Source organism: Rhinoderma darwinii, chromosome 11 (assembly GCF_050947455.1).
Source record: "Rhinoderma darwinii isolate aRhiDar2 chromosome 11, aRhiDar2.hap1, whole genome shotgun sequence".
NCBI lineage: Eukaryota > Metazoa > Chordata > Amphibia > Anura > Rhinodermatidae > Rhinoderma > Rhinoderma darwinii.
In genome coordinates, this window is record NC_134697.1 from 10,479,149 (window position 1) to 10,551,237 (window position 72,089).

Genomic DNA, 72,089 nt, shown 5'->3' on the forward strand with positions numbered 1-72,089 from the left:
GGTGGGTGAGAAGGCGCCGGAGAACTGTTCGGCGTTATTTTGTTATATGGATTCGGTAGGGGAGGCGTATCGTGTATACGGCGGTAATGCTTGGTTGCGGTATGACGAACAGTTTCGTCAACGGAAGTCGGTGCGCCCGTCATTGCGATGGGACCACAAAGATATCAGTTTGTGGATGCGTCTGATGTCTGCGCCAAAACAGGGTCAGCAGCCCTTTCGGGATACGGCCGGCGGTCAGGGGTCAGCAGCGGGTCGGTCAGGATCCTCAGGAAAGGGGTGTTGCTGGCAGTACAACGAGGGGCATTGCAAGTTTGGCCCAGACTGTAGATATAAGCACGAGTGCTCCGGTTGCGGAGGCGCCCATGGTTTGTCCAGATGCTTCAAGAAGCATAGGGGCAGGCAGGGAGATGCTGAGCAGAAGAGGGGCGACGCCGGTGAGGGTGGAAAGGATGCTCCTGTTTTTAAGGGGCTATCCAAATAAGAAAATGGCGGAGTTGTTGTGGTTAGGTTTTTCAGTAGGTTTTCGCATTCCTTGTACGTCAGCTGGACGTGACGGGGTAGTCCGTAATTTGTCGTCTGCTTTGGCGCGGCCTGATCTGGTTACGGATAAGCTGCTGAAGGAGGTGGCGTTGGGTCGCATGGCGGGTCCGTTTTCCTGCCCGCCTGTTCAGAATTTGCGGGTTTCCCCGTTAGGTTTGGTTCCAAAAAAGGAGGCGAATAAATTCCGCCTTATTCATCACTTGTCTTATCCGGAAGGCGAGTCGGTGAATGACGGCATTGATCCGGCCTTGTGCGCGGTCAGTTACACTTCCTTTGGTGCGGCGGTTGTTTGGGTTCGCAAGTACGGGAAGGGCTCTCTGTTAGCAAAAACTGACATTGAGGCCGCTTTTCGTTTATTGCCGGTGCATCCGGATAGTTTTTGTTTGCTGGGATGTTATTGGCAGGAGGAATATTTTGTGGATTGTTGCCTCCCGATGGGCTGCTCCTTTTCATGCGCTTATTTTGAGATGTTTAGCACGTTTTTGGAGTGGGTTGTCCGTCGGGAGGCGCAGGTGCAATCTGCTCTGCATTATCTGGATGATTTCCTGTTTATCGGTCCGCCGGGTACCTAAGTGTGTGCAGGATTGCTACACACTATGGAGAGAGTGGCAAAGGATTTTGGGGTACCTCTGGCGCCTGAAAAAACTGAGGGACCCACGACGGTCATTAAGTTTTTGGGAATCATGATTGATTCAGATAATATGGAGTGTCGCTTGCCTGATGATAAGTTGCTGGAGATGAGAGGGTTGGTGGCGAGTGCGCTGCGCAGGAAGAAAATACAGTTGCGGGACTTGCAATCCTTGTTGGGGCATTTGAATTTTGCTTGTAGGATTATGCCCATGGGGCGGGTGTTTTGCAGGCGATTGGTGAGTGCTACCGCAGGGGTGCATTCCCCTCATCATTTCATTAGGTTGTCGGCGGAGTTGAAAGCTGATTTGTTGGTGTGGGGGGAGTTTTTGCAGAGCTATAATGGGCGGTCGGTGCTCATGTATCAGCCGGTGTCTAGTGTGGACTTGGAGCTGTATACTGATGCATCAGGTGCATGTGGATTTGGGGCTTATTTCCAGGGGCAGTGGTGTGCAGGAGTTTGGCCAGATGCTTGGCATGAATGTGGTTTTGTCCGTAACTTGGCTCTGCTGGAACTGTTCCCGATTGTGGTGGCTGCGGAGTTGTGGGGGGATTGTCTGCGGGACCGGAGAGTGCGTTTCGTATGTGACAATCTGGGTGTGGTTCAGGCTGTTAATGCGCAGACAGCTAATTCTCCGCCAGTCGTGCGACTATTGCGACATTTAGTTTTGAGAGGTCTGATGTTGAATGCGCATTTTGTGGCAGTGCATATTCCTGGGGTGCTGAATTCTGTGGCTGATTCCCTTTCTCGTCAACAGTGGGACAGGTTTCGTCTGCTGGCGCCGGGGGCGGAGTCTCATGGCCTGCCGTGTCCAGAGCATCTGTGGACGGTGGTGTGACAATGGCGATGTCGCTTGTGGAAAGGTCGGTTAGTGCGGTCACGTGGCAGAGGTACAGTGCGGTATGGCAGGTATGGGAGGCGTTGTTGGATAATGCGCAGGCAGGTATTGCAGATCGGCAGGCGTGTTTGCTGTATTTTATAGGAAAGGCGTACAGTGAGGGGTCGTCTGCAGCAACGGTTGCTCGGAGTTTGTCGGCCTTGGCTTTTTGGTTTAAGAAGAAAGGTGAGGAGGACATGACTAAGTCCTTTCTGGTGCGGCAGGCAATGAAGGGTTTCAGGAGGGGCTCCGCAGTTAGGGATCTCAGGAAGCCGGTGTCATTTGAGCTGTTGGTAGCGATTTGTGATTTGTTGAGGGATGTTTGTGTTTCGGCGTTTGAAGCGCGGCTATTTACACTGGCCTTTTCTTTGGCTTTCTTTGGGGCGTTCCGGATATCGGAGTTGGTGTCGGCCAGTAAGAGTGTGGCAGGGGGTTTATTGTACGTGGATGTTGAGTTGGATGGCTCCTGCCTTTCTTGTTTGCTTCGTAGATCTAAGACAGATCAGGAGGGGAGAGGTTTTGTGGTGCGTTTGTATGAGTTACCAGGGTCGCGGGTGTGCCCGGTCCGCTGTTTTCGGGAGTTTGTCGCAGTGAGGCCTGAGGGGCCGGAGTCCTTATTGGTTCATGCAGATGGGTTGTCTCTGTCAAAATTTCAGTTTTCACAGGTGTTCAAAAAATGCATCCTGTTGTCTGGCAGAGGTGGAGCAGGTTTTAGCTCTCATTCCTTTAGAATTGGCGCAGCTACGGAGGCAGCTCGGTGGGGTTTATCCCCGGCGATGGTTAAGAAGATCGGTAGGTGGGAGTCAGACAGATATAGGTTGTATGTGCGGCCTCACTTGCTTTGAGGCGGTGGTGATAAGATGTGCTGGAGGTGGATATGGAGTAGTTACGTTGTTGTTTTGTGTTGTTTTAGGTGCAGGTCCCTGCTTGATTTGGATCATGGGGCACTCCTACGTGCACTGTTGAGGTGTGCGTGCAGATGTTCGTCCGGCCGGACGGCAGTTGGGCCTGGATCACGCAGAGGTGCAGGTCAGATGGTTGGGCCTGCGGGGCATGCTGTGGTGTAGGCTGTTACCGGAGGTACAATTTTATGCAGGTTTGGACAGGGCGCCGGATATCTTAGTTGTGCACCTTGGCGGCAATGATTTGGGCATTCGGTCGTCCAGGGATTTAGTGAGGGATGTGAAGATTGACCTTTTGCGGTTGTGGTCGGCGTTCCCAGGAGTGGTGATTGTATGGTCGGATATTGTGGCTCGCAAGGTGTGGCGGCAGGCACGTTCCGTACATAGCTTAAATAAAGCGCGAGCAAAGGTCAACAAGGTAGTTGGCAGGTTCGTGGCACGCAATGGCGGTGTTGTGGTGCGGCATAAGGAGTTGGAGGGCATAGAGGTCGGTTTCCTCAGGGCGGATGATGTTCACTTAAACGAGGTGGGTCTGGATATGTGGACCCTGGACATCAAGGAGGGCATGGAGAAAGCCCTGCAGTTGTGGAGGGACAATCATGTGTAAGGGGTCACACATGATTGTCGTGGCGGTAGGAGGAGGGGTCTTTGGAGGCACGTAATGGTAAGAAGGAGAAGCAACAATGGAGATTGTTGCAAGAGAACTCGGGGCGTTTAACCCGGGATAGTATTGGAGGGGCTGGGGAGTGGTTACCCAGCTCATATATATTCCTGATGGGCAGGGTCCCCAGGAAGGGAGAGAGAGGTCTTGGACATGGTTGGTGCCCTCGGGTCAGGTGCAGAACGGCTGTAGGGTAAGGGGTCCAGACCTAATAAGGAAACAATGGAGTTTAATGATTGAAGTGCCTTCAAGGATCCTTTATCTGGAGTTGGGAAATAGAGCAGGATGTTATCATGGAGTTATGATGTGTTTATGGTTATGCTCTTTTATCAGAAAAAAGGTGTGTTTAATAAATGGCTGCTGTGGCCTTTACACCAAAATTCATGTGTGGTCTCTTATTGGGGTTTGGGGTGTAAGGTCGTAGATAGCGGAAGCATCAAACATACCTTAAGTCAAGGAGAGGGACGTTGGCTGCATAGGTATGGGCTGAGATAGATAAATGTCTGCACTAGTTTGGGTGACAGCTACTATGGTGGCCGGTGTCTCTCTGATTATCTGGTTGTTTACAGGCAGGTGATGTTTCACTTTGTCACTAGGGCTAAATGATATGTGCTGACCACTACTAGTAGTGTAATAACCAGCACAGATATTGCCACACTCAGTGCCCCATGTAAATGGTGGTCCACACTGCCCCAGTAGATATTGCCACACTCAGTGCCCCTTGTATTTGGTGCTCCACACTGCCCCCTGTAGATATTACCACACACTGCTCCCTGCAGATATTGTCATGCACTGCTTTCTGTAGATAATACTGCAATGCCCCCTGTAGATAATACCACAGTGCCCTCTCTGATAGTGCCACACAGCCCCCCCCCCCGTTAGTAGTTCCAAACAGCCCCCTGTAGATAGAGACACACAGCCCCTGTAGATGCCACAAAGCCACCCAGTAGATTATGCCACACTGCCCCCCTATAAATAATGGCACATAGTCCCGCTATAGATGATACCACAGCCCACCTGTAAATGATGCCACACAGTCCCCTGTAGATGACGCCACTCAAAGCACCTTGTAGTTAGTGTCACACACCCCCTTGTAGATAGCACGACCCCCCGTAGATAGAGCCATTGTGGCTCCCTCTAGGATGGGGAATCTCCAGCCAGAGCGTTGCCGACACTTTAGTCAGGGATTCCTCTCCTGCAGGAGCCCCTGACATAAGTCACTGTCCATATAGGGATAGTGATGCAAAGGGCTACTCCAGTAGCGGAACAGTAGTACAAGTAGTGCCACAAACTCCCCCTGTAGATAGTGCCACAAACCCCCTTGTAGATAACGCTACACCCCCTCCCTGTAGATAGAGCCATTGTGGCTCCCTCTAGGATGGGGAATCTCCAGCTAGAACTTTGCCGATGCTCTGGTAGGGGATTCCTCTCCTGGAGGAACCCCTGACATCAGTCACTGTCCATATAGGGATAGTGACACCAAGGGCTCCTCCAGTAGCGGAAGCCCCTGCCAGAGCATCGGCAACACTCTGGCCTGGGATTCTAGCACTCCAGGGGAAGCCCCTGACTTCACTGTCCCTCTATGAGTGGAATCCCTGGCCAGAGCGTTGGCATTGCTCTGGTCGGGGATCCAGCTGCAAGAGGTGCCCCTCAAGTCACTACCCTTATATGGACAGTGAAGTCAGGGGCTCCCTCTATGAGCGGAATCCCCGGCCAGTGCGTCGGCAATGCTTTGGCCGGGGATTCCACTTCAGGAGGAGTGAATTGTAGAGCAGGAAGCAGATACTTTGCTTCTCTGCCATAGTATTCAATTGTATCTGCGTCCTGAGGACGCAGATACAATTGAATGTAGCAGTTGCTGGGACAAGTCCCGGGACAGAAATTTGCCGGGACTGTCTCTGTAAATTCGAGACTGTTGACATGTATGGAAAAGATAGATGGATAGATAGATAGATAGATAGATAGATAGATAGATAGATACAGAGGCATAGCTAGGTTCTCCAGCACCCGGGGCAAATATTCAGTTTGGCGCCCCCCCCAACCTCTTTCCCGACATCTCCTTCCCCACAGCACCAGAACCAAGCCCAATATATATATATAACACCAGAACCAAGCTCAGTACATATATACAACACCAGAACCAAGGTCAGTACATGTATATATATATATATATATATATATATATATACACAACACCAGAGCCAAGCTCAGTACATAAATACAGTTTGAGAACCAAGCTCAATAAATATATATATACACACAGTACCAGAACCAAACTCAGTACTTAAATACAGCCCAAGAACCAAGCTCAGTACATAAATACAGCCACAGAACCAAGCTCAGTATATATACACAGCACCAGAACCAAGCTCAGTACATAAATACAACACCAGCACAAATGCAGCTCAATTTAGTGCAACCCCTGCCGTACAGGTTTGCACTAAATATTAAATAGCTCCCAATATGTCCCAAACAATAGTAATGTTATGCTGGGAGATGCTGTTTCACAAAAAAATAAAAATCATACCACCCATCATCTCAAAGCTGCAGATTATTCAGTGACTGCAGTACAGATTAGAGGCAAAATAAACATTTAAATTAAGTGACTCACAGGTGACGTCAGATTCTAGTTGTTCTTATTCTCTGTTCTTCTCCATCCAGTCCAGACATCTATGACGACTTCTCCCGGCCACAGCCCATTTCTGCAGTTTGCCGCTCAGATGTCTTCAGCTTCTCACTTTTCAAACATTCCTGCACCTATAAACGAAGATAAAGTTCTCATGGTGCCAGACACTGTGCCCCTACATATATTAGCGCCATACACTGCACCTCTAATTATAATAGCACCATACACTGTGTCCCACACACACACACACCATGCCCCCTGTAGATAGTGCCCCCATAGAGCCCCCTGTAGGTAGTGCTCTACATAGATCCTCCTGTAGATAGTGACCCCATAGAGCCCCTGTAGATAGTGCCCCACATATAGCCCACCACTGTGGACAGTTCCCTACACATAGCCCCCCTATATATCGTGCCCCACATGTAGCTCCCCCTGTAGATAGTGCTCCACACATAGCCCAGGATAAAAAAAAAACAATTTTACATTCTCACCTTAATTTCGTTCCTGCTCCGTCCAGTGGCAATGCAGACCTGCTCTCTTCTGAGGAGGTCTGCTCGGGTTGAACGACGCCTGCCAATCAGCGCCTTTCATAGTCATCAACGACGCAATGACGTCATCGTGCCACTTGCGTAGTTGTAAGGCACTGACTGGCAGGGCCGAATGACTTGTTCTGTCAATCAGCGTCTTTCAATGACGCAAACGGCGCAAAGAAGTAATCGCACCGCTTGCGGCGTTGAAAGGCGCAGATTTCATTGCTTATGCTTGTAATTGTATCTGCGTCCCATAGATGCAGGTACAATTATAGTGCAGGAGGGGGTGGTGGCAGTTGCTTTCAGAGGCGCCGTCGCCCCCACAGAGAGGGAGCAGGCCGCCATCATGGACGGTGTGGCCCTGGTGCCCCCCACCTTCCCTCTTAGTTGCGCCTACCCCCCCTAGCTACGCCGATAGATAGATAGATAGATAGATAGATAGATAGATAGATAGATAGATAGATAGATAGATAGATAGATAGATAGATAGATAGATAGATAGATAGATAGATAGATAGATCGATAGAGTGTGGGCCCTCATCTTGTCCAACACTAGTCCAGTTAAGCTCCCAGACCCTTCCAGTGAGAAGAGACGACATAAGAAAATAAGGTCTGGACTATTTGGTGACAACCTCTATGAGGAGCAATGTTACTTTATTTTTATACCGGAAATGATTGATGGAATTATGAGGTCGAGCTCCTTCTTCATTGTGTATGATCCCAGGATGACAATGATTCCCTCCAGTCTTCCCGCTCACAATCTAGACAAGGCTTGGGTTGCTTTATTGTCAAGCCTCATCTTACATTCCCGCTGTGAGAACCAATTTTCCAGTCTGTTGTTTTCATTTGTGATAAATTATTTAAGAAGAAATAAATGGACAGAGATTTCTATAAAGGGCCCCATGACGTGATCCATAAAACAGAATCATCCCAGACACAAGACGGCCTCATGGCATTTTCTGGAAGCTCCATGAACTGTGTGGCTTTAAAAGATCATTAAATTCCCAAATCAATTTGCTACCACCCTTGGGATCACTTTTGGATGCCCAACATTTAGTTGATTAGACCCATCACGAAATTGACAAAATTTCTGTCTTAGACTAATCCGATGATATCCTGGGATGTTATTCCATTATATGTCATGCTAATATTTGTTTTTCCTTAAGGTGATGCGTTAAGTTTAGAATCATCTACATTTTCTAATATTTGAAGGATACAAATAAAAAAAAAATGTGGGAAAAAGTCAAAAAAGGGCTCCCATTCTGTCTCTTCCTCCTTTCCCCCACCCCTATGGCTGGTACATGTGAAACAGGAAGCTTGGAAAAGGGGAGGGACTTAAAGGGATTGTCTAGTTTGGAAAATCAATTTGTAAGTACCCTATTGGGGGATTCTGAGTAGAAATCCTTGTTTTGGACCCTTATTTAATAGCCAGCACAGAGTTTTTCGCTTTGGAGGACCCATTATGTTCATGCATTTTACGGACGGCCCATTGATATCAATGAGAACTGTGTAATGCTTCATTTCCCTTTTGGAGGATCCAATACTTGCTTGCCTACTACTTTTTTTTTAGAAGAGAGGGATGGTATAACAATTGGGCCAGTTTCCCCTCCTTTCTGGTGAGACTAAGTGGTCATGAAGATGGGGAGGATTTTACACTTCTAATGGGGAAAGTGATAGGGTGAACTCGAATCTTGGGTTGATAAGACATCATTAAAGGGTAACTAAACTCTCCTACAACTTCTGACATGTCATAGTGACATGTCAGAAATTTTGATCAGTGAGGGTCCGAGCACTGAGATCCCCACCGATCGCTAAAAAGAAGCGGCAGAAGCGCTCGGATGAGCTCTGAGCCGCTTGGTATCTGATCGGCTTATCAGCTTTTCTCGGAAAGCCGAGCAATTGGTGTATGGGGTGAATAGAAAGTCTATGAGTCCGTACACCAACTGCTCGGCTTTCCTCGGAAAGAAAAGAAGCGTCTCAGCGCTCACCTTGTTTTAGCGATCGGTGGGGGTCTCAGTGATCAGACCACCACTGATCAAAACTTCTAAAATGTCACTATGAGATGTCAGAAGTTTTCTGAAAGTTTAGTTACCCTTTAAGGAATAAAATTATAGAGAAGAACATGTGAATAGATGTGGGATTTTGTGTTCTTAATGGCTTAGTCCATTGATCGCCTACTTTCCAGCTGTTGTAAAACTATGACTCCCAGCATGACTTCACACTTTGCAGCTGTCAGAGCATGCTGGGAGTTATGGTCTATGCAATAACTGGAGAGCCACAGGTTGCAATTCTTCAACACTATTTATGTCAAAATCCCCAGTGCTGGGAGAAATGGACTTGACAGCTACATGACAACACCGAATATTGTCTCCGGTGGTAATGGAATATGGTTCCCCAAGCCACTAATAAGAGCACCCACCGGGACAACTAGAAATCTGTTCTTATTATTGATTGAGCTGTCCCGATTTCACTTAGTGTTTTGTCCGCACCGATGCCTCATCTCCGGCCTGATCTGCAGATGCTGCTTTCTGGCGGAGAGATCTGGCTCAGCTTCAAAAACATCCTGGCAATATTCTATATGTCCCTCCAAAAGATGAGACTCTATGAGCCACACTGAGGGTCACTTCTATCCCAAAAAAGTGGAAAACTAAGACCCATGTGATATGTTACTAACGTATTCAACAGGTTCTGTATTTGTTGAGAAACACAATCTGGCCAAAAGTATTTGGACACCTGACCATCACATCTATATGAGCTTATTGTACATCCTATTTGAAATCCATGAGTGATAATACAGAGTTGGACGCCTTTTGCGGCTATAACAGCTTCTACTCTTGAATTTGGGCTCATTCAACCAAAAGAGCATTTGTGAGGCCAGGGATTGATGTTGGAGTAGAAGACCTGGAACATAATCTGCGCTCCAATTTATTCCAAAGGTGTTGAATGGTATGGGTTCTGTGCAGCCACTCAAGTTCCTTTGCATCAAACTCTTCAGTTATGTGGCGGTGAGCTTTATACCACTGAAGCCAACGCTTGGTATTGTGCATGTTGATCTTAGACTTGTGTGTACTGACCATGGAATACCATTTGTTGAAGCGCTGGACAGACAGTTCTGGTGCTAATATCACTTCCAGAGGCCTTGTGGATCCCTGTAATGAGTGTCAAAGAGCATAGTGGATAATTACAGGCCACATGCTACAGCACTCGGCAGACCCGCTGTGTGAGTTTCAATCATCTACCACATCATGCCTGAGCTGTTATTTCTCCTAGACACTTCCACCTCACAATAATAGTACTTACATGTGACCGGGGCAGATCTAGCAGATAATAATAACGCTTACATGTGACCGGGGCAGATCTAGCAGATAATAATAACGCTTACATGTGACCGGGGCAGATACAGCAGATAATAATAATACTTCTAGGTGACCGGGGCAGATCCAGCAGATAATAACACTAACAGGTGATCGGGTCTGATCTAGCAGATAATAACACTTACAGGTGATCGGGTAAGATCTAGCAGATAACAACACTTACCGGTGACCGGGGCAGATATAGCAGATAATAATAACACTTACAATTGACCGTGTAAGATCTAACAGATAATAACACTTACAGGTGACCAGGTCTGATCTAGCAGATAATAATAACACTTACATGTGACCGGGGCAGATCTAGCAGATAATAATAACACTTACATGTGACCGGGGCAGATCTAGCAGATAATAATAACACTTACAGGTGACCAGGGCACTGACTTGTGACAATGGTGGCATCTTATGACAGTGTCACTTGCAGAGTCACAGCTCCATACGACCCATGCTACTAGCAATGTTTGTCTACAGAGATTACATTACTGTGTGCAGGATTTTATGCACCTGTGCATAAATAAAGGAATCTATATTGGTGAAACCATACAAAAACTACAAACCAGGATGAATCTTCACAGACATACAATAAAACAGGAGGTGGATACACCCGTGGGAAAAAACTTCTCTGGACCTGATCACAGTTTGGCAGATTTAAAAGTCCTAATACTAAAGAGTAATTTTAAAAACAACAGAGAGAGAAAAATTTGGGAATTCAAGATGATGATAAAATTCCAGTCATTGACACAAGGCCTCAATCTAACCCCAGGATTTATGAGCCACTACATGGACACACGTGACGTCCCCCATCAGACTGACTCCAGATGCCTTAACTCCTAAGTCATCACCCCTATAACCCCAGTTTTATTGCCCCGGCTTAGCTTAATGATGTATCACCTCATGTACTAATTGTCTTTGTGTAACATCTAAATGTTGTGCTTTTTTCTAAATCATTCATTTGTAAACTGCCTGAAGAAGGAGCCTCTGTGCTCTGAAAGCCGCATATAGAACTTTTATGGTTGGCCAATAAAGGTATCATACCTACTATACTTTTGTCTTTTTTGACACAAAGGTATTTAACATTGCATAATGCACCTGTTTACAATGGTTGTGGCTGAAACCCCTGAACTCACTAATAAAGAGGTGGTTCGTGTACTTTTTGCCATATACTGTAGAGAAATTGTATTTTGAGGGACAAAAGCACTGGCTAATAGACATCCATTGACCACCATGAACTAAGATTCGAGTTGAAACACTGAGCAATTGACACTGTTCATGTTATTTGTCAACAAAAACTGGGGGCTACACAAACTACAAGATCAATGTTGGGGAATGACCCTATAAACAATGACAGCCCGGGGCATTTTGAGCCCACCAGAGGAAATGGTAATGATGGTCACATAAACAACACAAAAGTTTGAACAGCACATTCCAACTAAAATGTTTGTGTTGTTTATGTGATCCATATATGTGGGGTTAGTGACTGTCTCCATTTTTTGTTCTTCACTCCTCCCATTCTGCCCTGGTGGATTTTAATTAGTTGAATGCTGGTTCTTACCATCACCAAGAATATGTAGGCTTAGTCCCAGTTTTGGGTGTATGTGCAGCGTAGGTTCCCACCTCATAGAGGTTGCCTTGTCGTGGCAGGTGGGCTCACACAATTTGATCAAAATGTGCACTAAGAACCTCCCTATTTGTAAGTAGATTCAGCAGTAATGCATATTTATTTATATGTAGTGGCTTTGGTGGCATTAGTATTCGCCGTGCGCTGTCACCATTTTCTTGTGCGCGGTAATGATGGTCAACCATCAATCTGTCCAGAGTATGTGATGTCCACTTTTAACTGCATCATATGTGATGCTGTTATTATTTATGCGATGCCCTTTTAGGCCATAAAGAGGGGGTTACCCTCTTTGGACCCCCTATATTAGCCAGAGTGGAGAGCCACTGAAAGCAGCAAGTCTCAATTTTTGAGATCTCAATAAAATGTACTGACTGCAGGAAATGGGCTAAAATGACAAATTAACCTGTACTCTCCCGGTAAATCCGCTGCCCATCCAGAGAAGCTTTTTAATAGGTATAAACATTTTTATATAGAGGATCATAGTTTTTTTTTTTTTTAACAGATTCATATGGAGTTAAGGTTTTCCAGCCAGTAAAAATTGATGACTTATACTCAGGATAGGCCATCAATAGCTGATGGGCCAGGGTCCAACTCCCGGGAACCCCTCCTTAGGATAGGCCATCAAATTTTAGCGACTGGAAAATCCTAAAGCGTCCATCACATTAATTTTGGGATACAAAAAGCCAAGAAAAGAAGATGTTATGTATGGAAGTTTAATAAACCATTTCATATAGGATTGTATTCGATCTCCGATTCACATAACGGGACATAGCAGTTCACAACAGCGGGAGAGTCACAGCCAATGTCTTAGAGGGATCATGCAGGATTAGAAAAACATGGTTGCTTTCTTTCAGTAACAGCGCCACACTTGTCCACAGGTTGTGTCTGGTATTACAGCTCATCTCCATTAAATCCCAATTCCATTAAAGTGAATGGTGTTGAGCTGGAATATCACACACAACCTAGAAAAGTTGTGGCGTCGTTTTTGGAAAAAATCAGCCATATTTTTCTAATCCTCGACAACCCCTTTAAAAAATAGATAGAACGTTAAATATTACAGTATCCATCTAAAGCCCCATAACCCCATGTAATGTATTGTACCCATTGCTTCTCCACACAGGGGACTTATTTTAGGAACGTCATATTAACATCACTGATTTAAACAAAAGATAAATGTATTTCAATTCTTTAAGGAACTCTCTGTAGTTTGCAGATGGTTGGACTCCTAGAAGGTTAAGGTGTTTTATTCCAAGGAATCATCCTCGCAGTAGTAAGGAGGTGGTAGAGAGATAGGGGGTAATGGACTCGTCTCATTCATTCTCTTACCCTAAAGAACAAGAAAATGAAAAGAACGTTAATTAAAAATTGGACAAAAAGCTCAATGAGTCTTACTAATAGTTCTAGTATTCTGCGGTTTTTGAAAGTGATCCAGTTCTTCAAGAGTTCTTTCTTTGAATGTGACATCATTAATGTAGGGTCAGATCGGTCAACGAGTGGATAAGATGGGCCTAGGTTCACAATAATGAGGCATAACCGCTACAGAGCCCATGAGGTCCAATATTGGAACAGAGTGGATTACATTTTTTGGTTAATTGACTAACAATTGATCCATCCCTTCCTCACACAGAAGACTACCAAAATGTTAGCGCATGCACTTATACTATCCCTGGTAGTCTGCTGCAACATTATCCCTTGTGGCCTGCTGACAGGCAGATTAGCAGCTCTCCAATCTATTCTTAAAGGGGATGTCTCATCACAAGCAACCCCTTTTTAAAATGCGGGCAATCAGCTGATCGTCGCAGCTCCCGCTCCTGGCACCCCCGGCAAACAGCTAACTCGTTGACAAAGCCTTATCCAATTTTTTTACGCCTCACAATTCTCTAATTCACAGATACCATGCCACATACAACTTCCAATGCGCCAACAATAACCTCAGGGGAGTAAATACTATAGAGAAAGACCATACGACTGCTATGGGGAGCTTGGAGAGAGGGGCCCAGTTCTGGTTAGTCATATACCATTTGTTACTGGGTGGAAGGAACCTGTGCAGAAGTCCTCTCACCAGTGGGGGTAGGAAATTGCCCCAAGGGTCAAGAATAGGGCATAGAGGCCTTTCTGTTCTGAATGGGAAAATGTGGCACCTAAATGGCTGGAGCATTTTAATCTTTGCTATTGGGCCCCCTGTTTCTTATGTACGCCACTGAACAACCTCTTCTCCACCACTCTAATCACCCCCTCACACTATCGAAAACAAGACTTCTCTTGTGCTTCCTCTCTCTTCTGGAACTCTTTCCCTCATTCTGTTTGAAACCCTCAAACCTTCAAATACTAAAAACATACTTCTTCAGACAAGCATATAACCTGGCATAAAGAGTCACCCAACCTGTATTCACCACTGCCTCCACCTGACATATATTGAGGGGCTTACCCCTTTTCCCGACTTCTTGTACCTATCCCCTATTCCTCATGGACTGTATTCTCCTATGGGCCAGGCTTCTAACTAATGTTACAATGTGTTACCTCAAGTGAGTGAAGTCACCAGATGTACCCACCAGTCAGAGACATACATACAAGAGAGGGGGCCCATAGTTAAAATCAAGGGCCCCTCATTATGTGCTGGATTATGTCACCCAGGACTGAAGGGCCTGGTGTTTGTTACCCCTTCCACACACCCTTCAAGCCATTTCTCTACCCCCTTGTTTTCTAACAAGATAGTTTTTCTTGAGAAGGGATTCCTTCTTACCACCCAGTAGCAGAATGGAAGGGTCCAACCAGGGCAGGGCCACCTCTCACCAAAGGCCTCAAAGCAGCTGCATAGTCTGCATCTATGATACAGTATGAACGTCCTTGCTTCTAGCTCCATTAACTAGACTTTGTGGATGTCTAAGTACAGACGTCAGCTCAATCTAGGGGAATTCTTCAGACTAAAGCTTCTCCAATATTGTCACTGAGTAGGAGTGTATTCCAGGATCATGTAAGCGACCAAAATCCTTGATGAAAGAGGTGTTGTAAGTCTGAATTTAGCTATTTGACCCTCACAATATATCTCAAGTGACTGTGCCACCAGTTCCGTATCTCTGGAGGTTGGGCACTTCATTTGGTTGGTTGAAGGTGCCCTAATCCCACAATCTAAAAAGCTGCCAGTTTAGAAGATGATGCCAAGCTTACAGTCAAAAGAGGACTATTCGGGTCTACATATGTGCATTTAGATTGAGCAATTAACAGTTGGCAATCCAACTTAGCATCGTGCCGATAGTGGGCATTTGGGTCGTGGTGGGTCTTATAGCCTCAATGTTTCAGAAGATGGAGGAAGAAGAAAAGAAGAAGATGAAGAATTAGATGGAGGAAGAAGAAGAAGATGGAGGAAGAAGAAGAAGATGGAGGCAGAAGTAGAAGAGGAAGAAGAAGAATAAGAAAGAAGAAGAAAGAAAGAAAAAAGAAAGAAAGAAAGAAAGAAAGAAAGAAAGAAAGAAAGAGAAAGAAAGAAAGAAAGAAAGAAAGAAAGAAAGAAAGAAAGAAAGAAAGAAAGAAAGAAAGAAAGAGGAAGAAGATGGAGGAAGAAGAAGAAGATGGAGGAAGAAGAAGAGGAAGAAGAAGAGTAAGAAGAAGAAGAAAGAAGAATATGAAGAAGAAAGAAGGAGGAAGAAGAAGGAAGCAGAAGGAAGAAGAAGAAGAAGAAGAAGAGGATGGAGGAAGAAGAAGATGGAGGAAGAAAAATAATAAAAAAGGAAGAAGGAGAAGGAAGGAGAAGAAGGAAGGAGAAGAAGGAAGATGACGAAGAAGAAGAGTTTTACAATAGATGATAGGTGGAGCAGTAATAATGTGAGATATGGCAGTCTACATCTCCCACCTTGTTGCCCTGGAAGATCTACAGATATGTCCACCATAACCCAGCTGAATGGTGAAGATTACAGAATTAGACATTTTCATGAGGTTCTTACTTTATTAAAAGATTTTAATGAATGATGTTTTTTTATAAATAAAATTTCCCATTAAATGGACCATAAACACGAATATTTACTAACCTCCCGGTTCTCAACGATAACAAGGTGATTCACTTCCATGACTGCTTGCTGGGCAATTGCTCTGGATTCATCATCCCATTCTACAGCATCAATGTTCAAGATAGCGTCCATTATACTGGAGAAGACAACACAGGTTGTGGGTGGGAGAGATCATTGTACATCAAACTTTTATTATTATTTTTTTTTTAAGGGGAAATGTAAAAAAAGCAGCAATTCCGACACTGTGTTTTATTTTATTTTTTTTATACGTCCTGCACCGTGCGGTATAAATAATATGTAATCTTTATTCTATGGGTCGGTACAATTACGACGATACCAAATTTATATATTTATTCATTTTAATTTTTTTAAATCTGCGGTGGAAAAATATATACGCTGTATAAAGAATGGAATGGGTTTCCATTAAAAAGCACCAGGTCGTGGAACGCAAGAGGATTCCATCAGATTGTTAAAACATATGTGTATTACTTATTATAAGTAACTAATGGATGACAATATTGATCGCTATTGTATAGTTTGTATTATGGTAGTAGCAGTATATTACATTTCCGTCTAACATTTGTCTTGGTAGAACTGGAAGAGATATTGGGCAGTGCATTCGTAGCATGAATGGCCGCCCGACCAGTCAGATTGCTAGGCACCTTATTTAAAGCACCAGCACATCAGCCTCAGTGCCAGTATAGGTGTTACTTCCCCTCCTAAACTCCGGAACTGTGCCTTCTACCCAACTCTGCTACATCAATGCTGATGACTCCTTATTACGACAGCCCTTCTCCTCTTCCCTGGAACTTGTCATCGGACTGCTACTCTGAGCACAGCGTCTCCAACCTCCCAATCATTTATCTGGTTCCTATTCTGCTTACTTTATCCAGAAAATCAACCACCGGGCTATCTAGAGGCACTAAAGTCTTGGAGTCAGCCGAGTACCAGCTGAAGTTGGGGGAACTGGGGGTGCTATAGGTAATTGTGCCACCCAGTTGGTTGTATCTCTGGGTAATGTAAGAACTGGACTGTAACACTTTGGCTATTCAATTTTCGTCTTGTCACCTAAATGTACAATCTCTATTTCAATAAAATAAAGAGTTACTCTGGATCAGTACAGGATAAGTAAGTGACTCCACCAGCAGAATAGTGAGTGCAGCTCTGGAGTATAATACAGGATGTAACTCCGGATCAGTACAGGATAAGTAATGTAATGTATGTACACAGTGACTCCACCAGCAGAATAGTGAGTGTAGCTCTGGAGCAGGGGCAGAGCTAAAGGCTCACACCATCACCAGGGGTACCGGGAAGTGCCGGGTATGATCCAGTACCTGACCATCTGTAGTGATGTTCGGGTACTGGGGCGGCCGCAGGCTGGTATTATTAGGCTGGGAAAGGCCAAAAACAGTGACACCCCCCCCCCCCCCCCCCCCCCGGTAATGCCAGGCTGCTGCTGCTCTGTTGTATTTGGCTGGTTATAAAAATGGGGGAACCCCTCATCGTTCTTTCCAATTATATATTTACTTTTTTGTTTTTTTAAATGACGTGAGGTCCCTCCCATTTTTCATAACCAGCCTAACCATTTTTGTTAACCTTTCCCAGCCTAATAATATCAGCCTGCGGTCGCCCCAGTGCCACCGTTTTGACAGGGTTCCGTTGTTTTGACGGAATCAATAGCGCAGTCAACTGCACTATTGGTTGCACCAAGAACAACGGAACCCTGTCACAACGGTGCCAAACGGAACCCTTTAACAACGTTTTCGCCACCATGGAGATCCATGGTTTCATAAACATTGATGGCCTATCCTCAGGATAGGCCATAAATAGCTGATGGGTCGGGGTCCGTCTCCCGGGACCCCCGCCAATCAGCTGTTTTGAAGAGGGTGCAGCGCTTGTACGAGCGCTACTTCCCCCTCATTTCCCTTACTTGCTCACACTGTGAATCGCTGTCACGTCCATGTCGGCAATTCACAGTGTGAGAAAGTGACCGGAATGAAGGGGAAGTAGCGCTCGTACGAGCGCTGCACCCCCTTCAAAACAGCTGATTGGCGGGCATCCCGGGAGTCGGACCCTGACCTATCAGCTTCAGCAGACAGTAGTATTAAACTTACCCTTCTCTTCGGCCGCAGTGGGGGTCCTAACTCCATCCAGGGTCAGGATGTTGTGCGCAGCACATAGCGTTGTGACATCAGGACCGCCACTGCGCTCCGGAAAGAGGACTGTAAGTACTGTCAGTTTCTATAGTATGAATGTAACTCAGGATCAGTACAGGATAAGTAATGACATGTTTGTACCTAGTGATACCACCAGCAGAATAGTGAGTTCTGCTCTGGAGTATAATACAGGCTGTAACTCAGGATCAGTACAAGATAAGTAATGTGGATTCCCCGCCTCATTTGCCCTGGAAACGGCAGCTCCCCAGTTGTCATGAGTTCCAGGCATCAAATTTTTACAGCTCCCCTTTCCATAAATGCCGGAGGTGTTCAGAATCTTTCCCCACTTTACTGTCAGACGGTGGATACATTTTTCTTGCTGAGTTTCATCCACCTTTATCAACCCAAATCCTTTACGTCGGTAGAACTATATCACTGTCTCGGTCAGTCTCTCTACTCTGAACCTGGAATCCTTGGTATGGCCAACCGCCCTACGAAGGGCTTCCTACCAGTGGCCATACTGCTCCACAGCCTCATAGACAGCCTCTGACTTGTACAAACCGCAACCTCTACCTCGGGCCTCTTGCTTGCCTGTGGAAGTTTCCCGCCTTGGCCCTGCCTCGGTAGACCGTCTCTCTTCCAGCTTCCTTTTCTCACCAAACTGGGACTTTGATTGCTCTAGGTCTATTTCATCTTCCCAAAACCAGAGCCCTCTTGGTGGACTTTGCTTGCAGCGCCAAGTGAAACGGGCTGAAGTGTGAGTTATATGGGAACCGCCTCATGGGAACGGCACAGTAAAAATAAGGTAGACCAGATAGGCTCCTCATGTAACAAACTTTACACACATAGAGGCTCTCATAAAACATGGTGGTCACTCATTGCAGGCACTTTTGCTTATTGCTTTTCAAAAACTTGTATACAGTCTGTAAATTCAGGCTTGCTGTCAGAACTCTAGACATGGGTCCCCCATCCTCGATATCTGCAGCACTTCTTTTTCGCTCTTCTTGGCTCAGTACGCCAAGGTTTTCGCCCTGTTTGGCTGATTTCACGGTTTCTGCTTCATTTGGCTAAACTCACTTTTTTTTTTTTTTGCCCCATCTGTAAGATTCCGCAGTCTCCATCCTGCTTGGTTAGATTCAGCGGTTTCTGCCCCACTTGGCTCCACCACCAGTCTGCCAGACTTCTTCCATAGAGGACCCGCAGTTTCCAACAACCTTCCAGGCTAAGCTGCTGGCGATACACAGTCCTTACCTTCTTCCTCTCCGTACCTATGCGAAAAACTCTTCCGACTTGTATGTTGATCTCCTCCCCTATTTGGAGCGCTATGGGTTTCCGCTACAGCATCCACATGCTGCGACACCTCTGACCCCTCGTGCTAACACAGTGTCCTCATTGCACGACAACCCACATTTAACCCATCCATCTAATTAAAGAAACAGTTCAACAAAACTAAAATATTTGAGCATAGCGCATACATGACCCGGGCACCCCCTACCTACCATTATCTCAAGATGGTCCCACAAACATGAAAATCGGTTTTGTTGACCACAATGACTTACCCAATAAATGTACCTCATGAAGTGGCCACTGAGTGTGTATATAATAGAAGCCGTTATATAAGGTGGAACTCACCTGTCTGCCGGCTCCAACCCCAAGACATCGGAGATATAATGAATGTCCATGTAACTCCAGCACGCTGCGATGGGGACAGATGGATAGTAGAACAGAAATCCAACACACATTTCATTTAGAGAACTAGGACCCCCCTGTAGAGATACATTTGTATTAGGAACAATGCCCCCTAGTGGTTTATTTATTAGGATATTAACAATGCTTGTTTGGTAATACGTATATAAGAACTGTCTGCTAACATACTATAATATTATCTAACCTTAAAAACTGGTACACATTTTTACATAAAATGTGAAGGGCAAGAAATATATGCGTTGGAGGTGGAAAGAGGTGGTCGGGATTAGAAAAAAGGTCTGCCTTTTGTCCAGAAACAGCGTCACTCTTGTCCATGGGCTATATCTGGTATTGCAGTTCAGCCTCATTCACTCGAATTAATGGGGTTGTCCAGCACTAGAACATTGTTTGCGTGTCCTTAGACTAGGTCATCAATGTTTAATCAGTGGGGTCCGACCTCAGCACAGTGACGGAGCGCTGCGTCCCCTTCTTACAAGCGGCTGTGCCTGGTACTGCAGCTTGTCCCTGTAAGCGCTGCAGCCCATCCACTGTGCTGATTGGCGGGGGTCCTGGAGGTTCGACCCTTACTAAGCAAACATTGATGGCCTATCCTAAGTATAGGCCATCAATGTCCCGGTCCCGGAGAAGCACTCAAGTATTTAGATGGGTATTCTCCACTTAGTGAAAGGCTGCAGATTTATTATATACGATGATTGCAGATTACAAATGTTAAAAATATTGGTTTGCAAAAATACTCATTGCTAAATAAAAACTTACAAAAGTGACACCATCTCTGTCCATTGTGCTGGATGTACATTCAACCACGATCTGATCCCCCTGAGCAAAAACAGAAAAAGTCATGTTAATGTTAAAGACTATCTATCTATCTATCTATCTATCTATCTATCTATCTATCTATCTATCTATCTATCTATCTATCTATCTATCTATCTATCTATCTATCTATCTCATGTCTATCTATCTATCTATCTATCTATCTATCTATCTATCTATCTATCTATCTATCTATCTATCTATCTATCTATCTATCTATCTATCTATCTATCTATCTAGTCTGTATATCTATCTATCTATCTATCTATCTATCTATCTATCTATCATCTATCTATCTATCTATCTATCTATCTATCTATCTATCTATCTATCTATCTATCTATCTATCTATCTATCTATCTATCTATCTATCTCATGTCTATCTATCTATCTATCTATCTATCTATCTATCTATCTATCTATCTATCTATCTATCTATCTATCTATCTATCTATCTATCTATCTATCTATCTATCTATCTATCTATCTATCTATCTAGTCTGTATATCTATCTATCTATCTATGTATCTATCTATCTATCTATCTATTTATCTATCTATCTATCTATCTATCTATCTATCTATCTATCTATCTATCTATCTATCTATCTATCTATCTATCTATCTATCTCATGTCTATCTATCTATCTATCTATCTATCTATCTATCTATCTATCTATCTATCTATCTATCTATCTATCTAGTCTGTCTATCTATCTATCTATCTATCTATCTATCTATCTATCTATCTATCTATCTATCTATCTATCTATCTATCTATCTATCTATCTATCTATCTATCTATCTATCTATCTATCTATCTATCTATCTATCATCTATCTCATATCTATCTATCTATCTATCTATCTATCTATCTATCTATCTATCTATCTATCTATCTATCTATCTATCTATCTCATATCTATCTATCTATCTATCTATCTATCTATCTATCTATCTATCTATCTATCTATCTATCTATCTATCTATCTATCTATCTATCTATCTATCTATCTCATATCTATCTATCTATCTATCTATCTATCTCATATCTATCTATCTATCTATCTATCTATCTATCTATCTATCTATCTATCTATCTATCTATCTATCTATCTATCTATCTATCTATCTATCTATCTATCTATCTATCTATCTCTATGAATATAACAATTAAAAGGAATATAAATGTCATTACCATTTTTATTGTAAGTGCATGTGGCAAATGTCTGATTTGCTGAAAATTGAAATCATAATTCTTGTCTTCCCCAAGACTTCCTATTAAAGTGCCATTCCTATGGCGAGATAAGATAATTTGAGTTAACCCCTTTATGTGACTAGACAACGTTACATTTCAGATGTTAGAAATTAACTTTAGGAAAATGGGCCACCCCTCCCTCCAAACCACATTTGAAAGTTGTTGAACTGTCCTTATAGACCCCCACAATCATGGGGACAGACTGAGCCTCCGTAAATGTCATGATTCAAGGATTTATATTCAATGGTGATTTTGGTTTTAGTGGAAAATGGATTTTCAAAGAAATCATGAATATAACTGGAAACATGCATTGTTCTGTTCCTACCTGTAATGCATTATCCGTAGCCCGCGAGCAGTGAGATGTGCATGCAATAGAAATGTTTTGACCGTCAGGTCCGGAATCGGCTCACCTAATATCTAAAGGAAAACAGGAGATATCTTCAGAAATGACCCCATTTACTTCTCTGGGAGTGAGAAGACCTCTTGAGCCTAGACTATGTTTATCAGTAGGACATGCTATCTATGGTATGTTCTAGGTGTATGGCACTATGCATAAGATTTGGGAATTCACCCGTATGATGTAGGAAGCCTAGGAATCAGTAATGGAGCTCAGTTAAAAATGGCCAATTGTTAAGGATCTGCCAGGCACAGCGTCTGTATCCACGCCCATTGGTAATCAGTCTGCACCTGCTTCTATGTCTGTGAGACTGACTCCATCTTCCACCACTCAGGATGGCAGGCTTAGGAGTGGGAGAGCCTATCACAGCCTGGCCAGACGGAGCTAGCTCCCGCCCTCTGTCTATTTATACCTGCCTTTCCTGTTCCTCCTTGCTTGTGATTCTTGTTTTGTTTCCTGGCCCTGCTGCAGCTTCTTTAACCATTTGACCCTGCTTCATATCGACCCTGGCTTACTGACTACTCTCCTGCTCTGCGTTTGGTACCTCGTACACTCCTGGTTTGACTCGGCTTGTTCACTACTCTCCTGCTCTGCGTTTGGTACCTTGTACACTCCTGGTTTGACTCGGCTCGTTCACCACTCTTGTTGCTCGCGGTGTTGCCGTGGGCAACTGCCCCTTTTCCCTTGCTTCTGTGTACCCTTGTCTGTTTGTCTGTCGGGCACTTATTGAGCGTAGGGACCGTCGCCCAGTTGTACCCCGTCGCCTAGGGCGGGTCGCAAGTAGGCAGGGACTGACTGGCGGGTAGATTAGGGCTCACTTGTCTGTTTCCTTACCCCGTCATTACATAATCACAAGCCTATATACCTGGTCCCTCACACTACTATGGACCCCCTGGAGACCCTGGTTCAGCAAATGCAGGGTCTCTCCCTACAGGTCCAGGCCCTGGCTCAGAGGGTCAACCAGCCTGATGCTACCATGGTAGTGCCCCTCACCTCACCTCTTGAACCCCACCTCAAGTTGCCTGACCGGTTCTCAGGGGACCGGAAGACTTTTCTCTCCTTTCGGGAGAGTTGTAGGCTCTATTTTCGTTTAAAGCCCCACTCCTCAGAATGGGCCTTCTCCTAGGCTCCTGACGCCCCTGAACTTTCCTCCGTTGATCTTTTCTTTTCTGCTCTCGGACTCATTTATGACGAGACTGACAGGACTGCCTTTGCCGAGAGTCAGCTGGTGACCTTACGTCAGGGTAAGAGACCTGTTGAGGAGTATTGCTCTGACTTTAGGAAGTGGTGCGTAGCGTCTCGGTGGAATGACCCTGCCTTAAGGTGCCAGTTTAGGTTGGGTCTGTCGAACGCCCTGAAAGACCTGCTAGTTAGCTATCCCTCTTCTGACTCCCTAGACCAGGTTATGGCTTTAGCGGTACGACTTGACCGACGTCTCAGGGAACGACAACGTGAACGTTTTTGTGTTTTCTCCTCTGACTCCCCCATGATGCCTCCCGAGGTTCCGTTGCTTCGTTCTTCCACGGAAGACTCGGAGGTACCTATGCAACTCGGGGCCTCCGTGTCCCCCCAACAACGTAGAGAGTTCCGCAGGAAGAATGGTCTCTGCTTCTATTGTGGGGATGACAAGCATCAAGTGAACACCTGTCCTAGGCGTAAGAATAAGCAGCCGGAAAACTTCCGCGCCTAAGTGATCATCGGGGAGGTCACTTGGGCGCACAGGTATTTCCCGTAAATATGAAATGTAATAAAATCTTGCTTCCCTTTCAGGTCTCTTTTGGTGGTAGGTCTGCTACCGGCAGTGCCTTCGTGGATTCAGGGTCGTCTGCTAATATTATGTCTATGGAATTTGCTATGTCTCTAGCTATGCCTTTGATTGACTTGCCTAAACCTGTCCCGGTAGTGGGTATCGACTCCACTCCTCTTGCTAATGGTTATTTTACAAAGCATACCCCTGTTTTTGAACTCCTTGTTGGCTCCATGCATTTGGATCAGTGCTCTGCACTGTTAATGCAGGGATTATCGTCCGATTTGGTTTTAGGCCTTCCCTGGTTGCAGTTGCATAATCCCACGTTTGACTGGAATTCTGGGGACCTTACCAAATGGGGTAATGAATGCTTGACGTAATGTTTTTCTGTTAATTATATTTCTCCCCCTGAGGAGTTGAACACGCTACCTGAGTTTGTTCAGGACTTCGCTGATGTTTTCTCTAAAGAGGCCTCCGAAGTGTTACCTCCTCATAGAGAATACGATTGCGCTATCGATTTGGTAACAGGAGCTAAGCTCCCTAATGGTATGATATTTAATCTCTCTTGTCCCGAACGTGAAGCCATGAGAGAATATATCCAGGAATGCCTGGCCAAGGGTTACATTCGCCCCTCTACGTCTCCGGTAGGTGCTGGCTTCTTCTTCGTAGGGAAGAAGGATGGTGGTCTTAGGCCATGCATTGACTACCGTAACTTGAATAAGGTCACTGTAAGGAACCAGTATCCCCTTCCTTTGATTCCTGATCTATTTAATCAGGTTCAGGGGGCCCAATGGTTCTCTAAGTTTGATCTACGGGGGGCGTATAACCTTATCCGCATCAAAGAGGGGGATGAGTGGAAGACTGCGTTTAACACGCCCGAAGGTCATTTCGAATACCTCGTCATGCCCTTTGGGTTGTGTAATGCTCCTGCGGTCTTCCAGAATTTCATAAATGAGATTTTAAGAGATTACCTGGGGGTACTTCTTGTAGTGTACCTTGATGACATACTTGTGTTTTCCAAGGACTGGTCCTCCCACATTGAGCATGTTAGGAAGGTGCTCCAGGTCCTTCGGGAAAACAAATTGTTTGCGAAGACCGAAAAATGTGTGTTTGGGGTGCAGGAGATACCATTTTTGGGTCAAATTCTCACTCCTCATGAATTCCGCATGGACCCCGCCAAGGTCCAGGCTGTGGCGGAATGGGTCCAACCTGCCTCCCTGAAGGCGTTACAGTGCTTCTTGGGGTTCGCTAATTATTATAGGAGATTTATTGCTAACTTCTCGGTCATCGCTAAGCCTCTTACGGACCTCACTCGCAAGGGTGCTGATCTCCTCCGCTGGCCTCCTGAGGCTGTCCAGGCTTTTGAGGTCCTTAAGAAGTGCTTTATCTCGACCCCGGTGTTGGTTCAGCCCAACCAAATAGAGCCATTTATCGTGGAGGTTGACGCGTCCGAGGTGGGAGTGGGGGCTGTCTTGTCCCAGGGTACCAGGTCCCTCACCCATCTCCGTCCCTGTGCCTACTTCTCCAGGAAGTTTTCGCCCACTGAGAGTAACTATGATATTGGCAATAACGAACTCTTAGCCATTAAATGGGCATTTGAAGAGTGACGCCACTTCCTGGAGGGGGCTAGGCACCAGGTAACGGTCCTTACCGACCACAAGAATCTGGTTTTCTTAGAATCTGCCCGGAGGCTAAACCGGAGACAAGCTCTATGGGCGTTATTTTTTACCAGATTAAATTTTTTGGTTATCTATAGGGCTGGGTCTAAAAATATTAAGGCTGATGCACTGTTGCGTAGCTTCATGGCCAGCCCTCCTTCGGAGGAAGATCCTGCTTGTATTTTGCCTCCAGGTATAATAATTTCCTCTATTGATTCTGATTTAGTCTCTGTAATTGCTGCTGATCAAGGTTAAGCTCCCAGGAACCTTCCTGAGAACAAGCTGTTTGTTCCCCTGCAATTCCGGCTAAGGGTACTTAGGGAACATCATGACTCCGCACTATCTTGTCATCCAGCCATCCTGGGTACCAAGCACCTCATTGCCAGAAACTATTTGTGGCCTGGGTTGCCTAAAGACGTTAAGGCCTACGTCGCCGCTTGTGAGGTTTGTGCTAGGTCCAAGACTCCAAGGTCCCGACCAGCGGGCTTACTACGTTCTTTGCCCATTCCCCAGAGACCTTGGACCCATATCTCCATGGATTTTATCACCGATTTGCCTCCATCTCAAGGCAAGTCGGTGGTGTCGGTTGTAGTAGACCGCTTCAGTAAGATGTGCCACTTTGTGCCCCTCAAAAAACTACCCAATGCTAAGACGTTAGCTACCTTGTTTGTCAAACACATCCTGCGTCTCCATGGGGTCCCTGTCAATATTGTTTCTGACAGAGGGGTACAATTTGTTTCTTAGTTTTGGAGAGCCTTCTGTAAAAAGTTGGAGATTGATCTGTCCTTCTCCTCTGCCTTCCGTCCTGAAACTAATGGCCAAACCGAGAGGACTAATCAGTCTCTAGAACAATATTTAAGGTGTTTTATCTCTGACTGTCAATATGATTGGGTCTCATTCATTCCCCTCGCCGAATTTTCCCTTAATAACCGGGTCAGTAACTCGTCCGGGGTCTCCCCCTTTTTCTGTAATTTTGGGTTTAATCCACGGTTCCCCTCCGTTTCACCTGGTAGTTCCAACAATCCTGAGGTAGAGGTCGTTCATCAGGAACTGTGCACAGTCTGGGCCCAGGTTCAGAAGAACCCAGCGGCATCCCAGAGCATACAAAAAACTCAGGCAGATAGAAGACGTTCTGCTAGCCCCTTGTTTGTGGTCGGGGATCTGGTGTGGCTATCGTCTAAGAACTTTCGCCTTAAAGTCCCGTCCAAGAAGTTTGCTCCCCGGTTTATAGGGCCGTACAAGGTCATTGAAGTCCTCAATCCTGTCTCCTTCCGACTAGAGTTGCCCCCATCTTTTAGAATACACGACGTGTTTCATGCCTCCCTCCTTAAACGCTGCTCCCTGTCCTTGGCTCCCTCGAGGAAACCTCCTGTCCCCGTTCTCACCCCTGAGGGGGTAGAATTCGAGGTGGCCAAGATTGTGGACAGCAAGATGGTCCAAGGCTCCCTCCAGTACCTGGTCCATTGGAGAGGATACGGGCATGAGGAGAGGACTTGGGTACCCGCCCGGCAAGTTCACGCTGGGGTATTGGTCAGGAGGTTCTACCTTTGTTTCCCCAATAAACTAGGTCCATCTAGAAAGGGTCCGGTGGCCCCTCATAAAAGGGGGGGGTACTGTTAGGGATCTGCCAGGCACAGCGTCTGTATCCACGCCCATTGGTAATCAGCCTGCACCTGCTTCTATGTCTGTGAGACTGACTCCATCTTCCACCACTCAGGATGGCAGGCTTAGGAGTGGGAGAGCCTATCACAGCCTGGCCAGACGGAGCTATCTCCCGCCCTCTGTCTATTTATACCTGCCTTTTCTGTTCCTCCTTGCTTGTCATTCTTGTTTTGTTTCCTGGCCCTGCTGCAGCTTCTTTAACCATTTGACCCTGCTTCATATCGACCCTGGCTTACTGACTACTCTCCTGCTCTGCGTTTGGTACCTCGTACACTCCTGGTTTGACTCGGCTCGTTCACCACTCTTGTTGCTCGCGGTGTTGCCGTGGGCAACTGCCCCTTTTCCCTTGCTTCTGTGTACCCTTGTCTGTTTGTCTGTCGGGCACTTATTGAGCGTAGGGACCGTCGCCCAGTTGTACCCCGTCGCCTAGGGCGGGTCGTTGCAAGTAGGCAGGGACTGAGTGGCGGGTAGATTAGGGCTCACTTGTCTGTTTCCTTACCCCGTCATTACACAATCTCAGTTGATCCTCATACAACCCATACCAGAGCATAATAAGGTATATTGGCCATTCAGTCCTCTAGGAAAGCCAAGGTTCTAGCTGTAATGGCAGCCATAGTGGTTTACAGAGCCAAAAATAATTGAAAAATAGCCGAATGGACCTTTTATGGCCCTGACAGAAGATGACAACTCAAGAACAGTTGTGCTACATCAATAGGTTCTTCAGAATTGTGTAAAGCAATACAGGTTCAATTCACATTTAAGCCTTTGAGGACATTTAGTGGTCAGTGGCCAAAAAGTATCTCGAAGTATTGCAAGGAGATGTAGATAATTTGACATTATCAGTTGAGTTAGTGTGCGAATGGCTACTTTTCTTTCTTCTGGTGGAGAGCTAATTTGCATACTTTTCCCAGAGAGAATTGCCTGTAAAACTCCCTACACCAGCTGGATCTCCCCAAGGTAGACCGTATCTAGTTCTACATAGAGATAAGGTGACCTTGAACAACATAGAGGACCTTTAGGGGTATGATACAGGATCCTAGGTGGACACTGGGATGGCAGCTCAGGTAGAAGCCTAGGAGCGTTGTTGGGTCTTCCTGAGCTTCGGCGAGAGTGGACCATCTATTCTTTGGGACTATAGTTCGGAGGGTCGGAGAATGGTCATGTGGGGGCCTCTCTTTTTTAGGAGAAGGGCTGCGATAGACTGCTTTCTTTGTGCACTTTTTTGTGTGCCGCCTCTGCACTTCTTTTGCACTTTGGGTGACAGAAAGCACAACTCGGACTTTCAAAAAAAAAAAAAAAAGAGGACCTTTAGGGGTAGGACAATGAGATCAAATTAATATAACTCTGCTACGGGTCACTTACGTCCTCCATCAAATGAGTGTTGCAAAGTCCATAACTTCTAAATTTTTTCGATCCAGGAGGAATAAACTGCATGGGAAATGTAAATATTCCAACCATCAAGGTACCAGAGTCATGAGGACGCAGCTCGGGGGTGTAATAAATCCTTAATCCAGAACTATCTTTCAATCCTGGAAGTCAAAAATGCCAAATGAGTCACCATGGTCCCCACTTTTGGCTTGTCAAGCGTAGAATATGTTTACCCTTATCAGCATGGGCCACACAAGCCCAGTGGGCCCAAATGTTTTTGTTTCTTGTCAGCGTTATTCTCCTGAACTCCTCTTTTTATTACATTTTAATTTCATAACAGTGAAATTAAAGGGTCCTGCCAGCGAAATGTAATGTCTATGGCCAGCCTAAATATACCATGACATAGCAATTTTTGTTTAGTTTGGCGGGATCTGTTAACAATATAATGGTGATGGGGCCTTGTATTTTGCTAGTGTCAAGGAGAATATGCAGAAATAAGATTTTATCCTCTTACCTGCTTTATTTTCGAAGTTGCTGAAATGGATTTCAATTCTGACGTACTGTGGATCACCCTCTGTACCTATAGAAAAACCGGAATCTGTAGGATAATCGAATGACTGCAAAGAAAGAGTATGAGAAAAAAAAAAGGTACATTGAGATTCAATATACTAAATTTGGGCAATAGTTGCCACAATGATCTGTTCTGGGCATCGCTAAGGCTTTGTTCACATCTGCATTGGGGTCACGTTCTCACGTTCCGTCGGAGCTTTCCGTTAGAACGGGGCCCTGAACAGACACGGACGAAAACCAGAGGTTTCCGTTTCCATCACCATTGATTTCAATCGTGACTATCCGGCGACTCATAGTTTCCGTTTGTCTCTGTTGTGCACCGGACCCGTCGTTTTAACGGAAGCAATAGCGTAGTCGACTACGCTATTGCTTCTGGCAAAACGATGGATCCGGTGCACAACAGAGACAAACGGAAACCATGGGCACCGGATCCGTCACCATTGAAATCAATGGTGATGGAAACGGATGTCTGTTCAGGGTCCCGATCTGACGGAAAGCTCAGACGGAATGTCAGAAAGGGATCCCAACGCATATGTGAACAGAGCCTAAGTTACCATAGTCTCCTTCGCTGTTAGGCCCTACGCCGTGTGCCCTATGCCACGTAGAGCAGTGCATGGAAGCCGTGTGGCTCCCTAGTATGGAGTTGTACGGCCTGAGTGCTGGGGCACAACCAAAGATGTTGCAGTTGCAACATAGCCCTGGTACTTGAGAGGGCCCAAATGTCCCTAAGGCACATTAGAAGATGGCAGTATTATGGCCTTGTTGCAGATTTTGCATTGGGGCCCATGACCTTCTAGTTGAACCTCTGCATTTCTGCACTGACATATAGGCTCCATGGAGTGCCGTATGTATGAAGCTTTTCTCCTCTAGAAGTAATTATTCGACCTCCGCACATACAGCATCCGACAGGGAACATCATGTATGAAATCAGAGGTACAGTAAAGGCTCTGTGCATTTGAATGGGAGCATTAAAGGGTTTTTTTCCCACAGGATTGGGGATACATGTGTGATCGCAGGGGGTCCGACCGCTGGGACGCCCAGCGGTGAGGAGAATGGGGGTCTGAAGTCACCCATGAGAATAGAGTTCTGGTGCGCATGCTCGGCCAGCGCTCCATTCATTTCTATAGATCTTCATTCATTTCTATTCTCGTGGAGCATTTCGGGGGCCTTTCGGTCCCTCGTTCTCCTTATCGCCGGGGGTCCCTGCAGTCGGACTCTGAGTGATCACACATGTATCCCCTATCCTGTGTGCATGTGTTTGTGAGAAAACAGTTCCATACAAAATGGCCATAATATGGCCATGTGCAAGAGACTTTACGGATATTGGGTGACAACCACTAATGACCATCATAACCATATCCATAGCGGATGACATCCAATTTCTGTGGTATATAAATCATAATACAGTTACATATTCCTCCTTATCCCTCTCTACTACTGCTCCGATTGTGAAGGAATCAGTCTTCTGAAAAAACATACAAATATGCTATGTTATTGCTATTCTGCATCTGTAACTTCATAAAGACCAATATAGAAAAGTATCCGGCACACAAATGTGGTTCAATTTTGCGATTTTATTAAATTCGATGCCATGGGCAATGTGCGTGCAACGTTTCGGTTCAACGACCTTCGTCAGGCACTAGATCCCACTTGGCGTATGATTCTTGAATTATATCGTGCTGCAGTCAGTATGGCGGCTTGCCGCTTAGTTTTGGCACCAAAACTAAGCGGCAAGCCGCCATACTGACTGCAGCACGATATAATTCAAGAATCATATAATCGATATAATTCAAGAATCATACGCCAAGTGGGATCTAGTGCCTGACGAAGGTCGTTGAACCGAAACGTTGCACGCACATTGCCCATGGCATCGAATTTAATAAAATCGCAAAATTGAACCACATTTGTGTGCCGGATACTTTTCTATATACAATTGGGTTGGGACCCTATTCGTGCACCTTTTTCAATCTTGTGCGCTCTGAACCAACACAGTTCATAAAGACCAAGGTCGTGATTTTGATGAGACTGTGTTAGATTAATTTCTTAAAACTTATGTTTCCTACTTACCTCTCCACCCACAGCCCAACCAAACGTAGCAGTCATGCACTGGGAATATCTGGAATCACTGCCATAGCAAGGTCCAACATCTGATGTGGGGATGGTGGTGTTCCCACAAATATATATCAGGATGTGGTGCACTATCCCCACAGTATCGGGGTCTGAAATAATCTCGTACTGTATTAGATAAAAGAATAGCTGTATATAACATATAGTAATGATAAAAAGGAGTCACACATTTATAGACTCTCTATGAACCGTCTAACATGAATTAAAGGGTAACTCCACTGCAGTCACCGTAGTCATTGTATGCACTTAGTTTAGCATTGCCCCCCTTTATAGAAACTATTGTTCTCACAGATCCCCTTTACTGTATTCTGCAGCCGGTGCCAGTTCAGGTTGCCTACTAACCTCTTCTGGGTTACCACCATTCCTGTACATAGGATTGTGCACTGTGCTGGTCACTGGAAGAGCTATATGCTATACATTAGACTACATCTACAAGGAATCAGCCAAGTTCAGAATACAAAAGAAGCAAAATCACTAGGAAAAGGTGAATTTGTACTAGAGGAAGGATTGAGGGGGAATTGTGTAGCAAATGTTGATAGGCTTTAAAGGCAAGATCCAGCATTGGCAATTTGTATTTATTCTGTGCATTCAAAAGCAAAAAATAAGAAACGATCAACAAGCTGCTGATGTATTCATCAATTATTAGTATGTTTCTCTACTTAGTTATTTTTTATTATGTTTCTGTATTTAGTAAAAAATGTTATTATGTTTCTCTACTTAGTTATTTTTATTATGTTTCTCTACTTAGTTATTTTTATTATGTTTCTCTACTTAGTTATTTTTTATTATGTTTCTGTATTTAGTTATTTTTTTATGTTTCTCTACTTAGTTATATTTTTTATGTTTCTCTACTTAGTTATTTTTTATTATGTTTCTCTACTTAGTTATTTTTTTTATGTTTCTCTACTTAGTTATTTTTTATTATGTTTCTGTACTTAGTAAAAAAAAATTATTATGTCTACTTAGTTATTTTTTTATTATGTTTCTCTACTTAGTTATTTTTTATTATGTTTCTGTATTTAGTAAAAAAAATTATTATGTGTCTCTACTTAGTTATTTTTATTATGTTTCTCTACTTAGTTATTTTTTTATTATGTTTCTCTACTTAGTTATTTTTTATTATGTTTCTCTACTTAGTTATTTTTTTTATGTTTCTCTACTTAGTTATTTTTTATTATGTTTCTCTACTTAGTTATTTTTTTATTATGTTTCTCTACTTAGTTATATTTTTTATGTTTCTCTACTTAGTTATTTTTTATTATGTTTCTCTTAGTTATTTTTTATTGTTTCTCTACTTAGTTATTTTTTATTATGTTTCTCTACTTAGTTATTTTTTTATTATGTTTCCCTGCTTAGTTATATTTTTTATGTTTCTCTACTTAGTTATTTTTTATTATGTTTCTCTACTTAGTTATTTTTTATTGTTTCTCTACTTAGTTATTTTTTATTATGTTTCTCTACTTAGTTATTTTTTATTATGTTTCTCTACTTAGTTATTTTGTATCATGTCTTTCTACTTAGTATTTGGAGTCAAATAATTATGTTTTGGCTCTAATTGGCTCATCAACACCTCAGTATCTGCTGCAGCCGGACTCGACTATTGGATACTACAGTAGTATAAAGAAGATACAGAGCAAAGATGCTAGATTTTGACTTCAAATCCAAGGTTGGACTTCCAAATAAACCTACAATAGGGATACAAAAATATTCATACAAAGCGATTGCCCTAATGTGTTAAACAGATAGCGTTCAGATAGGCTGAGACAAATCTCTCCTGGATCATGACTAATAATGATTTATCTAGTAGATAACCCTTGTGCATGTGCCCATATGGAGTCATAGACGTGAATCCATCACTAGGAACCCCCTTCTATGAGCCAAAAGGGAGAGCCACTAATAATAGCAGCTCTGAATCTGGCAGACCCGACTGTCCATGTATAATTGGTTATTAACACTTTGGCGACAAGTGACGTAACTGTACGTCACAGCCGCCAATGGTGAGTATGGAACATGCTCACATGCTAAACCCGCTCCATACTCAGCAGGTGTCAGCTGTATGTTACCTTTCCAGCCGTTTAACCACTTAGATGCCGGGGTCAATAGCAAACGCAATATCTAAGCTGTTAGAAAGAGGGGGAATCTCCCTCTATCAGCTCATCTCCCCCATTGTAATGCGATTGTGGGGTGCCAATGGTTATCATGGCAGTCTAGGTGCCTAATGAAGTCCCCCAGGTCTGCCATCTCTCTGCTACTACTCATTCCTGCCAGGGGCAGATCTTCGAGGGGTATTCCCATCTTGGACATTTATGGCAAATGCACAGGATATGCCATAAATGTCCAATAGATGTGGGTCCCACCACATATCTCTAGAACGGGGCCCCTAAACTCCGTTCTACCTTGCTCGGCTCCCGCTGCCTCCCGGCCACTTCCTGAATAGGTGGTCGGGAGTTACGGAAACAGAGTAGCTGTTTGCTAGGTTTTTGTATTTATTGAGACATGGGATATAGCACAGGCTTACCCTTATAATATGATGTTTCTTGGACACCCTGGGCATCGGACGGAACGTACAGGCATAAGTCGTGTCTTCGTCTGAAAGAGGAAACTAGTAGGAAGAAGAAATGAAAGACATATTCAGAATATAACGCTGAACTAAGAGTTCATGTAAAGCATCTGGCTATATGCTGCAATGGTCTCCTGGAAGATTTGCCAAAATATTCCAAAAATCAAGTCCTCTATTAGTATAGAAAAGTAGGGACTCAACTAAACTGGAATTTTCTTCTAGAGTTTATAGAACTTTTGAGTATAATTCTGCAAATTTACCATTCAGGGCACTATGGGAGATGAATGACTCCTGTTGGAGATGTAATGGTGCCATTTTGGTTGTCCAAAAATTGTATACTTTGCCATGTTAGTTGTTCCCAAGCTTTCCTGGAAGCAGTTATTACCAAGAGTGGCCCATATAGAATTTATAACAAATTTATATTGGGAATCTTCTAATGTTTTATAGCCTACCATTTACGTTGTTGTCAGTGGGATCCAAAAATACCCCCCCACCTTCTCCCATTGATAAATTGTGATGGCACTACCTCCAACCACCATTCAGTCAAGTCACAGGTGCATGTGAATGGGGGAATATCTTAGTATGCCAAAGCCACTTCCGAATGTTTTAGTCTTTCGTTAAAATTCAGGTTGGTTTAGGCCAATAAGGCACCTCCTGTGGGTTGGGGTCTACAAAATTGGGTTTTCTGGTGCCATAGTGCTGTAGGCATGACTTGTTCTTGGAACATAAGAGTCTCAGATCATCTAACGATCTTCTTATCATCTCTGAATACTTTATGATGCAACATTTATTAAAGGGCTCATGAATCACTCTGTCTATGATGGGGCCCACATTAGGACAATTATATTCTTTGTTTACAATGCCATTGTGATGTTTCGTCTGTGGTGAAGACTCGTCCCGTCACATGACCGTGGTGGCAAATTTCATTACAAAGCTAAAAGAACGTCCATAACATGATATAGGTTCCTTCTGTTGTGACCAGTTGATAAAGTGTCATATTCAGTGGCACACTGTAAAAATAACACTATTGATATACAACCTATTGTGCTTATCCAATTAGGATCCAATAACTCTCAAAATATGCAATATGGACAAAAGTATTTGGACACCTCTTAGTCATTGAATAACTGAGAGTTATTCCGGTGAGAGTCATTGAGAGTTATTCCGGTGTTTCGTTCAGTCCAATTCCCCCAGGTGTATAACATCCGGCACTCGCCCTGCAGTCACTTTACAGACATTAGTGGTAGAACGGATCGTTGTAAAGAGATCACCGAATTCCGGCGCGGTCCTGTAATAGGACATCACTGTTGTAACAAGTCAGTTCCGGAAATGTCTTCCCTCCTAGATATTCCACCATCAACTCTGAGTGATAGTATTGTAAAGTGGAAGGAACCGCCGCAACTCAGCCACGAAGTGCAGACCACGTAAAGTTACAGAGCGGGGGCCGAGTGCTGAGGAGCAAGTGCCGAAAAGTGTTCTGTGGAGTGACGCTTCTCTATGACGTGTTCTGTGGAGTGACGCTTCTCTATATGACGTGTTCTGTGGAGTGACGCTTCTCTATGTGACGTGTTCTGTGGAGTGACGCTTCTCTATGTGACGTGTTCTGTGGAGTGACGCTTCTCTATGTGACGTGTTCTGTGGAGTGACTCTTCTCTATATGACGTGTTCTGTGGAGTGACGCTTCTCTATATGACGTGTTCTGTGGAGTGACGCTTCTCTATATGACGTGTTCTGTGGAGTGACGCTTCTCTATATGACGTGTTCTGTGTAGTGACGCTTCTCTATATGACGTGTTCTGTGGAGTGACGCTTCTCTATATGACGTGTTCTGTGGAGTGACGCTTCTCTATATGACGTGTTCTGTGGAGTGACGCTTCTCTATGTGACGTGTTCTGTGGAGTGACGCTTCTCTATCTGACGTGTTCTGTGGAGTGACGCTTCTCTATGTGACGTGTTCTGTGGAGTGACGCTTCTCTATATGACGTGTTCTGTGGAGTGACGCTTCTCTATGTGACGTGTTTTATGGAGTGACGCTTCTCTATGTGACGTGTTCTGTGGAGTGACGCTTCTCTCTATGGCGTGTTCTGTGGAGTGACGCTTCTCTATGTGACGTGTTCTGTGGAGTGACGCTTCTCTATATGACGTGCTCTGTGGAGTGACGCTTCTCTATATGACGTGTTCTGTGGAGTGACGCTTCTCTATATGGCGTGTTCTGTGGAGTGACGCTTCTCTATATGGCGTGTTCTGTGGAGTGACGCTTCTCTATATGACGTGTTCTGTGGAGTGACGCTTCTCTATATGACGTGTTCTGTGGAGTGACGCTTCTCTATCTGACGTGTTCTGTGGAGTGACGCTTCTCTATATGACGTGTTCTGTGGAGTGACGCTTCTCTATATGGCGTGTTCTGTGGAGTGATGCTTCTCTATATGACGTGTTCTGTGGAGTGACGCTTCTCTATATGACGTGTTCTGTGGAGTGACGCTTCTCTATCTGACGTGTTCTGTGGAGTGACGCTTCTCTATATGACGTGTTCTGTGGAGTGACGCTTCTCTATCTGACGTGTTCTGTGGAGTGACGCTTCTCTATGTGACGTGTTCTGTGGAGTGACGCTTCTCTATGACGTGTTCTGTGGAGTGACGCTTCTCTATGACGTGTTCTGTGGAGTGACGCTTCTCTATATGACGTGTTCTGTGGAGTGACGCTTCTCTATATGACATGTTCTGTGGAGTGATGCTTCTCTATATGACGTGTTCTGTGGAGTGACGCTTCTCTATGACATGTTCTGTGGAGTGACACTTCTCTATGTGACGTGTTCTGTGGAGTGACGCTTCTCTATATGAAGTGTTCTGTGGAGTGACGCTTCTCTATATGAAGTGTTCTGTGGAGTGACGCTTCTCTATATGACGTGTTCTGTGGAGTGACGCTTCTCTATCTGACGTGTTCTGTGGAGTGACGCTTCTCTATGTGACGTGTTCTGTGGAGTGACGCTTCTCTATATGACGTGTTCTGTGGAGTGACGCTTCTCTATATGACGTGTTCTGTGGAGTGACGCTTCTCTATGACGTGTTCTGTGGAGTGACGCTTCTCTATATGAGGTGTTCTGTGGAGTGACGCTTCTCTATCTGACGTGTTCTGTGGAGTGACGCTTCTCTATGTGACGTGTTCTGTGGAGTGACGCTTCTCTATATGACGTGTTCTGTGGAGTGACGCTTCTCTATGTGACGTGTTCTGTGGAGTGACACTTCTCTATGTGACGTGTTCTGTGGAGTGACGCTTCTCTATGTGACGTGTACTGTGGAGTGACGCTTCTCTATATGACGTGTTCTGTGGAGTGACGCTTCTCTATATGACGTGTTCTGTGGAGTGACGCTTCTCTATATGACGTGTTCTGTGGAGTGACGCTTCTCTATATGACGTGTTCTGTGGAGTGACGCTTCTCTATATGACGTGTTCTGTGGAGTGACGCTTCTCTATATGAAGTGTTCTGTGGAGTGACGCTTCTCTATGTGACGTGTTCTGTGTAATGACGCTTCTCTATATGACGTGTTCTGTGGAGTGACGCTTCTCTATATGACGTGTTCTGTGGAGTGACGCTTCTCTATATGAAGTGTTCTGTGGAGTGACGCTTCTCTATATGAAGTGTTCTGTGGAGTGACGCTTCTCTATATGACGTGTTCTGTGGAGTGACGCTTCTCTATATGATGTGTTCTGTGGAGTGACGCTTCTCTATATGACGTGTTCTGTGGAGTGACGCTTCTCTATATGACATGTTCTGTGGAGTGACGCTTCTCTATGTGACGTGTTCTGTGGAGTGACGCTTCTCTATATGACGTGTTCTGTGGAGTGACGCTTCTCTATGTGACGTGTTCTGTGGAGTGACGCTTCTCTATGTGACGTGTTCTGTGGAGTGACGCTTCTCTATATGACGTGTTCTGTGGAGTGACGCTTCTCTATGACGTGTTCTGTGGAGTGACGCTTCTCTATATGACGTGTTCTGTGGAGTGACGCTTCCCTATGTGACGTGTTCTGTGGAGTGACGCTTCTCTATATGACGTGTTCTGTGGAGTGACGCTTCTCTATATGACGTGTTCTGTGGAGTGACGCTTCTCTATGTGACGTGTTCTGTGGAGTGACGCTTCTCTATATGACGTGTTCTGTGGAGTGACGCTTCTCTATGTGACGTGTTCTGTGGAGTGACGCTTCTCTATGTGACGTGTTCTGTGGAGTGACGCTTCTCTATATGACGTGTTCTGTGGAGTGACGCTTCTCTATATGACGTGTTCTGTGGAGTGACGCTTCTCTATCTGACGTGTTCTGTGGAGTGACGCTTCTCTATGTGACGTGTTCTGTGGAGTGACGCTTCTCTATATGACGTGTTCTGTGGAGTGACGCTTCTCTATGACATGTTCTGTGGAGTGACGCTTCTCTATGTGACGTGTTCTGTGGAGTGACGCTTCTCTATATGACGTGTTCTGTGGAGTGACGCTTCTCTATGTGACGTGTTCTGTGGAGTGACGCTTCTCTATATGACGTGTTCTGTGGAGTGACGCTTCTCTATATGACGTGTTCTATGGAGTGACGCTTCTCTATGTGACATGTTCTGTGGAGTGACGCTTCTCTATATGACGTGTTCTGTGGAGTGACGCTTCTCTATATGGCGTGTTCTGTGGAGTGACGCTTCTCTATATGACGTGTTCTGTGGAGTGACGCTTCTCTATATGACGTGTTCTGTGGAGTGACGCTTCTCTATGTGACGTGTTCTGTGGAGTGACGCTTCTCTATGTGACGTGTTCTGTGGAGTGACGCTTCTCTATGTGACGTGTTCTGTGGAGTGACGCTTATCTATGTGACGTGTACTGTGGAGTGACGCTTCTCTATCTGACGTGTTCTGTGGAGTGACGCTTCTCTATATGACATGTTCTGTGGAGTGACGCTTCTCTATATGACGTGTTCTGTGGAGTGACGCTTCTCTATATGACGTGTTCTGTGGAGTGACGCTTCTCTATGTCGTGTTCTGTGGAGTGACGCTTCTCTATCTGGCGTGTTCTGTGGAGCGGCGCTTCTCTATCTGGTGGTCTGTGGAGTGAAGCTTCTCTATATGACGTGTTCTGTGGAGTGACGCTTCTCTATATATCGTGTTCTGTGGAGTGACGCTTCTCTATATGAAGTGTTCTGTGTAGTGACGCTTCTCTGTGTGACATGTTCTGTGGAGTGACGCTTCTCTATATGACGTGTTCTGTGGAGTGACGCTTCTCTATCTGGTGGTCTGATGATGAGTCTGGGTTTGAATGCCAGGAGAGCGTTACCCGCCTGGCTGCAGTGTGCCAGCTTTAAAGTTTGGTGGGGGAGGGTAATGCTTTGGGGGTGTTTTTCAGGGGTCGGCCTCTTAGTTCCAGTGAAGGGAAATCTTAATTCTTCAGCACACAAGACATTGTGGACAATTGTAGCTTCCAACTTTGTGGGAACAGTTTGGGGTTCGGCCCGTTTCTGTTCCTCATGACTGCGCCCCAGTGCACAAGCTCCATAAAGACACGGCTGGTTGGTTGGTCGGCTGGCTGGTTGGTCGGTTGGTTGGTTGGTCGGTTGGTTGGTTGGCTGGCTGGTCGGCTGGTTGGTCGACTGGTTGGTCTTCTGGTTGGTCGGCTAGTTGGTCGGCTGGTAGGTCGGCTGGTTGGTCGGCTGGTTGGAGGATTTTGGGATGGAAGAACTTGACTGGCCGCACAGAGACCTGACCTCAACCCCATCCAACACCTTTGGGATGAACATGAATGGAAATTATGAGCCAGGCCCCCTCCCCAATCATTAGTGTCTGACCTCACAAATGCTCTTTGCACGAATGGACAAAAATTTCTGCAGACACCCCAAAATCTTGTAGAAAGTCTTCCCAGAAGAGTGGAAGATATTTTACTGCAAAGGGGGGGGGGGCGACCAACTCCATATTAATAAACTATGGGTTTAGAATGGGATGTCATTAAAGTTCCTGTAGGTGTAATGTGGAGGTGTCCCAATACTTTTTTCCGTTTAGTGCATCACGTTCACCTCTCCATCTATAATAGACTTTATTTGAATGCTTTAGTTCAATGGTCAGCTCTGTGGCCGTGCAACACTGGGGTCCTGGGTTTCAATCCAATCATGGAGTTTGTATGGTCTTCCTCTAGGGTCTCAGGTTTTTCCCTATACTCCAAAATACCGCCTTGCAGGTAAATTATCCCCTTGTGTGTGAGGTGGAGAATTGAGCTCCGTTGAGAACAGGGATTGATTTGAGTTCATCACTGCAGAATATGTTTTATACAATATGACAACCAAGTAATAATTTTATGACCTAGGAAGAACTTTTCTATTCCTTACATCGTTCAGCTTGAAATCATGGGACAACAATATATCCGGAAATGCCACATGCTCCAGAATTTCCAGGAAAAAGATGGATTTTCGGAATGTGTGATCTTCTGTTAGCTCCAATTTTTCGCTGTCCCCAATGACAACCATCACTCTCACAGTGTCATTCTAGACAGAATACAATCAGATTGTGAATTAAGAAATATATACAATACATTATGGTGGGTTTATATAATACAGGACCCTGTCATCTTTTTGCTATGGCAAAAGTTTTTATAAACTTCACACATTGTGCATAATCTGCTTTATATACTGGACCAAATAATGAATAAAACTCACAAAAAATACTTCCATTGTTATTTCACATGACATGTAAAGAGGAAATTCAGCTAAATCAATCCTGGCTGTATCATTCAGACCTCATAACAGGGCCATACAGTCCAAGTGCCCCCATAACAGTGCCACTTGTCCACAGTGACCCATAACTGTTCCACTCATCTACAGTGCCACCATTACAGTACCATTCATCCACTGTGTTCACATAACAGTGCCAGTCAGCCACAATACCAATTATGTCACGCAACTATCTCCGTTACCCTCCCAGGCTGCCCTCCTCCTCTATAGACAAGAAGGTACACATGTGAAACCATCCCTTAATCATCCTTGGCACAAGTAGGCGCCAAGCTTACACTTTGTTTTAACACAAATCTAAATCCAGCCTCAATTGAGAAGGGATTTTTGAAACATTACTGCACGTCACAATTTGTATTGAATGTTGGAAAACCCCTTTAAAGTGTGTGTTCACAATTTTACAGTTTACATATAGAATTAATCTGCATACAATGTAGAGTCGCTGTGTACATACTTTACATTATTTATCCTGTACTGATCCTGAGTAACACCTGTATTATACTCCAGAGCGGCACTCACTATTCTTCTGGTGGAGTCACTGTGTACATACATTACATTACTTATCCTGTACTGATCCTGAGTTACATCCTGTATTATACTCCAGAGCTGCACTCACTATTCTGCTGGTGGAGTCACTGTGTACATACATTACATTATTTATCCTGTACTGATCCCGAGTAACATCCTGTATTATACTCCAGAGCTGCACTCACTATTCTGCTGGTGGAATCACTGTGTACATACATTACATTACTTATCCTGTACTGATCCTGAGTTATATCCTGTATTATACTCCAGAGCTGCACTCACTATTCTGCTGGTGGAGTCACTGTGTACATACATTACATTATTTATCCTGTACTGATCCTGAGTTACAGCCTGTATTATGCTCCAGAGCTGCACTCACTATTCTGCTAGTGGAGTCACTGTGTACATACATTACATTACTTATCCTGTACTGATCCTGAGTTACATCATGTATTATACTCCAGAGCTGCACTCACTATTCTGCTGGTGGAGTCACTGTGTACATACATTACATTACTTATCCTGTACTGATCCTGAGTTACATCCTGTATTAGACTCCAGAGCTGTACTCTATTCTGCTGGTGGAGTCACTGTGTACATACATTACATTACTTATCCTGTACTGATCCCGAGTTACATCCTGTATTAGACTCCAGAGCTGCACTCACTATTCTGCTGGTGGAGTCACTGTGTACATACATTACATTACTTATCCTGTACTGATCCTGAGTTACATCATGTATTATACTCCAGAGCTGCACTCACTATTGTACTGGTGGAGTCACTGTGTACATACATTACATTACTTATCCCGTACTGATCCTGAGTTACATTCTGTATTATACTCCAGAGCTGTACTCTCTATTCTGCTGGTGGAGTCACTGTGTACATACATTACATTACTTATCCTGTACTGATACTGAGTTACATCCTGTATTATAGTCCAGAGCTGCACTCACTATTCTGCTGGTGGAGTCACTGTGTACATACATTACATTACTTATCCTGTACTGATCCTGAGTTACATCATGTATTATAGTCCAGAGCTGCACTCACTATTCTGCTGGTGGAGTCACTGTGTACATACATTACATTACTTATCCTGTACTGATCCTGAGTTACATCATGTATTATACTCCAGAGCTGCACTCACTATTCTGTTGGTGGAGTCACTGTGTACATACATTACATTACTTATCCTGTACTGATCCTGAGTTACATCCTGTATTATACTCCAGAGCTGCACTCACTATTCTGCTGGTGGAGTCACTGTTTACATACATGAACATTACTTATCTTGTGCTGATCCTAAATTAAATCCTGAATTATACTCCAGAGCTGCAGTCATAATTATGCTGGCTTCATAGCTGAAAGCTCCCAGCCTCCTCTGCTTGTTCAAAATCTGTAAAGAACTTGTTGATTTCTAATCTGGGAAGTATAGTCATTACACTGAGTAAACTGATAACGAAAAAGCTAACTGGTACTGTGGAAGCTTAGCTGTCAAGGGAGTGTCTGACAACAACCTTGTAAACTGTTTCCAATAACAACCCGCAGAATTGTGAATGTAAATGGACTTCCTCAGGATAAGTACAACATGTAATGTACATACAGTATGTAAACTTTTTATCTAGATTAAATCTATAAATGTAAAATGATAATTAAAGGTGAACCTATGGTCTAAGAACCTCTCATTATTTTTTTATATAAGATATGGAAAATGTTCTATAATTTCTGCGCACATAATAGTTATACATGGATGTCATCAGTATCGGGGAACATGACGCTTTGTATAGCCTGTTCCACCATAAATGGGGAATATACACTTACCTCAATTTCATGATCACGATGGTCGCATGTGAACCATTTACGCCACACTCTCAAAATGGTGTGAGTATCATTGCGGCTCAGGTTCAGCAGTACATAGTCCTGTGACTTGTCCTTCACCGGAGGCCAATCCCCTTCTATATGAGCATCCTGTAATAGGACGGTAAAAAGGGAAAGAGTTACAGCTCGCACATGAATTATCACCTTCCTTGATCTCTTGAACCACAAATCTTTTTGGTTAGGGTTGTAGGGATTATAGAAATTCATGTTCAAAGGAAGACCTGGAAATCTGGGAGACAACCCCGTTCATGCTGAGAGACGATCACTTGAGGTTACAGAACACACAGCGCTCCCTTCCTTATATATAGTGCCACACAGCGCTCCCTTCCTTATATATAGTGCCACACAGCACTCCCTTCCTTGTATATAGTGCCACACAGCGCTCCTCCCCCCCCCCTTGTATATAGTGCTACAAAGCATCGCTACAGTGCAGCCCTGGGATGACATTTTATCCCATATGACTGCTGCAGTCTGTGATTGGCTGCAGCGGTCACATGGGATGAAACGTCATCCCAGGAGGCCGGCCTGGACCAAGAAACAGAATTCTGGCAAAGTATAAGATTTAGATTTTTTCTAAATTGCGTTTTTACATAACATCTGTTATTTGTTGCGGGATTTACCTCCCCATTGAATTAAATGGTGAAAACCCGAAACAAATAAGCAGCGTTTACGCAAATACAATTGACATGCTGCGGAATAAAAAACTGCACCGCAGGTCAATTTCTGAGCTTTTTTTCCCCACTAATCATTTACGCATGAGAATGGTTCACATCTAATCCACTCTGCTGCTACTGTATTAGGGCTTGTCCACACTTAACGGAATTGCGCAGAATACAGTAGTGGCAAAGTGAGTGGGATTTACCAAATCTCATCCAGACGCTGCGTAAAATTTCAGACCAGACATTTTGACCTGCGGTGCGTATTTCTCGTACTGCAGCATGTCAATTCCTGCTGCGGAAAGTGGACAGAAATGCTGCGTTTTTTCAGAGGAGACGTCACCATCTCGCAACACTGAGAAAAACGCAGCAAAATACGCACCATTTTCTGCAGCAAAAATGCAGGAAATGGTACTTTTTTTCTGCAGCGGAATTTCTGCTAGTTTCTGCGGAATTGCTGCAGAAGTATATACAGATTGGAAAAAGGGAAGGGATCAAAAAAAATTCTACACATTGACATAGGAGCTGATATTTTTTTGTTCTATGAAATGATCTCGTCCTTTTTGCAGCATCTCCTGTCCCTGCTGTGACGGCTCCTGCGGTGACTATTCCATAGATTCACAGTTCTCACAGTAAAGAAGGTTTGTCGCCTCTGCAGCTTGAACCTTTTTTTTTAGGGGGTTTTACATTAATATATTTATATAAATTAATCATGTCCTCCCTTAGTCATCTATTTTCAAGGCTAAATAGGTTTTATTCTTTTAATCTTTCCTTATAGCTTAGATTCTCCATGCCCCTAATTAGTTTAGTTGTTCTTCTTTGTATTTTTCCCTCCTTTCTATGAACTGCATATTCTAGATGAGGCCTCACTAATGCTTTGTAAAGTGGTAATATTATATCCTTGTCTCGCGAGTCCAGGCCTCTATAATACACGACAATATCCTGCTGGCCTTTGAAGCAGCTGATTGACACTGCATGCTGTTATTGAGTTTATTATTTACAAGAACACCCAGATCCTTCTCAACAAGTGAATTCGCCAGTGTAGCTCCCCCTAGGACATATGATGCATGCAGGTTGTTGGTACCCAGATGCATAACTTTACATTTATCTACATTAAACCTCATTTGCCAAGTAGACGCCCAAACACTCAGTTTGTTCAAATCAGCTTGTAATTCACGAACATCTTCCATAGACTGAACATTACTACATAGCTTGGTGTCATCTGCAAAAATAGAAATAGTGCTATTAATCCCATCCTCTATATCATTAATAAATAAGTTGAATAATAGGGGTCCCAGCACAGAACCCTGGGGTACACCACTTATTAGGGCATGACCACACGTGGCGGATTTCCTCCGCAACTGTCCGCATCAATGCCGCACAGAATCTGCGTTGCAGATTCTGCTGCGGATCTGCACAAAATGTGCAGTAAATTGATGCGGACTAGCTGCTGCGGACTGCGGTAAAAGTACTTCCCTTCTCCCTATCAGTGCAGGATAGAGAGAAGGGACAGCACTTTCCCTTGTGAAAGTCAAAGAAATTCATACTTACCGCCCGTTGTCTTGGTGACGCGTCCCTCCTTCGGCATCCAGCCCGACCTCCCTGGATGACGCGCCAGTCCATGTGACCGCTGCAGCCTGTGCTTGGCCTGTGATTGGCTGCAGCCGTCACTTAGACTGAAACGTCATCCTGGGAAGCCGGACTGGAGACAGAAGCAGGGAGTTCTCGGTAAGTATGAACTTCATTTTTTTTTACAGATACATGTATATTGGGATCGGTAGTCACTGTCCCGGGTGCAGAAACAGTTACTGCCGATCGCTTAACTCTTTCAGCACCCTGGACAGTGACTATTTACAGACGTCTCCTAGCAACGCTCCCGTCATTACGGGAGCCCCATTGACTTCCTCAGTCTGGCTGTAGACCTAGAAATACATAGGTCCAGCCAGAATGAAGAAATGTCAAGTTAAAAAAGCAAGACGGATCCGCAGCACACATAAGGGCATGACCACACGTGGCGGATTTCCTCCGCAACTGTCCGCATCAATGCCGCACAGAATCTGCGTTGCAGATTCTGCTGCGGATCTGCACAAAATGTGCAGAAAATTGATGCGGACTAGCTGCTGCGGACTGCGGGAAAAGTGCTTCCCTTCTCCCTATCAGTGCAGGATAGAGAGAAGGGACAGCACTTTCCCTAGGGAAAGTAAAAGAATTTCATACTTACCGGCCGTTGTCTTGGTGACGCGTCCCTCTTTCGGCATCCAGCCCGACCTCCCTGGATGACGCACCAGTCCATGTGACCGCTGCAGCCTGTGCTTGGCCTGTGATTGGCTGCAGCCGTCACTTAGACTGAAACGTCATCCTGGGAGGCTGGACTGGAGACAGAAGCAGGGAGTTCTCGGTAAGTATGAACTTATCTGTTTTTTACAGATACATGTATATTGAGATCGGTAGTCACTGTCCCGGGTGCAGAAACAGTTACTGCCGATCGCTTAACTCTTTCAGCACCCTGGACAGTGACTATTTACAGACGTCTCCTAGCAACGCTCCCGTCATTACGGGAGCCCCATTGACTTCCTCAGTCTGGCTGTAGACCTAGAAATACATAGGTCCAGCCAGAATGAAGAAATGTCATGGTAGTAAAAACAATACGCTCCGCAGCACACATAAGATCTGCGGACTTCATTGCGGAATTTTGACTCTCCATTGAAGTCAATGGAGAAATTCCGCCATGAGTCCGCCACTGCTCCGCAACAGACAGAGCATGCTGCGGACACAAAATTCCGCTCCGCAGCCTATGCTCCGCAGCGGAATTTTACGCCTCGTCTAAACGAACACTGCTAAATTAAAGTGAAAGTCAATGGACAAACGGCTCCGCTGCGGATTAACGCTGCGGAGTGTCCGCAGCGGAATTTAAGTGAAATTCCGCCACGTGTGAACCCAGCCTAACTGGGGACCATTCAGAGTAGGAATCATTAACCACAACTCTCTGGATACGGTTTCTGAGCCAATTCTCATTCCAATTACAAACTATACTTTCTAAACCTATAGTCCTTAATTTACTCATAGACTATATACTATAATACTGCTGCCTATAAAAAAACAAAAACATATACAACTACGATAATACATCCCATATATAAAAGAATATAACTACTATTTTACTTCACCTTTGTACAAGAATATAACTACTATAATACTGCCCCCTATAAACAAGAATATAACTACTATAATACTGCCCCTATATGCAAGAATATAACTACAATAATACTGCTCCTATATACAAGAATATAACTACTATAATACTGCCCCTATATACAAGAATATACCTACTATAATACTGCCCCTATATACAAGAATATAACTACTATATTACTGCCCCTATATACAAGAATAGAATTACTATAATACTGCCACCTATATACAAGAATATAACTACTATAATACTGCCCCTATATACAAGAATATAACTACTATATTACTGCCCTCTATATACAAGAATATAACTACTATAATACTGCCACCTATATACAAGAATATAACTACTATAATACTTCTCCTATATACAAGAATATAACTACTATAATACTGCCCCCTATATACAAGAATATAACTACTATAATACTTCTCCTATATACAAGAATATAACTACTATAATACTGCCCCTATATACAAGACTATAACTACTAAAATACTGCCCCTATATGCAAGAATATAACTACAATAATACTGCTCCTATATACAAGAATATAACTACTATAATACTGCCCCTATATACAAGAATATAACCTTATAATACTGCCCCTATATACAAGAATATAACTACAATAATACTTCTCCTATATACAAGAATATAACTACTATAATACTGCCCGCTATATACAAGAATAGAATTACTATAATACTGCCCCTATATACAAGAATATAACTACTATAATACTGCTCTTATATACAAGAATATAACTACTATAATACTGCCCCTATATACAAGAATATAACTACTATAATATTGCCCCCTATATACAAGAATAGAATTACTATAATACTGCCCCTATATACAAGAATATAACTACTATAATACTGCTCCTATATACAAGAATATAACTACTATAATACTGCCCCTATATACAAGAATATAACTACTATAATACTGCCCCTATATACAAGAATATAACTACTATAATACTGCCTCTATATACAAGAATATATCTACTATAATAATGCTCCTCTATACAAGAAAATAACTAAAATAATACTTCCCTGAAATACAAGAACATAACTACTATAATCTATAATACTCCCCTTTTATACAAGTATATAACTACTATAATACTGCCCACTATATACCAAAAAATAACTAAAATAATACTTCCCCTACATACAAGAATATAACTACTATAATATTGCCCCTATACACACAAGAATATAACTACTATAATACTGCCCCTATATACAAGAATATAACTACTAGAATACTGCTCCCTATATAAAGAATATAACTACTATAATACTGCCCCCTATATACAAAAAATAACTAAAATAATACTTCCCCGAAATACAAGAATGTAACTACTATAATACTGTCTGGATGTCGAAAGAGGGACGCGTCACCAAGACAACGGCCGGTAAGTATTAATTTCTTTTACTTTTACTAGGGAAAGTGCTGTCCCTTCTCTCTATCCTGCACTGATAGAGAGAGGGGAAGCCCTCTTCCCCTCAATACGCAACGGCTAGTCCGCATCAATTTAATGCCCATTCTAGGCAAAGCCGCAACAGAATCTGCAACACAGATTCTGTGCGGCATTGATGCGGACAGTGTCCGCAGAAATACTCCAAGTCTGGTCATGCCCTAATACTGCCCCCTATATACAAGAATATAACTAATATAATACTGCTCCTGTATACAAAAATATAACTAATATAATACTGCCCCCTATATACAAGAATATAACTACAATAATTCTGCCCCCTATATACAAGAATATAACTACTATAATACTGCCCCTATATGCAAGAATATAACTACTATAATACTGCCCCCTATACACAAGAATATAACTACTATAATACTGTTCCCTATATACAAGAATATAACTACAATAATTCTGCCCCCTATATACAAGAATATAACTACTATAATACTGCCCCCTATACACAAGAATATAACTACTATAATACTGTTCCCTATATACAAGAATATAACTACTATAATACTGCCCCCCTATATACAAGAATATAACTACTATAATCCTGCTCTTATATACAAGAATATAACTACAATAATACTGCCCCCTATATGGAAGAATATAACTACTATAATACTGCCCCCTATATACAATAAAATAACCACTATAATACTGCCCCTATATACAAGACTATAACTACTATAATACTGTCCACTATATACAATAATATAACTACTATAATACTGTTCCCTATATACAAGAATATAACTACTATAATACTGCCGCTATTTACAAGAATATAACTGCTATAATACTGCCCCTATATACAAGAATATACCTACTATATTACTGATCCTATATAAAAGAATATAACTACTATAATACTGCTCCTATATACAAGATTATAACTACTATAATACTGCCCCCTATGTACAGGAATATAACTAATATAATACTGCCCCCTATATACAAGAAAACAACTGCTATAATACTGCCCCTATATACAAGAATAGAACTACTATAAAACTGACCCTATATACAAGAATATAACTACTATAATACTGCTCCTATATACAAGAATATGACTAATATAATACTGCCCCTATATACAAGAATATAACTACTATAATACTGCCCCCTATATACAAGAATATAACTACTATAATACTGCCCCTATATACAAGAATATAACTACTATAATACTGCCCCTATATACAAGAATATAACTACTATAATACTGCCCCCTATATACAATAATATAACTACTATAATACTGCCCCTATATACAAGAATATAACTACTGTAATACTGCTCCTATATACAGGAATATAACTACTATAATACTGCTCCTATATACAAGAACATATCTACTATAATACTATCCCCTATTTCCACTAATATAACTACTATAATACTGCCTCCTATAAACAAGAATATAACTACTATAATACTGCACCTATATACAAGAATATGACTATTATAATACTGCTCCTATATACAAGAATATAACTACTATAATACTGTTCCTATATACAAGAATATAACTACTATATTACTGCCCCCTATATACAAAAATATAACTACTGTAATACTGCACCTATATACAAGAATATGACAACTATAATACTGCCCCTATATACAAGAATATATCCACTATAATACTGCCCCTATATACAAGACTATAACTACTATAATACTGTTCCCTATATACAATTATATAACTACTATAATACTGCCCCCATATATACAAGAATATAACTACTATAATACTGCTCTATATACAAGAATATAACTACTATAATACTGCCCCTATTTACAAGAATATAACTGCTATAATACTGCCCCTATATACAAGAATATACCTACTATATTACTGCTCCTATATACAAGAATAGAACTACTATAATACTGCCCCTATATACAAGAATATAACTACTGTAATACTGCTCCTATATACAGGAATATAACTACTATAATACTGCCCCATATAACAAGAATACAATTGCTATAATACTGCACATATATACAAGAATATAACTACTATAATACTGCTCCTATATACAACAATATAACTACTATAATACTGCTCCTATATAAAAGAATATAACTACTCTAATACTGCCCCCTATATACAAGAATATAACCACTATAATACTGCCTCTATATACCAGACTATAACTACTATAATACTGTTCCCTATATACAAGAATATAACTACTATAATACTGTCCCCTATATACAAGAATATAACTACTATAATACTGCTCCTATATACAAGAATATAACTACTATAATACTGTCTCCTATATACAAGAATATAACTACTATAATACTGCTCCTATATACAAGAATATAACTACTATAATATTGCCCCCTATATACAAGAATATAACTACTGTAATACTGCTCCTATATACAAGAATATAACTACTATAATACAGCCCCCCCATATACAAGAATATAACTACTATAATACTGCCCCTATATACAACTGCTATAATACTATTCCCAATACAACAATATATAATACTGCCTCTGTAATGGCAGGGGGTAGGGAGACGGACAAGTGAGCCCTAATCTACCCGCCACTCTGTCCCTGCCTACTTGCAACGACCCGCCCTAGGCGACGGGGTACAACTGGGCAGCGGTCCCTGCGCTCAGTAAGTGCACGACAAACACGACAAACATACAAAGGAACACAAGAAAGGAAAAGGGGCCGTTGCCCACGGCAACACCGTGAGCAACCAGAGTGGTGAACGAGCCGAGTCAAGCCAGGAGTGTGCGAGGTACAAAACGAAAAGCAGGAGAGTAGTCGCTAAGCCAGGGTCTGTATGGAGCAGGATCAAAAATAGCAGGAGCTGTAGCTGGGCCAGGAAACCACAAGGAAAGAATCACAAGCACCGAGGGACAGGAAGTGCAGGCTTAAATAGACCGAGGGCGGGAGCTAGCTCAGTCTGGCCAGGTTACGATAGGCTCTCCCACTCCTAAGCCTGCCAGCCTGAATGGTGGAAGCAGGAGTCAGTCTCAGGGATGTATTCTCAGGTGCTGACTGATTAGTTCTGGGAGTTAACCCCGAAGCTGTGCCTGGCAGATCCTTTACAGCCTCCTTGAACACGAGTATGAATGTAAATATCCACTTTTGAAATTCATCTATACATTAATGTGAAACATAAACATAATTTCTTACCTAGTAGAAGGACATTGTTTTGATTTTAGACTTACATAAAAATATGTTTCATTGTCTTTGTTCCATCCTGCTACGACAAAGTCAGACTTATTCAGAGATCTGTCAGGGCTCAAACCCAGAGCCACGGAGTAGGCCAAGGGTGTCTGTATTTCCATAGCAATCTCCTGGACCTCTCGGTCGTATCCCCATTCCAAAAGTACAATGTCATCTCGTTCATCAGATTGTATCTCCCTGGAATGTTCTAAATCAAGAGGTCCCCGTGATCCTAGAACATGAAGAACCCAAGCCAGAAGCAGACAAATTATCCTCCACATGGAACCTTTCCTAGTCTCCATGGTAAGAAGCTCTTGTTGGGTCGACACAGGGCATGGTGATAAAACCTTGATGGGCCTCTTCATTAATAAAGGTCAGTGACGTTTTATAGGATTCCTTTTGAGGTGTATATTTCATTCCTCTTTCCTGTGTTGGTGTTATTGAATCCCAGTGTTATCTTATCAAGGCTTAAGGTGCCAGAATATTGTATTTCAGTTTATGATATGATTATTTCTAGCTAAATTATTCATCCTTGCCAAGAATTACATAAGAATTATATTGTCGACTCACAGGACTCAAGAGACATCTGTATCACCACTAGAGTTGGTCACTGTTGGGACTTAAAGAGAACCTGTCATAAGTTGAACTGTTTAAATGACCTGAATAGTGTTGTCTCCCTGATTCCAGCGCTGCTTTTATTTTGTTCCTGGACCCCCCAGTTCCATAGATATGGCCAACTGTTGTGTTAGCTCCCCATATGCTAAATTGATGTAATTAGCTAACGGGGTGGAGCTACCTTCCCTGCCTCTGATGCAGGCCAATCAGCATGAGTGTTATGGCAGGAAGGAGGGGATAAGTGAGCCCTAATCTACCCACCGCCCTGTCCCTGCCTACTTGCAACGACCCGCCCTAGGCGACGGGGTACAACTGGGCGGCGGTCCCTACGCTGACTAAGTGCAAGGGAATACAAACAGGGAACAAGCAAGGGAAGGGGCAGTAGCCCACGGAACACCGTGAGGAAACCAGAGTGGTCAACGAGCAAGTCAGAATCAGGATGTCACCAAGTATATGAACGCAGAGCAAGGAGCAGGAAGCAAGCCGGGGTCAGAGCGAAGCAGGATAAGCGGAAGCTGTAGCAAGGCTGAAGCAAGGCAGAAGCAGGCTGGAGCAAGGCTGTAGCAGGGCCAGGAAACCAGGAAGAATCACAAGCAATGAGGAAGAGAAAACGGCAGGTATAAATGGACAGGGGGCGGAGCTAACTCCGACTGACAAGGCCGCGATAGGCTCTCCCACTCCTGAGCCTGCCACCCTGATTGGTGGGAGCCGGAGTCAGTCTAAGAGGTCCGGCCTCAGGTGTCGATTGATTAATCCTGCGAGTATCCACAGACGTAGTGCCTGGCAGATCCTTTACAGTACCCCCCCTTTTATGAGGGGCCACCGGACCCTTACTAAGAGGACCTGGTTTAGTGGGGAAGAGAAGGTGGAACCTCCTGACCAATACCCCAGCGTGAACATCTCGAGCAGGTACCCAAGTCCTCTCCTCCGGCCCGTATCCTCTCCAATGGACCAGGTACTGGAGGGAGCCCTGGATCATCCTACTGTCCACAATCTTGGCCACCTCGAATTCCACCCCCTCAGGGGTGAGAATGGGAACAGGAGGTTTCCTCGAGGGGGACCAGGACGGGGAGCAGCGTTTAAGGAGGGAGGCATGAAAGACGTCATGTATGCGAAAGGATGGGGGCAGCTCCAGACGGAAGGATACAGGGTTGAGGACTTCAATGACCTTATAAGGTCCAATAAATCGGGGAGCAAACTTCCTGGACGGGACCTTAAGGCGCAAGTTCCTAGACGACAACCACACCAGATCCCCGACGACAAACCGGGGGTTAGCAGAACGTCTTCTATCAGCCTGAATTTTTTGTACGCTCTGGGACGCCTCTAGGTTCTTCTGAACCTGGGCCCAGACTGTGCACAGTTCCCGATGAACGACCTCTACCTCGGGATTATTGGAACTACCAGGAGAAACGGAGGAGAACCGTGGATTAAACCCGAAATTACAGAAAAACGGGGAGACCCCTGACGAGTTACTGACCCGGTTATTCAGGGAAAATTCGGCGAGGGGAATGAATGAGACCCAATCAAATTGACAGTCAGAGATGAAACACCTTAAATATTGTTCCAGGGATTGATTAGTCCTCTCCGTTTGGCCATTAGTTTCGGGATGGAAGACGGAGGAGAAGGACAGATCAATCTCCAACTTTTTACAAAAGGCTCTCCAAAATAAAGAAACAAATTGTACCCCTCTGTCAGAAACGATATTGACTGGGACCCCATGGAGACGCAGAATGTGTTTAACAAACAAAGAAGCTAACGTCTTGGCGTTAGGTAGTTTCTTAAGGGGCACAAAGTGGCACATCTTGCTGAAGCGGTCTACTACCACCCACACCACCGACTTGCCTTGAGATGGAGGCAAATCGGTGATAAAATCCATGGAGATATGGGTCCAAGGTCTCTGGGGAATGGGCAAAGAACGTAGTAAGCCCGCAGGTCGGGACCTAGGGGTCTTGGACCTAGCACAAACCTCACAAGCAGCGATGTAAGCCCTAACGTCTTTAGGCAACCCAGGCCACCAATAGTTTCTGGTAATGAGGTGTTTGGTACCCAAGATGCCAGGATGACCAGATAGTGCGGAGTCATGGTTTTCCCTAAGTACCCTTAGCCGGTATTGCAGGGGGACAAACAGCTTGTCCACAGGGAGGTTCCTGGGAGCTGAACCTTGATCAGCCGCAATATCAGAGACTAAATCAGAATCAGTGGCAGAAACGATTATATTAGGGGGTAAAATACAAGCAGGATCCTTCTCAGAAGGAGGATTGGCCATGAAACTACGTGACAGTGCATCAGCCTTAATATTTTTGGACCCAGCCCTATAGGTAACCAAAAAGTTAAATCTTGTAAAAAATAGCGCCCATCGAGCTTGTTTCGGATTAAGCCTCCGGGCCGATTCTAGGAAAACCAGATTCTTGTGATCCGTAAGGACCGTTACCTGGTGTCTGGCCCCCTCCAGGAAGTGCCGCCACTCCTCAAAAGCCCATTTAATGGCTAGAAGTTCGCGGTTGCCAATATCATAGTTACTCTCCGTGGGCGAAAACTTCCTAGAGAAGTAAGCACAGGGGCGGAGATGGGTGAGGGAGCTGGTACCCTGGGACAAGACGGCCCCCACTCCCACCTCGGAAGCGTCAACCTCCACAATAAATGGCTCCTCTTGGTTGGGCTGAATCAGCACGGGGGCCGAGATAAAGCACTTCTTGAGAGTCTCAAAGGCCTGGACGGCCTCAGCGGGCCAATGGAGGACATCGGCACCCTTGCGGGTAAGGTCCGTAAGAGGCTTAGCGACGACCGAGAAGTTGGCAATAAATCTCCTGTAATAGTTGGCGAACCCTAAAAAACACTGTAACGCCTTAAGGGAGGCAGGTTGGACCCATTCCGCCACAGCCTGAACCTTGGCAGGGTCCATGCGGAATTCATGAGGAGTGAGGATTTGCCCTAAAAATGGTATCTCCTGTACCCCAAAGACACATTTTTCGGTTTTCGCAAACAGATTATTTTCCCGGAGGACCTGGAGCACCTTCCTGACATGCTCCACGTGGGAGGACCAGTCCTTGGAAAACACCAGTATGTCATCAAGGTACACAACAAGAAAATTACCCAGGTACTCTCTCAGGATTTCATTAATAAAATTCTGGAACACAGCAGGGGCATTACACAACCCAAAGGGCATGACCAGGTATTCGAAATGACCCTCGGGTGTGTTGAACGCAGTTTTCCACTCATCCCCCTCTTTGATGCGGATAAGGTTATATGCCCCCCGTAGATCGAACTTAGAAAACCATTGGGCTCCCTGAACCTGATTAAAAAGATCCGGAATCAAAGGAAGTGGGTACTGGTTCCTTACGGTGACCTTATTCAGGTTACGATAATCAATGCACGGCCTAAGACCACCATCCTTCTTCCCCACGAAGAAGAAGCCAGCACCTACAGGAGAAGTCGAGGGGCGAATGAAACCCTTGGCCAGGCATTCTTGGATATACACCCTCATCGCTTCACGTTCAGGACATGAAAGATTAAATATCCTACCCTTAGGAAGCTTGGCACCAGGCACCAAATCGATAGCGCAATCGTAATCTCTATGGGGGGGCAACACCTCGGAGGCCTCCTTAGAAAACACATCGGCGAAGTCCTGAACAAACTCAGGAAGCGTGTTTACCTCCTCCCGGGGAGAAATAGAGTTAACAGAAAGACATGACATAAGACATTCATTACCCCATTTGGTGAGATCCCCAGTATTCCAATCAAACGTGGGATTATGCAACTGCAACCAGGGAAGGCCTAAAACCAGATCAGACGATAATCCCTGCATCACCAGTACAGAGCACTGCTCCAAATGCATGGAGCCAACCAGGAGTTCAAAAACAGGAGTATGCTGAGTAAAATAACCATTAGCAAGGGGGGTTGAGTCGATACCTACTACAGGGATAGGATAAGGTAAATCAATAAAAGGCATCTTTAGAGACATAGCAAATTCCACAGACATGATATTAGCAGATGAGCCAGAATCCACGAAAGCACTGCCCGTGGCAGACCGGCCAGCAAACGAGACCTGAAAGGGAAGCAAAATTTTATTGCGTTTCACATTAAGGGGAAATACCTGTGCGCCCAAGTGACCTCCCCGATGATCACTTAGGCGCGGAAGTTTTCCGGCTTCTTATTCTTGCGCCTGGGACAGGTGTTCAGTAGATGCTTGTCGTCCCCACAGTAGAAGCAGAGACCATTCATTCTGCGAAACTCCCTACGTTGTCGAGGGGACATGGAGGCCCCGAGTTGCATAGGTACCTCCGAGTCCTCCGTGGAGGGGCGAGGAGACGGGACCTCGGGGGGGATCGCAGAAAAGTCAGAGGGGAGCACACTGAAGCGTTCTAGCTGACGTTCCCTGAGACGTCGGTCAAGTCGTACTGCTAGGGCCATAACCTGGTCAAGGGAGTCAGGCGAGGGGTAGCTAACCAGCAGATCCTTCAGGGCGTCAGATAATCCTAACCTAAACTGGCACCTTAGGGCCGGATCGTTCCACTGAGAAGCTACGCACCACTTCCTAAAATCAGAACAGTATTCCTCAACCGGTCTCCTACCCTGACGTAAGGTCACCAGCTGACTCTCGGCTAAAGCAGTCCTGTCAGTCTCGTCGTAAATGAGTCCGAGGGCAGAGAAAAAACGATCAACAGAGGAAAGTTCAGGGGCGTCAGGAGCCAAGGAGAAGGCCCACTCTTGGGGCCCTTCCTGGAGTCGGGATATGATGATACCCACCCGCTGGTTCTCGGAACCTGAGGAGTGGGGCTTTAGGCGGAAATACAGTCTGCAACTCTCCCGGAAGGAGAGAAACGTCTTACGGTCCCCTGAAAACCGGTCAGGTAACTTGAGGTCGGGTTCTAGAGGTGAGGTGAGGGGTACTACTAAAGCAGCGTCACCCTGATTGACCCTTTGGGCCAGGGCCTGGACCTGTAGGGAGAGGCCCTGCATCTGCTGGGTCAGGGTCTCAAGGGGGTCCATGACAGCGTCAGCGTAGGAGAAAGGGTAGACTAGGTAAGGGCTTGTAATTATGTAATGGCAGGAAGGAGGTGAAGGGAAAGTGAGCCCTAATCTACCCACCGCCCTGTCCCTGCCTACTTGCAACGACCCGCCCTAGGCGACGAGGTACAACTGGGCGGCGGTCCCTACGCTGGCTAAGTGCACAGGAAGACAAACAGGGAACACGCAAGGGAAGGGGCAGTAGCCACGGAACGCCACGAGGAAACGGGGCGGCGAACGAACAGTCAGGACCAGGACGAAGTGAGTACACCCGAGCGGGCACGGAGACAGAAGCAAGCCAGGGGCAAAGCAAAGCAGGTCAAGCAGAACTGCAGCAAGGCAGAAGCACGGCAGAAGCAGGCTGGAGCAAGCAGCAGTGGGGCCAGGAATCCAAAAGAATTACAAGCACTGAGGGAGAGCACAGGGCAGGTAATAAAGGGCAGGGGGCGGAGCTAACTCCGACAGACCAGGCCGCGATAGGCTCTCCCACTCCTGAGCCTGCCACCCTGGTTGGTGGGAGATGGTGTCAGTCGAACAGGTCTGGCCTCAGGTGTGGATTGATTAATCCCATGAGTATAGCTAGATGAAGTACCTGGCAGATCCCTAACAGATATATTCCCTCACGGCTTCACGTTCAGGACATGAAAGATTAAATATCCTACCCTTAGGAAGCTTAGCACCTGGTACCAAATCGATAGCGCAATCGTAATCTCTTTGAGGGGGCAACACCTCGGAGGCCTCCTTAGAGAAAACATCAGCGAAGTCCTGAACAAACTCAGGTAGCGTGTTTACCTCCTCACGGGGAGAAATAGAGTTAACCGAAAGACATGACGTCAGGCATTCACTACCCCATTTGGTGAGATCCCCAGTATTCCAATCAAACGTGGGATTATGCAACTGCAACCAGGGAAGACCTAATACCAGATCGAACGATAATCCCTGCATCACCAGTACAGAGCACTGCTCCAAATGCATGGAGCCAACAAGGAGTTCAAAAACAGGAGTATGCTGAGTAAAATAACCATTAGAAAGAGGAGTGGAGTCGATACCCACTACCGGGACAGGATTAGGCAAATCAATAAAAGGCATTTTTAGAGACATAGCAAATTCCACAGACATGATATTAGCAGATGAGCCTGAATCCACGAAGGCACTGCCGGTGGCAGACCGACCACCAAACGAGACCTGAAAGGGAAGCAAAATTTTATTGCGTTTCATATTACAGGAAATACCTGTGCGCCCAAGTGACCTCCCCGATGATCACTTAGGCGCGGAAGTTTTCCGGCTGCTTATTCTTGCACCTGGGACAGGTGTTCAGTTGATGCTTGTCATCCCCACAATAGAAGCAGAGACCATTCTTCCTGCGGAACTCTCTACGTTGTCGGGGGGACACGGAGGCCCCGAGTTGCATAGGTACCTCCGAGTCTTCCGTGGAAGAGCGAGGAGACGGAACCTCAGGGGGAATCGCAGGGAAGTCAGAGGGGAAAGCACTGAAACGTTCAAGCTGTCATCCCCTGAGACGTCGGTCAAGTCGTACTGCTAAGGCCATAACCTGGTCTAGGGAGTCAGAAGAGGGGTAGCTAACAAGCAGATCCTTCAGGGCGTTAGATAAGCCTAACCTAAACTGGCACCTTAGGGCAGGGTCATTCCACCGAGAAGCTACACACCACTTTCTAAAGTCAGAACAGTATTCCTCAACAGGTCTCCTACCCTGACGTAAGGTCACCAGCTTACTCTCGGCCAAGGCAGTCCTGTCAGTCTCGTCGTAAATGAGTCCGAGGGCAGAGAAAAAACGATCAACGGAGGAAAGTTCAGGGGCGTCAGGAGCCAAGGAGAAGGCCCACTCTTGGGGCCCTTCCTGGAGTTGGGATATAATGATTCCCACCCGCTGGTTCTCGGAACCTGAGGAGTGAGGTTTTAGACGGAAGTAAAGTCTGCAACTCTCCCGAAAGGAGAGAAAAGTCTTACGGTCCCCTGAGAACCGGTCAGGTAACTTGAGGTCAGGTTCTAGAGGTGAGGCGAGGGGTACTACTGTGGCAGCGTCAGGCTGGTTGACCCTCTGAGCCAGGGACTGAACCTGTAGGGAGAGGCCCTGCATCTGCTGGGTCAGGGTCTCAAGGGGGTCCACGATAGAGTAGAAGAAAGGGTAGACTAGGTATTGGCTTGTGATTATGTTATGGCAGCAAGGAGGGGATAAGTGAGCCCTGATCTACCCACCACCCTGTCCCTGCCTACTTGCAACGACCCGCCCCAGGCGACGGGGTACAACTGGGCGGCGGTCCCTACGCTGACTAAGTGCAAGGGAATACAAACAGGGAACAAGCAAGGGAAGGGGCAGTAGCCCACGGAACACCGTGAGGAAACCAGAGTGGTCAACGAGCCAGTCAGAATCAGGATGTCACCAAGTATACGAACGCAGAGCAAGGAGCAGGAAGCAAGCCGGGGTCAGAGCGAAGCAGGATAAGCGGAAGCTGTAGCAAGGCTGAAGCAAGGCAGAAGCAGGCTGGAGCAAGGCTGTAGCAGGGCCAGGAAAGCAGGAAGAATCACAAGCAATGAGGAAGAGAAAACAGCAGGTATAAATGGACAGGGGGCGGAGCTAACCCCGACTGACCAGGCCGCGATAGGCTCTCCCACTCCTGAGCCTGCCACCCTGATTGGTGGGAGCCGGAGTCAGTCTAAGAGGTCCGGCTTCAGGTGTCGATTGATTAATCCTGGGAGTATCCACAGAAGTAGTGCCTGGCAGATCCTTTACAATGAGGCTGCTTGAGGGTAGTTCACGCCCTGTTGGCTAACTACAGCAAATTAGTATAGAAAAAGCAAACACAACAATGGACCATATCTGTAGAACAGGGGGGTCCAGGAAAAAAAAAATAGCGCTGGAAAAGGGAGACCGTGCTATTCAGATGAGATAACCAGTTCAACCTATATGACCTAGGGACAGGTCCTTTTTGAGGCCCATTTACAGAAGCGGATAATTGGTTACATTCCAACACTAACTCATGTACAATAATCGATTAATGTGAGATGGTGTAATGACTAAATTATTAGCGATAAAATGCTCGTTGATCATTCAAATAATTGTTTATGTGATCACAATGTGTGTAAATTAACCGTTTCCCGACCGCCGGCTGTGTATATTCTTCTGGCAGTCGGTGTCCTTAAAACCCGAGCCATAGACTATTTACGAGCGATCGGGCAGCTGAATGTCGGGTCCCTGAGGAGAGGATAGAAGCAGCTCTCTGATCTCTTCTACAGCCCGATCCTGAGCACGTTAAGATTCTGGACCAGTGGACTTTGTAGTGAGTGAATATTATTTTATTTTTTGTCTTTGTAACTTTTTGTAAACTTGAGACCCAAATCTGGAACTAGTGCCTGGGATATCGAAGGTAACATCCTACAGTTTGACAACCAATGTATCCCTCAATACCAGGGCCGGCGTCAGCACCCAGCGAATCAGGGCAAGTGCAGGAGCCCACTACGCTTGGGGGGCTTACTCGGCTGCCGGGTTCTGAAGTCGTCACGGCATCAATGTCCATATATGGACAGTCATTTAAGGAGGAGAGAAGGAGTCCCAGGCAGAGCTCTAACGGCTCTGCTCCGGGACTCCGTCTCTGGGGAAGCCCCTGACATCACTGCCCATATATGGACAGTGATTTGAGGAGGAGAGGAGTCCCAGGCAGAGTGCTAGAAGCGGCTCTGCTCTGAGACTCTGTCTCTGGGAAAGCCCCTGAAATCACTGTCCATATATGTAACTGCGACCGGGCCCCTAAGCCTGGGGGGCCCGCAGGGCCCATGTTGCCACACAGCGCTGAGTGGGCATGTCCCACTTCCAAATAAATCTGCGTTCGCAGGACACACATTCAGTTGGGTTCAATGCTGGAGCCTTGCTCCAGCATTCACTGTGACTCGAGCGGCTCAGCGCAGGCAGGCGCGATGTAGTGACGTAATCGCGCCTGTCTGCGCCGAGTCACTCACATCACCGTGCGGAGGAGGAAAAGGATCACCTCCACCCGTCGTGGGAACGGGGTTAGGTAAGTAATTATGTTATTATTTTTCTATTAGGTACATACATATGGGGGCATTATACTGGGTATGGGAGGGGGTCTCATATGGTAGCTGCTGAGGGGGCATTATACTGTATGGGGGGCATTATCCTGTATGGGGGGCATTATCCTGTATGGGACATTATAGTGTATGGGATAGCTATGGGGGGCATTATACTGTATGGGGGAATTATATTGTATGGTGCAGCTATGGGGGCATTATACTGTATGGGGCATCATAGTGTATGGGGAAGCTATTAGGGGCATTATACTGTATGAGGGCAGCTATTGGGGCATTATATTGTGGGGCAGCTATGGTGAAATTATACTCTGGGGGGCATTATACTGTGGAGGCATCTATGGGGGCATTATACTGTGGTGGTTGGCTATGGGGGACATTATACTGTGTGGGGGCAGCTATGGGGAACATTACACTGTGGTGGTCAGCTAAGAGGGGCATTATACTGTGTGGGGGGCATTATACTGTGTGGGGGCAGCTATGGGGGGTATTATACTGTGTGGTGGCATTATACTGTGGGGCAGTTATGGGGGCATTATACTGTGGGGGCATTCATGGGGTCTGTCGGCCAAGGAAGCTGGGCATAGGCGTGCACTGGGGTCTGGTGGTGTTGGGGAGGGGTAGGGGGCCCAAGCTGAATTCTTGCACTAGGGCCCATGAGCCTTTAGCTACGCCCCTTGTCCCAGACAGAGTGCTAGTAGTGCTTTGCCAGGGACTATGGCTTGGGGTTTCCCTTGACAACATTGTCCATATATGGACAGTGACGTCAGGGGCTTCTCCTGAAGCGGAATCCCCAGCCAGAGCGTCAGCAATGCTCTGGCTGGGGATTCCACTCTTAGAGGGAACCCCAAAGGCGCTACCTACAGGAAGGGGGGCTGTGTGGCACTACCAGGGAGGGTGGCTGTGTGGCACTACCAGGAAGGTTGGCTGTGTGGCACTACCAGGGAGGGGGCTGTGGGACACTACGAGGGAGGGAGCTGTATGGCACTACCAGGGAGGAGGGCTGTGTGGCACTACCAGGGAGGAGGGCTGTGTGGCACTACCTGGGAGTGGGGCTGTGTGGCACTACCAGGGAGGGTGTCTCTGTGGCACTACCAGGGAGGGGGCTGTGTGGCACTACCAGGGAGGGTGGCTGTGTGCCACTACCAGGGAGGGGACTGTGTGGCACTAACAGGGAGCGGGCTGTGTGGCACTACCAGGAAGGGGGGCTGTGTGGCACTACCAGGGAGGGAGGGCTGTGTGGCACTACCTGGGAGCGGGGCTTGTGTAGCACTACCAGGGAGGGGGGCTGTGTGGTACTATCTACAGAGGGCACTAAATTTATGGGGGCCTAACTTCTATATAGGGGCATAAACAGGACCTAACTTCTATATAGGGGCATAAAGTGAAGTTTCACTGCCGTGAGTTCCCCCGCAAAGGGGCCTGCTAAGTCTGTGTCACCCAAGGGCCGACATAAAACTGGAGCCAACCCTGCTCAATACACAACCCAAAGGGGCAGATTTACTGAGACTGGAGTTTTATATGCCAATCTTACCCTAAATCCCTCAGGAGTAAGATTCAAAAAATGTATTACCTTTGACGCATCCCAGGCTGTGCATGCACCACAGAGTGAAATCTACGCCATCCAGGAGCTATAGTTACTACCAGTTTGTGGCCACTCTGCGGTGGGTGCGGAACATTTCCTAAAATAATGGGTTGTACTATGGCTGTGGTAGACATAGTCGCTTCAGGGTCTGTGGGGTATTTTGGAGTTTGCTATAGGGCCCTTTATATTTTAGGTACACCAGGAGTAGACAGAGATAGTAGATATACTGTATTTGGGCCCCTTGCTCTCCAATAGATTATCATAGAACGCCCCTTTTTGGTGACTCTGGGCCCCCTTACCTACTGGCCCCTGTGCAACTGCACTGTTTGCACTCTGGGTTTGTCTGCCCATTTTAGAAGTATCAGCATCTACCTCTTTATTGTCTCTTATCCTTATTTCATGTAGAAGATGTCTTTATATAACAGGACAGGTAATTTAATTCACTCTAGTAACAGATGTTCAGATTACCCAACCACATCCTTATATACCGGGTTACATTTCGATAGATAAGGAAATAGATTTTGTGTGGTAATGATACGGAAAATTTAATCTTGAAACACAACGAGGCCAAATAAATGTACAAAAGTCATATAAACATGAATATGAAAATCTCAGAGATAAATGTCTTATGTGTGTAATACTGCACCTCTACTATACATTGTGATAGAAGACACTGGCAAGCGGGATGACCAGCGGGATAATAAGAAATGTCTCGCAAAATATTGAAGTACCTCCTGTTGAGCTGAAGTCGCTGGGATCTTCTGAAAACTTTTAGAGAAATAAGTGGGTTAGAACCATCAAAAAGTTACTCTTGTCCAGTTGCTTAATGTATCAGACAACACCCTGGTGGCCAGTCGTTTTAATGTCCCACTAATTAATATGACTAGATCAGTCTAATCACTGGTGTCTGGTGATCTGGTGCCCCAGATAGTCCCTTGTGTCCAGTGGTTTAGTCTCTTAAACAGTTCCTGGTGGCCAGTAGTATTGATGACCCACTCCTTAATATGATTATATCAATCTAATCACTAGTGTCTAGTGGTTTGGTGCCTTAGATAATCCTTTGTGTCTCGTGGTTTAGTATCCCCAACAGTTCCTGGTGGCCAGGTGGCCTGGTGCCTAATCACTGTTGATCAGTAGTTTGGTACCCCAGTCCCTGATGTGAAGTGGTTAAGTGTCCAGTACACGGAGTCTAGTAGAACAATGCATCAGATACTCCCATGTAGCCAGTGGTTTTAATGCACCACTCCTTAATTTTACTAAATCAGTCCAATCACTGGTGTCTTGTCACCTGGTGCCCCAGATAGTCCCTTGTGTCCTGCGGTTTAGTGCCCCAGACAGTCCCTGGTGGTCAAGTGGCCTGTCTCTAATATGATTAGTTCAGTATCTAATCACTATTCTTAAGGAATTTGGTGCCCTAATCCCTGATATTGAGTGGTTCATTGTCCAGTCAATGAAATCTAGTGGTTTGGAGGTTTAGACAGTCCCAGCAGTCCAGTGGTTTAATGTCTCAGTCTCTAATATGACCAGTTCAGAAATGAATCACTGTTGTCCAGTTATTTGGTGCCGCAGTCGCTGATTTCTAGTGATTCAGTATTCAGTTCATGGTATTCAGAAGTTCAGGGCCCTCAGCAGTCCTGGGTGGCTTATGTCTAGTGGTTTAATGCCCATGTCTGATGGTATACAGTGTCTTAGTAGCCTAGGCAGTTCTTTGGTCCAGTGTTTTTCTGTTTCAGTCTTTTCCTTGTTTTTAGTGATTAAGCGTCCCAGACCATCCCTGGTGCCTAGTGGTCTAGTATCCCTAGTGGCCAATGGTTTAGTGACCAGTCCCTCTTTTGACAGAATAGTTATAACAAAATTATTATTAGCAGCAGCTTCCGATAAGTCCCGCATATCAGTATGAAATATTATCATTACTGTCACGATCCTGGAGTATGTGGACCCACTAGGCCACACCTTCGTAGCAGAGAGGCAGCTGGTTAAACAACAGTCTATGCAAAAAGTCTTTAGCACAAGGGTACCTGTGAGAGTCCAGACAGACATGAAGTGTAGCAGACAATTTGGCACAAATGGAGCTTGACGTGGCAGATGATACCAGATGTGACAGAGGATACAAGACATGGCAGATGATACCAGACATGGCAGATGATACCAGACATGGCAAATGATACCAGACGTGGCATATGAGACAAGACGTGGAAGATTATACCAGACGTAGCAGATGAGACCAGACGTGACAGATGATACCAGACGTGGCAGATGATACCAGACGTGGCAGATGAGACCAGACGTGGCAGATGAGACCAGACGTGACAGATGATACCAGACGTGGCAGATGATACCAGACGTGGCAGATGAGACCAGACGTGGCAGATGATACCATATGTGACAGATGATACCAGAAGTGGCAGATGATACCAGACATGGCTGATGAGACTAGATGTGACAGATTATTCCAGACGTGGCAGATGATACCAGACGTGATAGGTGATGCCAGACGTGGCAGATGAGACACACTTGACTCTAACTAAAGGCTTAGGTTCAGAAACAAACACAGCAACAGGATACAGACTATGGGAAGCAGGATACGGGAACACTGGGAGCAGGAAACAACTGTGGGACCATTTGCAATACAAACATGGGTAGACAATAACAACGCTCAGGCGAGGACTGGAAGGGCAGAGTCCTTTATATAGTCCAGGGTGACCTGGGGATAATTTGGTAACTCTTTTCATGTGCGTGCGTTGGCCGGGAACAAGAGCGCGTGCGCACACTAGAGGACACTACAGAGCAGGGCGGCCGAGTGTGCTGGCGTCTCTGAGGAGGGAGACGCTGGCAAGAAGCCAGAAGTCTGCGGTCACGGACATCGGAAGGTGTGGGATGGCGGCGGTCCGTGACCGCGGCCGTTTGCAATTACTATAGGAAGTATGTGTCATCGAGATGTGGACTGTAGTTACATAGTTCATGCATTTGCCACAATGGGGGTTGTCATGTGTACTAATAACCAGTGCACCTAGATGCAGTCATTGTGAATATGTCATACCGGAGATGAGTTAATAAATTAGGCAATCAATTTCTCCAAATAATTTGTGATCCAGTAACTATGAGTTGCATTGGATGAATCTTATCTGTGATTTGCTTGAATGAAATTGAAGCAAATAATTGGCAGAATTGCCCATAGTCAATGATGACTCACTCCGAAACGTCTGAGATCAATGTTATCCCTTATTATTACCATCACAGATCATTTTTTGGCTGCTTTACAGAAACGATTATTATAATGCAGTCGATAGCTGAAGTTGCCTATAATCCGTTCTTCCTGAGATGATCTGTGCGTTCTGCAAACATTGCTAGTGAAGAAACTAAACATAAAATATTCAAGCAGTGTTGACAAAGCATAAAATGATTAAATAAATTAACTATGAAAAGGGCACAACCGTGACATGTACGAACATGGCATAAGTATCATTCTGTAAAGACAAGGCAAATGTCAACAATGAAGAAACTTCATAGCCAAAAGCTAAAGTCCCACCAGGACATCTTGTCTCCGTGCAGACATCTCTAGCAGAGGACAGGGGGATTACACCACATACTGTAGTATTCATTCCACATCATGCAGAACAAGACCAGGGAGTGAAGATTGTAATGATGTCGTTATTATACCATGTGGTCCTTCAAAAAGATAAGAGGAAAAAGCAAAAATGTTGACTTAGACCACCACCCCCCGGCACTAGGGCCCAACGCTTGCCCATCCAAAAGAAAAAGTGTGACCCTTGGGCCAGGGTGGGCGTGCTTTCGTGGACTGCCAACTCCTACGGCCCACTATACTTTATATAAGGGACTGTGCTAATTCCGATGGCTACCAATTATTAATGGGTTATTATTCATCGTTGAAATGGGCCACTACAAGGAAGAGGTTTTTTTAGACCTATTTGCAAATTAGCTGTTGGACAAAAAAGATCCCACATTCATTTCTTACATAGGGGCCCTCTGTTGTTTATGTTTGCCCCTGACTTTGGGCAAGTTCCCAATTACTTGTGTAAAAGAAAAGAGCTACATGGGTTTACACCACCTAACCGGAGTTTGGCTTTATTCACCAGGACTCTGTCACGGTCTGTGGGTATGTGGACCCACTAGGCCGCACCGCCGTAGCGGGGAGGCAGCTGGCCAAGCATCAGAGCACCCAATCAATACAAAGTCCCACTCTAGGGTACCTGAGTAGTCCAGACAGTGGCCGAGGCTTTAGCACGGATGGAGGTGGGGGCAACAGCTGCCTCCCTGCTACGGCGGTGCAGCCTAGTGGGTCCACATACCCACAGACCATGACAGACTCATAGCAGCCACACGTGTGTCCTCTTTTGTATATTTGCCCTCATGAAATGTATTTTTGTATCCCAGTGAGACTCTATTATGTTGTTGCCCTTACAAGGAAAACACAATTAAAGGGGTCGTCTCGGACATCTCCCATGCATATACCCTATTGGTTCATTTGGACATGATAAAGGGGGTCCATCTAAGGACAGCTCCCGTTCTGGTGGACCTGAGCCATCTATGTCTAATAGGCTGCCATATAACCCTATATTTCCCCTGTACTGCCCACTGCAAGGGAAATGCCTGACTGCTCAAAGTTTCCCTGAAATTGTCTCTGTTCTGAGGGTGATGTCTCTGATATGACAAGCCCTTTAAAGCCTGGGCTGCACGGAGACTTTTTGTAACGCAACGGATTGATTTTACCTATCAAGTGACAGCCGCTACACAATGTATTCCTTTGGACTGTAGCTGTAGCTTGATAGTTAAGGGCTATGTACACCTTTGAAATAGTTGGGGGCTTTTTTCAATAAAAATTATCAGTGTGTTTGGTGCAACTTTCTAAATACTTATATATATACGATTTTACATAGCCATTAAAATCAATCAGTTGCGCAACAAAAATTCTCCTTGTAGTCCAGACCTAAAGTCTAACTCTACTCTAAACCTAAAAGAACTCAAAAATTCTGGTATGATTGCACCTAACTCCAGTATCCCACTGCCTTCATGTCAATTGGAGTTGTGTTTTGGGGTGCTCATTCTGCAGAGAGGGTTTAGCGGTCATTGATTATTGCTTTGTAGCAGTAAAAGGTCAATGAGTCAAAAAAGATTTATTTTTACCCTACAGAGCTGCTATTTTGTTAGCCATGACATGACAATCACTGGTGACAACATTGTCCACATCACTTCCCAAGCAGAAACAAATACAGATAAAGCAGATATTTGGTGTAAGCACCATCAACAGCTTGCCATATCTCAGCTTTCTGGGTCCCTCTGGGCTTCACATTGGATGTTGAGGTTCCCTGCAGTCATATACAAAGTTTTGAGTGGACTTATCAAGTCCTCTTCAGTCTGGTTGACCGTGAATTTCTGTTCTGTCATTTGATCTTGTTCCAGCTCCTGGTTTACTTCTTTTGACTTGGTTCAGGTCCATCCCTTGGTTCCAACACTGCTTAATATTCTGGCTATGACTTCTGCTTCCATGGTCCACATTCAACTCTCATCTACTGATTCTAATCTTCCATTAGTTTAATTCCAGGTAACTATTTTGACCACACTACCCAACTACACCGTTGACCCCAACAGTGGCACGATTCACTAATAGCGCTACCTTTCCCAAGACTTAGATTGCGGTCAAGGTAATTGGCCGGCACCAAGACTTAGGTGTCTCTAACTAGTATGGTGATTGACTCCCTGAGTAACCGCAGTAACATCTAGTTGGCAGCTCACCACCATTCATCCAGATCATCACCAGGGGCTCTACACATGTGTTGTCCAGCATCCCTGCCAGTCCCACCATGAGACTCTTGATGGCGGTGGTGGTTGGAGCATGAATAGGGGAATGCATCACCTTATAAAACTTCTTCAGTCGTCAGTTCTAAATAAGATTTCATTCAAGTAAATTAAAAATAAAACCTGAATTGTGAATACATGGAAACTTGATGTGTTTCCAGAACAGTGATATTTATTCTGTGGTTATAATATTAAGCGGGTTTATTAGGATTGTAGCAAGAAAGCCCTTGTTTAATCTCTACAGAAAATGTTCTGGCAGAAGGGAGACCATGACCGGAGCTAATGTTTCTTACAACCGATATTAGGGTGTCATGGTGGCTTCCACAGTCACCCCAGCCAATGTTTCGAAAATATACAGAAAAAACCCTGCCACATCTCGTAGACCCCATCGCCTGGATCAGCCCTAAGTCAAATCTTGTAGTGACACATTAGGTCAACGCTCCTGTCCAGACACCTGACTGTGACGGCTTGTACCCAGTGTTCAGGGAAATGACCCCTGACCCTTTCGTGCATTTTCAGGCCAGCTCCTGCACACCCTCGTCTGTTCTGGGGTGATTCATGCAAAGAACTGACGGTCCCTGATTTACTCTGCTCCATATTTCGCCTGCCAGTCACATTTATCAGCTTTGTTTTAGATATACCAACTTTGGTCTGAGTCCTGATTTGCACAGGGATGTAACTATAGAAGTAACATATATAATAAAGTCAGATATGGATAGAGGGGGATCGAGAGAGCAGTGATGGACCCGTGGTTATTTTTATGCCTGTAGGTGACCAGGTGACTAAAGGCAGCTCTCTTACTACGTTAGCAACTTCTAGGCCCCAGTTTCAGTAAGAAGAGCAGCTCTGAAGCACAAACTGCTGCTCTACCTAATGCGATAGTAGTCTCTCTACCTTCACTGCATTTATTTTTAAAAGGGGTTGCCTAGCTTAGAAAATTAATTTGTAAACATCCTATTTAGTAATTCTCAGTTAATAGATGACCCTTAACCGGGAACTCCATCATTTAGATAGAGCAGAATACGGCTATAAAGATCACCTCTTGCTTTGGAGGACCCAGCATATTTGTGTAGTGTATTGACAGCAGTTTGCTTTCAATGAGAACTGTGCACTGCTTCATTTCTCCTGTGGGGGCGCTGCAGGGAAACTGTACACTTGCAGCTAGAATCCCAGACAGATTACAGGTGATTTCTGGCGACCAGCAGCAGGACACCCAATGATCTGCTTATTTTCAGGGGAACTTTACAACAAAAAGGGATTGTCCAAAATGGACAACCCCTTTAAATGCAAATTAAATTGTATGTATTTTCAGGAGAAAACTAGACAGCCTCTCAAAAATAACAACTTTGTGTCTTTTACAGTGGTAAGACAATAGTGGATACTTTTATAGTGTGAGAGATTTATGAAACATAGTGAAGAAGAGAGTGAAGGAGTTTCCCTTAACCAATCAGATTGCTGCGTTAATTGCTGAACCTGCCGTAGAGTAACAAGTGCAGTAATCTGATTGGTCGCTCACTTCCCACAGCACCTCTGATTTTAATTGCGCGTTTATAAGTCGTGCGGGAAATTCAGAGACAAGAACATGAACGTGTTTAATTAATACATCAGAAAACAGAGCCATGGTTCCATCTTCATCTCTAGAATGAGATCAAGAAGGTCCAGGATGGATTCCCTCATAAAAAAATTGCCGTCCAGAAGAAAATGATGATGGGGAACATCATGTTGTGAATCTTATGACCCGAATCCTCTGTGGTTATGATCATGTCCACAAGTTCACTATCCTCCCGGGGTGAAGCTACATAGAAATTCTCTACCATCGTGACCACCCCTGGAAAGAGAGAAAACAAGCAGAAATAGAGAAGACAATAAGTCAAGGTCCATCTTATCCATCATAAGGTATGATAATAGCTCATAGAGGCATGTCCAAAATTGGTGGGGACTTATGGAACCCTCAATGACAAGGTTGTTGTGGTTGTCCAAGCCTATGAGGTCTGCATAGTTATGAATCTCATATCAAATATCAGAATCATCCTAATTGTAACACGGTCTCTACTTTACTGCTGAGGCCGGGATTATGGTAGGATTTGGATGGGGCTTAAAGTGAATCTCCACTTTTTATCGTCATGACATTAATTCTTAAAGAGAACCTTTCACCTGCCCATACGTGTACAGCTGAGCGCAGCATGTAATCGGCAGGGCTGCACAAATGCTAGGGGCACTTTACATTTTTTTCCTACCCTCCTCCGTTATTTAGATATCGGTGCCGTTATATTTGGCGCCCGATATTTAAATAACCCCCTGAACTGTCAATGGGGCGTGTTTAGGCAAGAAGGCGTGTAACACTGTCCAATCAGCTATGGACAGTGCCATAGCAAGAGCTGGAGGGAGGAGAGTGTGTGCGCGTGCGCGCGTGCAGTTTGGAGCTGTGAGGGCGCGCTCTCACTCTTCAGCTCTCGGCAGACAACGACAAGACTGTGTGATCTCTCGCGAGAGATCGCACAGTCTTGTCTGCTGAGAGCTGAAGTGTGAGTGAGAGCGTGCGCGTGCACACGCGCTCTCCTCTCTCCAGTTCTTGGCAGACAAGGACAAAACTGTGATCTCTCGCGAGAGATCGCACAGTCTTGTCCTTGTTTGCCGTGAGTTGAAGAGTGAACGCATGCACGCACAGCTCCCCGAGCTGCGCGCACACACTGTCCTCTCTCCAGCTCTCGCTGTGGCACTGTCTGTAACTGATTGGACAGTGTCACAGCCATGTTACATGCCCCGTTGCCTAAACACGTCCCATTGACAGTTCAGGGGTTATTTAAATATCGGGCACCAAATATAACGGCACCGATATCTAAATACTGACCATTACATGCTGCACTCAGCTGCACTCAGCTGCACACATATGGGCAGGTGAAAGGTTCTCTTTAACAAGTCTTTATAGCAGTCAGAACTTTTGTTTTTCTGATACAGAGCTGCAAATCCTTTCCATAGACATTGAGATGAATGCTAAAAATCAGTCTGGAGCCACCACTAAAGGGAGCTGATGTGAGGCACTGTGGTTTGTTTAGAGAGCGACCTGATTGCTCTTCCTCAGGATCTGTCACTATTTTAGTAATGCCCAATCTCTAGCTAATCTTGGTATTGTGTTAGGGACCGAGTCTGCAAATTAGGGACTCCTTTAGGGGCAGTTAGTGGTGTGGTGTTATGGTCAGTGCTTAGGGACAGATCCAGGGATATAGATATATATATAGGGAGAGCTAGTTAGGATAAGCTTGTTATCATCTACTATTATTTGGTTACCATCCCCCGACTGTTATTATCACCCATCATTCATTTGTTTCCATCATCCGCCTGACATCATCATCGTCCTACCATCCCAGTTTTCAATCAGTGAGTTCCTGTTTTTTGTGGGGTTTTTTTTGGTTCTTCTGTCTTGTGGCTAGCCAGCGTTGTTACATTGAGTTCAATAAAAATGTAAGCAGTAAGCTCCCTCTAGTGGTGGCTGCAGGCAGACAGAATT

The 72,089-nt window shown here is 44.8% G+C and overlaps 1 protein-coding gene across 1 annotated transcript; it reads right to left on the minus strand.

The window, feature by feature from the left end:
* Positions 1 to 12,996: 12,996 nt before the first annotated feature.
* On the minus strand, positions 12,997 to 51,797 carry LOC142663864 (putative DBH-like monooxygenase protein 2). The gene is made up of 13 exons (XM_075842696.1): positions 51,498 to 51,797; positions 42,881 to 43,027; positions 40,127 to 40,282; positions 33,738 to 33,821; positions 31,160 to 31,327; positions 29,037 to 29,139; positions 28,517 to 28,683; positions 22,016 to 22,107; positions 21,631 to 21,727; positions 20,377 to 20,436; positions 19,546 to 19,679; positions 15,779 to 15,893; positions 12,997 to 13,080 (listed from the first exon to the last, which is right to left on the minus strand). The coding sequence occupies exons 1-13, from the start codon at positions 51,795 to 51,797 to the stop codon at positions 12,997 to 12,999; spliced, it is 1,707 nt and encodes a 568-aa protein (XP_075698811.1).
* Between the last annotated feature and the right edge of the window lie 20,292 nt (positions 51,798 to 72,089).

What these genes read in the sequence shown, in the direction of transcription:
- LOC142663864 (XM_075842696.1), bottom strand. Translation starts at nt 51,797, where the DNA reads ATGGAGACTAGGAAAGGTTCCATGTGGAGGATAATTTGTCTGCTTCTG. An exon ending in ATGATTTCAAGCTGAACGAT is followed by an intron (nt 33,822 to 40,126) that starts GTAAGGAATAGA and finishes TCTTCCTACTAG; the next exon opens with TTTCCTCTTTCAGACGAAGA. An exon ending in CAACTTCGAAAATAAAGCAG is followed by an intron (nt 28,684 to 29,036) that starts GTAAGAGGATAA and finishes TTTGACTTCCAG; the next exon opens with GATTGAAAGATAGTTCTGGA.